We start from the raw sequence: 51,869 nt of genomic DNA, 5'->3' as shown, positions 1-51,869 counted from the left end.
ATACATACAATGCCCTATGCACCATTAGGCGCTGATAAAGGAATGATGATATATCAATCACCCAAACGCAAAAGAACCACATATGCAATTTTGTTGTTCAGAAATACCCAAAATATTTTTACAAGCCATATTATTTATTTATTTAAATGGAAAAATTATTATGTACATAATTGTATGAATTATTATTATTATTTAAATTTTAAGCTAGAAGCTCAAATCTATTTTAACAAAAGTTAGCTGTTGGCGCACTTTAACTTTTCCCAAACAAATCTAGTCCATTTTTTAACCTATTGAGACTACACATTGAGATCAGCTCTTGTACGAACTTATTCCAACCATCAACAACCCTATTGCTCAGGAAATGCTTCCGTGGATTTAGATTGAATCTCGTTTTCTCCAGCCTGAATGAGGCCTCGAAGACGAGCATCTTTATAATGTTTTTTTTTTTGCACCACAACAGGCCAGGAGGCCCAATTACAGTGGAGAATTACATCGCAGAACACCCAGGCTTTAGAAAAACTTTTTTTTGTGTTCTCACAGGGAATCGAACTCGGAACCTTCCGTGTGTGAGTCAAGCGTTTTATCTAATCAATCAGTGAACTACAAATTAATTACCAGTACAAAAATAAAATTTAGGTCATTTTAGTGCATCTTTTTACAGATTTTTGCCTTAAGGCAATATGCCCACCCTTATATGTATATGTGTATAAAGTGTTAAATAAATAAAATTATTTATTGAATCTTTTGTAAGATATTCCTCATACAAAACAAAATTTCGACAATTTGTCAATTTGGTCGACAAATAAGTCAAAGGTAAATAAAAACAAAATAATCCAATAAAGATTGAGCCCCGTTCTACCACAACTTGTTTCCTATTTTCTAACGCGGTTATAAACATATCGTAAACGAGTAAAAGAAAATGACACCGAAATTCATTTTTAAATCGTAAAAACGCGATTATTTATTTTTTTCATTAAAAAAATATGTATTGATTTATCAACGAATCGAAACGTAGGCACCTACTTAAATAGGGTTTTATTTAAATGCCAGTCAGATATTTCGAAAAGTCGTCCGAAATAAATGACCGAATTTGTCAATTTGATGATTGGGAGTTGACAAAAGATTATGTGATTTAATATCTCCGTTCTCCGTTACACGTCACGTTTGTGCATACGTCAATAAGTGTATTTCTAGATAATCGATACCAAATAATAATGATTGTTAGTCATCATTGTGTTATTATGAATCGACTGAGCGGAGTTTGCCGGCGTCATTTCCGTTTCAACTTGAAAGCTAAAGTTCGCAAAGTTATTGACTGCTATACAAAGCAATATAATATATATTATAATCCATTGTCGTCTATTGTTTCCATTCAAGCTCTGGCTAATGGCTAATTTGTTTGTTCGGGGATTATTCCATGACCCTGCGTGGTTTTAAAGGTCACCGGAACTACAATATTACTATTTTTGATCAAACGGAAATAAAACACAATTGCGTACCTACCTATGACCTATGTAATGTTTTTATAACGCCGCGCTGCGCCGGTGACTATTTGGACGCTTTTATACAGGCAGTAAAAGTAGAAAAAATATTCTAAAATTGCAGAAACGAAAATAAATTAAGCTGTATAAAAAAAATACTTGCATGAATAGTATTTAGCATTTTCAGGTATTTCCTAACAAAATTTGGTCGATTCTCAACTGCTCCAATAAATGATTAAATTTCTTAGATTGTGTCATTCGCATTCTTTTCAGCGCCCATCATCATCAGCACCAACAGAGATGAAACTGTAATGTATATCTAATTTGTACTAAATACAATAATTGATATCAAGCTTTCAATTGTGTTCGTTTAATCTATATACGAATATGTTATAGATTAAAGCTTACAAAACATTAGGCTTTATAATAAGAGTATGTAAACCATTTAACTATCCACAAACACTAAAAATATTATATTTTGCACATGTCCGCAGTATTCTTGAATATTGCTCTACAGTCTGGTCTCCTCAATACTCCAAATACATTTTAAGAATTGAAAGGATTCAAAAAATTTTTATGAAGCATCTAAACTATCGACAAAATGAACATTTTAATAACTATGAAGAAGCTGTACTATATCACAATATTGAAACCTTACAATCCAGAAGAACTATATCTGATACCGTCTTCCTTTATAAAATAGTAAATAACAAATTAGATTGTCCCCAACTTCTTGAGAAAATTAAAATTCGTATCCCTCAGCGCACAACTCGGCTGCAGCAATTGTTTCATGTTGGAAGATCAAGCACAAATAACAACAAGAATGCACCTTTTCCCAGAATCTTAAATAGTTATAACAAACATTTTTTTGAAATTGATATATATTTTCTAACTTTAATTAACTATAAGAAAAATGCCAAGGCTATAATTGCAGATAATAATCATTTAACTTAATCAGTACTATCTATTTAACATTTGTAATTTGTTATATACTTGTACATTTGTATTTATGTCTAAGAGGAAAAGCTGATCTGAAGCTACTCCGTGGGGATCCGTAAAATGTTTTTTTTTTTTTTAATTATTTAAAAATTATAATAATAAATTAAATTTTGTACTTTTAGTTATGATTATTTTTTTTATTTTTTGCAAGTGATATGATACGGAGTGGCTTAATACAGGTACGCTTTTTTTAAAAATGTTTACATTCTATTTAGTTTTTATATAGAAAACTATAATTGGCCTAAAATTTTGGTTTATTTGTATATACTGTATTTTTTGTTGTAATGGCTGTTGTTTTCTTTAAATAAATAAATAAATAAATAAAATAAATAAATGTATTCAAATCCTAGCAATAGCAAATAATGGTCGGGTTCAGCCCGGTTCAGCTCGTGATTAATAAAGCGTAATTTGTACCAATATTCATTACTTTGGTCTAGTTAAACAATAAATACTTATATATTCGAAAACAAAATATAAGTTAGTTAATAAATACAATTAAACAATGCGTGCACGCGAGCCGTAGTACTCCGAGCAGCCAGTAGCCAGTAGCCAACAGCCAGAGATAAGGTAAAACTATAACTAGTTCCAACAGCACGGTAAAGCGGTACGCAAATGTCCAATAACTTATGTTTATTTTTAGGAAACAATCTTCAACCGTTCCTCTAGACATTGACTGCAAAATAAGTACCTACCGAGAAGTACAAATTTATAATATTTAAACCGATACCCACGTTCCGCGTAAAAGAAATCCGACGCCGAGATCCACTATATTCTTCCAAAAATATGTATATTTCTTAATTTCGAATTTAATTTACTGTGTGAGGACCAGAGAGTGAGAGACGAGGATGTGCTGTTGTCTATCTATGGTCGCAGTGCCCAATGGACCTATATAAGGGCGCGTAACACGTCACTCGCTCTTCTCTGTCTTCACCAGCATTCAAATTCACCTTGAAGTATTCTTTGTTTGAACTCTGTATTTTCGTGTGTAATAAACCAAAATAGTAAGTAACTTCAATTATTTTAATTATTTATTCCTTGATGTTAAATCCATTCAATCATATGTTTTACATGAACTAACAAATGGCTACTATCTAGTAGAGTATAATAATATATCTCTACAACTACATATAATATCCATTCAAAAGTTATGGCACAAAACGCAAATGCTAGAGCAACTAGACAATCCACCCTGATGCTGCAAAAACAATTTGAAATTGATTTATTCCACATACAAACCATCACGCCGTTTCCCGTAGGGGTGGCAGATGGGATAGAACGCCACATCACTCTGCCTTTGCATACAGACCTCACTTCCTCTACATTCATATATCTTAAGGGGCAAGGCATGCACATGTCCTTGTCCCTGAACTAAATAATTCCTACTTTAAAGACACAATAGAAAATTATGATTTTAGCCTTTCTTCTAATAATTTAGTTAAAAACTGGATCACAAATACAAATGTCAATGTTTTCTTTTCCAGGTAAACTCTTTATTTGCTTTCGTATTTTTTCTTAATTTAATTGTCTACTTGAATTCAATAATTTTTTGCGCTACATCTATTTTTTTAATATTTTTTTTTTACTAAAAAAACCTGAATGTTACATTCAATTTTTATTTTATATGTTTTTAAACACATATTTATATAGTATGAATCTACACCATATAATTCATAATGTATTCTAGATTTAGTCTACCCACGCACAGGTCATGCCTATCTGTGAGTTTTGTTTTCATAAATAAATCGTATGTATGTAATAAAAAATACACCAAATGTAAGAAAAAAACATGTAAATAAAATAAAAAAATCTCATGCACGCCGATTATTCTTCTCATCTCCAAGTATTTGATGGACTTGATCGTGCCATGTCTATATCGGTCTTCCTCGTTTTCTGCATACATCAACATTCGCATCGTAGATCCAAAAGGCTAAAAAGCCGTTCTTTCGCTATCCATTCGCTGTACATGTCCAAATCATCACAACACCCCTTTCTTGATTGTTGTCTCAGCCTTACATAATTTACAGATCTCGACATTTGTGTTACTAATAGGATATACGTAAAACAAAAATTTAATTAAGTATCTATTTAGGGCATGTTTCATAATGATGTCAAATATTTCCCTCGGCACGGGAGATAACTTTTTTTTTAAATACAAAAAATAAAAATTATTTTATTAAAATAAACGGCACTTAGTGCCTTTTACATATAAGTTGCACACATGTAAGTGGAATAAGTAAAATATAGTATTGAAAACAAATTATTGCAGTTACATACTTCTTCCATTCCTCGACTACGCGGATGTATGCTATCCACACTATCTGGATAGTATCTGGATGCTAACTCTGAATTGCTCGATAAGTTAGAACGATTGCAGAATATTTGTATTCGTTATATCTTTGATCTTCGCAAATTTGACCACATAACCGAGTATCGCACGCAACTACGCTGGCTCAGTATCAGGCATAGAAGAAATATTCACATTCTATTTTATTCTTTACAATATTTTAAATAATCCCACTTCGCCTGTTTATCTCAGAGAGCTCATTCAACCTCTTTCGCAACATGGACTATCTCTTCGTTCTAGTAACGAGAGAACCCTTTTAATACCCTGTCATCGCTTTAATTTTCTTGCCTCCTCTTTCGCAGTAGTAGCCGCTCGATTGTGGAATAATCTACCCACTAATGTTAGAGACGCCCCTTCTTTATTTACATTTAAGTCGAGATTGAAATGTCACTATCTAAATATTTAAATTGTTCCTTTATCCTTCTTCTTTCCTTCCCACCCCCTCGCCTTTCTTCATAGTATAGTGTTATTTTTTTATATTTTTTTAAATATATTTATTTTTCTTAATCTTTGCTTTTAATTTTTGTATAAAATTGTAAGATTCAATATGTTCATGTATTTATAATTTTCTTAAACTGTACGGTTTGGGTAGGTGGGAAGAAATATGCCCGCCCTTATATGTATATTTATTGTATATGTATATAAAGTGTCAAATAAATAAAATAAATACAGTTATTTACAAATTAAGAAGTCAAAAATTATAATTATAAAAACTATATTACTAGTTATAAAAATACTTAAAAAATTAAACATTTGTTCATAGAAATATTTTGAACCTGTAAAAAAGTAAGAAAGCAACAATAAAAAAATTAAAACAATTTTAAATAACAATAAACGAAGATTTTACTTTTTTAAATTACATGTATTATTATTTAAAACTACTACTTAGGTAACTAATATAAATATTCATATAAATACATAATAAAAAAATAATTGATAAGATATTGTGTACTTTTGAATAAAATCAAGAAAAAAAAGAAAAGAAAAAAAACATTAATAAAGAAATTTAAACAATTTTGAAAAATACTAAATGATAAAAAAATGTTATCTAGAACTATTAAAAAAACAAGTAAAATATTAAAAAAATAACTACGTTCCTCTCTCTCGGTCGCGTTTTTAAAAACAATTATTGCTGTAAAGTATTTTCATTTGAATTATTTTGAGTTGCTTTGCCGTGTGTTCTCATCAATCAATTATTATCGTAGAAGTCGATGCCGACGTTGCTATTCTTTTAGAAACGTAGCGTCGCGTCGGCAAATTCGATGCGGCGCCGTGTAGCAATCACAAAAAGCTTGGTTTTAATAACCAGTGAATATTTTATGTAGCTTTTCTTTCAAGCGAAACTTTTTTTAATGTCATTGAATATTTTAATCAAGATTTAAAATTTGCGAAAAATAAATTCTTAAAATAAATAATAGAAACGTTTCTATCGGATTTTAGTCCAATGCAATGGTGTGTGAACTCGGATTATCCCAGGTTCGCCCCCGTCATACCACATCAAGTTGATTTCCTTTTTTTTTTAAATGGGAATTTACTAAGTACTTACGGAAAATTATCACAAAACTGAAAATCTGGGTAACGCATATGAAAGCGACAATTTATTATAAAGAAATGAATTACTAACCAAAAAGGTATCTAAATAAAAATATAAAAATCCGGAATAATCGGCGTGCCGCATGCGTGCATAAGATGTGTGATGAGAAAGAAGTGAGATCTGTATGCAAATACGTTGTGGCGTTTTATGCTTTTGGCCTACTCCTACGGGGAAACAGCGTGATGATTTTTTTGTGTTGTTGTATCATATATGATTTTATCGCAAGCATATTTTTATTATTATTAATAAAACATATAATACAAAAATTACATATTATAGTCCCAGGAGTTATTAGAAACTCATTTGGGACCGTAAATAAGAAAAAACATTTTTTTGACAATACATAATATCATACAAATTAATACATCCAAAATAAAAAGAAAACATTATTGTATAAGAAACATAAAACACCATCTTATATAAACTACATTAATAATTATCAATTTCAAAAATATTTAAGAAATATTTTTTAATTGCGACACTTCTGGATTTTTTATTAAGTTTTTCGTGTCTTAGCTCATCAGGCAGTTTATTATATTCGGAATGGCCAATAATTTCCAAGGACCTACTGCCAAACTTTGTTGAGCGAAACTTAGACACATGAAGATTCCTTGAATAACGCGTATTGTAATTATGAATACTATGACCAAATGTGTGTTTTAAATTTGAATGAGCAGAAAAGTTGATGATATTTAAATAGTATTGGTTATGTCATGCAGTGGCATTGAAAGGAAGTATCTTTGTTTGTCGGTAGATATCCTTGACATGTGAATCCCGTTTAAGTCCAAGAATGTTTCTTAGAGCTCTGTTCTGAAGAACTTGTATTTCCGAGATCTGATTTTTGCTGGCAAAACCCCATATTCATGATAAATAAGATAGGTGGGAATTAATTAAAGCGTAGTAGACGGCAAACAAAACGGAATGAGGAAGCAAGCCTCGAAGTCATTATTATTTTTATTATTTCGCATCGGTTGTAGTCCAGTGGAGTGTTGTGGACTCACTGACCCTAATTCCGAGGCTTAAATCCCACTCGCCACTACTCGATTCCCATTTTTCCCGCATAAGTTATTTACGATTTTTAGGAAATGATCTAAAAATTTAAAAATTTTGGTAAATAAAACAATTTAATGTCATTGCTCCAAAAATATTTAATGATTTAATGCCAAATATAAAGGACTCAAAATGTAAAACAAATTTTAAAATAAAAACAACTGTTTGCCACAATAAATAGTGTGGCGAGAGATTTTTTTGAACAATATATGAAGACTAATTAACGTTTTACTTTATATTATTTAATTGGTACACATATTATTTATGTTCTTATGCATTACTTATTTTATTTTTATTTAAATCTTAAAGTAGGGCACACATATCATACATATTGTTATGTGTGTTCTAATAATAACATTGCAAATATATTTAATTTATAAATTGTTTATCACATATGTCTTGACCATTATTTTAAATTTTGATATGTTTTTTTCTTCATAAATATTTTTTTCCTTTTCGTAATACTTTTTAATTGCTTTAAATAAAATTGAATTTTGTGACTTTGCCTTTTTCCTAAATGGAAGTCTAATTTTGTTCTTTTCTCTAGTATTGTGATCGTGTTCATGCTGGTTCCGATCAATTTTTTTCCAAAATTCTGTTTTTTTATTAGAGTTTATAATTTTATGAACAAATATCATTGTATTGTAAAATATTATTTGTTTATATGTTAATAATTTCATTTCATTTACCATCGACTTTACCCTCGTGTATCTGTTTTTTTTTCAAAATGATTCTAAAGGCTTTATTTTGTAATACAGTTAGTTTATCTATGTTTTCTCTATTATATTTTTTTCTACTTTATATTTATATTTTTACTATATTATTTATCTTTACGTAACATTATGTATTCTTAGCATTTATACATACTTTATAGTTATATAGTAATTATTAAATTTATTTGTTTAATTAGCAATGGATTTATAATTAAGAAGTTTTATTTCTTTTCTGTTGTTATTGTGTTATATTAGTATCGAACTACTTAAACTGTAGAACATAGAAAATATCCATCTTGGAACAGGCTGAGCCATGTTAGATGGAGACTATCCCAACCAGAGGACGCTCGGTATTCATTTTTTAATTCTTAAACTTATTTATGTCGGCCTCGTGGTGTAATGGTCAGCGCGTTTGCCTACCATGCAAGCGGTCTCGGGTTCGATTCCCGACATGGTTGATTTGAAATATTTATTTAAAAAGGGTGTTTTAGCACCAGAATATTTCATAGTCCCTGGACTGGTACCTCAAGCGTAAGACTGATCACCTTACCTTCAAGTAACAAAAATTATCAAGATACGCTGCGAGTGGTGTAAGAATGCAGTGCGCTGTGCACCATTAGGTTCTGAAAGGGAATGATGATGATGATATTTATGCAATAAATTTATTTAACAAAAAATAAGAACTCAAATTATTTATTTTGAAATATATTTTCTTGAAAATTGCAAGCATGTTTATGATTTTATTATATCGATAGAAACCGCGGTGTGCTTAATATGTGTCAACTTTATTACATCTTCGCCTGAGAAAATAAGTTTTTATGGGGCATTTTTTTATAAATATATGTATATGTGAAACGACATGATAAAGAATAAATTATTTGACTATTTTATGATGCTGGTTGCTATTATTCGAGGGAAAGTGTTTCAAAGCGATAAAAAAGTTAACGACTTCCTTTGGACACGGTGCAAAGCGTCACGACGTCATACGCCATCGTGACGTCATTTCATAACTATCCAAACTGCCACTTGGTGTAGTGGATACCGTATTAGACTGTTGAGCTACCGTGCAAGAAGGCTAAATCCCCGACTTTCAGGGTCACTAGAAATATTTTTAAAAGATTTTTCACTGCGATTTTTCACAGTCCCTAACAGTTTATATGTTCCCAATATCGGTACTTGAGCGAGATCTCATATACAAGTTTACGCAACCAGAATCTATTTGATTGCTTCTACAGATAATATGGACACATTTTTCTTTATTTTTATATTTATAATAACTTATCTCTAACTCTATGAAGCCAAGAGCCCTGTTTTGAGTTGGGATACAACAAAATAGAAAGAGGAAGGATGCGTATTATTAAAGAATACTACAAAGATAGATATGATAAGGTTTGCCGATGACATCGCCCTGATTGCTAAATGTGAAGAACTCACTGAAGCTTTGACATCCACGGAAAATGTATTAAATAATAAATATAATATAAAAATAAACATGAGCAAAACCAAAGTAATGACTGTGGCCCGTAATGAGCTGCGATTTTTTTTTCATAGAGTCTTTATTCAATAAAATATACACATTATTACTATATTAATACATTATAAAGAAAACAAAGTATTAAAATATATTTTTTCCCATAAACTATTCATTAGTAGTTTGTCATCGGGTGCTCAGACATTAGTTTTAATTAATAATAAAATAAAAAGAGTACAGACATAATACTGTATACGAATAAAATAATTAACATATATAATTTTGTTTTGATGCTTTAAAAAATATTATTAAGAAGAAAAAAGCTTAACAAACCCCGATAAAAATAGTTTAAAGAAATATATTTTTTTAAAGTAAGAAAATAGAGTAAATTAATACAATTAAAATCAAAGAATAGCAATTTACTTGAATATATTTTAAATATAGGAAAAAAAAAACAAACACATTTAAACAGTGTGTGCTCATGAATGTAATCAAAACAAGATAAAAAATAAAACAAAGTAAATCGAAAATTTCAATTCATATCTACAGAAAAAAATAAAATAACAAGAAAATTAAAAGTACTTATTAAAATTAAGATCCAAAAAATGTAAATAAAATAAGAACGAAATAAATGAAAAATTAACCTAAGAAAATATCAGAAATGTATTCAATGAGAGATAATAAAATGTTTTACAGAAATAATAAATAAATAAAGGAACGTTCTATCTACTAACCACTTACGTAATAAAAACATAATTTTATTTTTATTATGACATGTTTTCTTGTCAAGTGGCAACATATAAAATATTTTTGGAAAAATATAATCCAACGTACGTTGTCCGTATTTATTTTTAAATTTTTGCACAACTAGGCCATCAACAGATGTAAATCTTGTTAGATAACTGTGTTTTAATTTATTTTTATATCTCGAGCTGAACATCTGTTGGATAATAATTTTGCTCCTTAAAATACCCTTAACTGGTAAAGCATTTAATTTATTATACATGAATGGAGTATTATTTCTCTGATTGTATACATAATATACTAATGTCAGGAGCAACTCTGAAAAACACGAAAGAGTTTGTGTTCTTTGGAAGCAGGATCACCTGGGATGGGAGAACAAAAAGAGAAGTCGACTGCCGCATACACCGAGCGAGGCTTGAGTTTAACATAAAATCAAAGATTTTTGAGTCAAGTTAAATAAATCTAAAACTCCGCAAGCAACTTGCCAAGACATGTGTATGGAGCATATTAATATACGGTTATGAGACATGGTGCCTTACCGAAAGAGATAAAAAAAAACTAGATGCCTTCGAGATGTGGTACTACAGAAAAATATTAGGAATTTACTGGAGAGACCATATCACTAATGACGAGGTTCTCAGCAGAATCGAAGAAGGGAAGCGCCTAATCAAAACCATCTCAGAGAGGCGAGCCTAATAGATCGGCCACATTATACGCCATGAGAGTCTCTTGCATGACATCATAGAGGGAATGGCTGAGGGGACAAATTACAAATGCTGCCCCCGACGGGAATATTTGGAGCAAGCGTGCGAGGATTTAAGCTGCGTCTCATATGTCGAGCTGAAGAGTGCTGCAGAGAATAGAGACCAATGGAGGACGAGATGCAGGACTTTGCTGCAAACCAATCCCCAGGATTGAGACTGCGAAGAAGACTACAAATAAAAAAAAATACACGAACGTAAATTTCAATAAACATCTGGACAACACGCTTCATAGTAATATACATTAATCTATGCAACGTGTCGCAGCAGTCTCCTGCAATGGTCTCTTCCCTTAGACAAAATCCACACTTGCTAATACTTTTAATTTGTATCTATCGATAGATGAAAAGCTATCTGCTTTCTGTTTATGAACTTTTAATTCGGCATGTTATTCTACGTACACAGTCTTCATTACTGCCGACAGTTTTTAAATAAATAATATATATTTTTATTTTCGTATATTTTGTTACAACGAATGATCGAGATGCTCTACCCGGTATCCCGATAAACTTATATTTCAGAGTTCTACCAAATGAACCTAATCCAATAAATCTTTATCGCGGGAGGTGAAGTTAGCTAGTTAGCAGTATACAATGGATTCTTGTTACCATGATCATGCCATGACTATGCCTATTGTACATTAAAAAATATTCTAATATTGTTTAGGTTAACTTCATTGTACAATATTATATAACATTAATGTCCATCTATCTTCTTCTTCTTCTTTTCCACATCCGATCCTAAGTGGAGCATGTGGACATCACCAGTTGACTCCAGGGGATTCTATTGCCAGCCAACACTCTCGCCTCCTCCCACGTCAATTCAGCGTCCTTTAGTTTCGACGAATAAGGTCAAAAGATCGTCATCGACGGCTGAACCGCTCTCACGTCCGTAGAAAACACTTTATCTTGTGTTTTTTGTATGTAAATACAAAGGATAAATGATTTTTCTACGGCCGCGAGAGCGTTTGGAACACCAGACCAGAATGGCACAGACAACTCGTATCATGTTAAAAGTTGCTCCAGCAATTCGCACCCCCAGTTTTAGACTATGACAAGTAAAAAAATAGCATTCTGAGATAATTGAATTTAAAGTTTCATTTCTCCGAAAGAAATCAAAAAATGTGTTTAGTTAACCGTGGTTTTTTATGATTTGTTTGTCAGGATTTGTATTTTAAAATGCAATGTTTTAAAAAATAAAATATTATAAGGAAATTGTGTTTATATTCGTGTTTTTGAGATATGATACTCTAAAACTAGACCAATGAAATATTTGAATCAGGGTTTTGAGTTAACTTATCATGTACATTATTAGTGCACGAACAAAAGTAGGAAATGAGATAATTTTTTTCAAGATATGGTGTAAAATTATAAACTAACATTAATTTTGAACAATTTATTATTTTATTTTTGGCCAAAATAACCAATAAAAAAAGAAAACAACACAGAAACCATCTCAATAATATTTTAAAGTTTGTCAATGTAACAGAAAAAAATCATAAGGACTTTCAAAGTCTCATCAATTGGAATAATTTCAATCATCGTTTTCTTCATAAGTCGATGTATTTTCTCTTCGAGCGGTATTAACGACTTTTAAATTATTACTATTAGGAATAATTTTTTTCTTGCATAGGCTTAAAAGATCTTTCTTTTTTGTTCAGTTATTCCTGGTAGCACAATGTTAGCATTCTGAAAATTTATAGAATTTAAATTAACCGGTTTTGTAGGAAAGATCATCAAAATCGGTTTTGATAAATAAAAAATAATGTTTGGATTTTTTTTGAAGTGCATAATTTTGATTGCTTGCCATTTCACTTTGTTTCCATCGGTTGTAGTAATATATTTTTTCCCAGTGCAACAGAGAGCTGTTTTAGGTCAAACATGTAATTTGTTGCCATTTCTTTAACTTTATAGGGGTTTCCATTTTTTTTGGCCGTGGCTATAATGCGTACCCATTGAGCTGGTATAAAAACTGGCGCCCTTTTGGACATTCTCTTTTTTTCTTTTTCGATGAGTGAGTGTATTGCATCTCCTTCATTTTGGGTGTGACCTGTGATCAAAATTGTTGTGTTATGGAGATAATATTTTCTGTTACTAATATGTACAAATACAAAGCAACTACGTATTTATTTTTATTTTGGCCAGCAATGTTATCTGACCAAAAAACTACAACATTCTTGTGGCGACATTCATTTTTCAGGTAATGATACAGACAACTACCAATTTCATTTGATCCTCTTTTAGAAGTCACCTCGTTCCAGACATAACAAAATCTTTTTTTATCTACAACGCCAAAAATTGTAAAATTATAGGTTGCGAGTTTTCGAGTGCAATAGAAGTCTGAAACTTCACCACAGGGCAATGAAAAAACTGCCTGTAAATCGAAGCATGCGACTATTATATCTGAATCGGGGTAGCAGCATTTGGCACGTCTTTTTTTTCTCGTCTTATGCTCTTTCTTTGTTTCATTAAATTGATCATTTAATGAAACTAATTGTTCCGATTTTTGCGTCTCATTAGAATTTGAATATGATGTGCACGTTGCACATCGGTCTTTTTTAGGTTGGAAACGCCCAATGTTGAATTCAGTATTAAATATTGTAGAATACTGTAACCACTAAACAAATGATAAATTATTTTGTTGACACTTTTCTTTGTATAGTCTATATAGTGTTGTCAAATTCTAAGACCCATCAATGAAAAAGTAGTTTGGGGTCTCAAAAAGTGGGATTCCACCCTTAGGATGCTATTGATGTGATCCCTGACATATTGTTTTAATTCAGCATAATTTTTTTTATGATTGTCATGTCTTCCAGCCAATTAAACAATATGTTTACTTCTAAATGAACTCATCTTGAAAAATAAACGAAAACTTGAAGTGTATAAAAGTGCTTAAAACGAAATCTCTGTAAACAATGTAGTGAGTGCTTCGAAATAAACAATGTCTGTCAAAATTTAATGTGGTACCAAAACTCAAAATAAAGTCATTTGTCTATTCCTAAACTATGATAGTTCAAAATGTAATAGTCTAAAATTCATAAAAATGTTGTTTTCTAATTCAAGACTATAGCAACTCAAAATATCATAGTCTTGAAATATCACACAATATGATTTAAGAAAATTCAAGACTATATTTTGTAATATAAAATTGAGAACAGTTCATTTAGACTTATGATAGTTTTTGACCAGATAGTTTATCATATTATCAATACTTCTACATTATTAACTCAAAATCTCAGTTTTTTGACTTGTCATAGTCTAAAACTGGGGGTGCGAATTTCTAGGCGGGTTGCGATCTCTTTGTGCATGCTTCCATTCTCAGTTATGTGAACTCCCAAGTATTTAAAGCTGTCGATTTTCTCGATCCTCTGTCCATTATTATCTAATATCTATTTGGGATTTCATAAACCTGTTGATTGGCTTTAAAAAAATGCAATCTCTCAACAATATATTTTTGTTGTATTCAAAGTAAAAAAGAGGTTAAGCGACGTTAAAGCTAGGGTTTCCTAGGACAGCGGTGCCCGTATCTTAACGGCCGTAGTGAACGGTGATGCGGTGGACAGCCGTCGTAACAGTGACTAGAAAATGATTCTCTAGGAAAACGGTGTTAAATGGTGTTGATAACACCGATTTCCTAGGAAACCACTCTCTAGTCCCCGTTACAACTGCTGTATACCGCATCACCGTTCACTACGGCCGTTAAGATACGGGCACCGCTGTCCTAGGAAACCCTAGCTTAAGCCCTTTCGTTAAATGTTGCGTTCAACATTTTGGCTGGGCGTCCGTTTCCCATTAATTGAACTCCGGCATTTAATGAGCAGCCTAGCCAACCAATTGAGAGCCTGATTTATCTATTTGGCGGCGACTTATCTACAAAGTACTGTGGCGCTCTTTGTAATCTGCCTACCCCTACGGGTACGGTTTGCTAGTTAAAGGTTAGGGGGAGAAAACGTAAATGTGTTCCGAGTGTAAATAAATATTCCTGGTGAGATATCGATTGATTTGGTATCCGAAAGCCGCCACGGCACACACTCGCCATACGAGTATACGAGACAAGGATGTTTGATCAATACCCGGCCAGCGACTGACACCATATACGGCCCGCCACAGCCTGCAGACCCCCCGAGACGGCGTGACGGGGCCCCCGCATAGCGTGACGAGTGATACTCGGCAGAAGAATGTCTCACAAACTCGGTGTTCGAGTGATGAGGCATTTTCTACGCCGATGTGTTACGCCGTTACGCGTCACGCCGGTTACGGCTGCGTATAGAACTCCCCATTTCCAAGTTTAATGCAAACTATGGATTGCCAAAGTTTGGCGAGCGGGAGCATGGTAAGGGAACACAAAAAGCTTTAATGTGCTTGCAATAGGTTTCTTGAAATCTACCGGACTAATTAGCAAAATACATGATGACTCAAGTTTTACGATTAATTATATCCACATTTTTTTATGTTTTAAAAATTATATATTCAAAATAATGAACAAAAGTAAACTAAAATCTAGATCGCGACAAACTAATAATAAATTGAAGTTTATCGGCGCGTTTCTAATACATTTTTTTTAATTTTTAAAGTAAATTATCACAAGATATCAAATAAAAACAAAAACAAACAAAAAAAACACTGTACAAATTAAACAACATAAATATATTTGAACTGGATAAACACAACTTTACACCTTGAAGTTTTTCTTTTTTTTTAAAGGAATAACCGCTAAGCCTCTATCTTGAGGCTTGTCAGCAGGTGGGAGAGGGGATATGGAAGGAGGTAATGAAAAATACACCACAACACCCAGATCAATTGAGAAAAAAACCTTTCTTGGTTTTATTTCTTGCAACTGGCGGGAATCGAACCCGCGACGCCAGTTTCACAGTTGGCCGTCTAACCAACTGCGCCACGGCGCCGGCGCCTGTTTAAACCTTGATTCTTGATGAGGAAATCCTTCAATCGTGGTTCTTTGCCGCAAACTGGTAGAGTTCTTTACCTGGGCAGGAAGCTTATTAAATAGCCTTGGTACAATATATTCTGACGTCCTGCATCCATGGACGTTTTGTGTTCTAGACTCTACCAGTTTCATGGCTGTTATCGATCTTGTTCCATACTGGTGACTGAGCGGGGTTTATTCCTCATCAAAATGCTTTGTTATTAGCTTAAAGTGGTAAAGTTGCTTAAATAGGATTGTGTCATCTTCTTTGCAAATCTTTTTGATTTCTTCATTTTCAATCATTATCTTGAGAAGTCTTTTCTGAAGATTGTAAATTCTATCAACGTATGACTTGTGAAATCCTCCCCAAGACCAATTGTGTCATCTTCTTTGCAAATCTTTTTGATTTCTTCATTTTCAATCATTATCTTGAGAAGTCTTTTCTGAAGATTGTAAATTCTATCAACGTATGACTTGTGAAATCCTCCCCAAGACCAATTGTGTCATCTTCTTTGCAAATCTTTTTGATTTCTTCATTTTCAATCATTATCTTGAGAAGTCTTTTCTGAAGATTGTAAATTCTATCAACGTATGACTTGCGAAATCCTCCCCAAGACCAATTGTGTCATCTTCTTTGCAAATCTTTTTGATTTCTTCATTTTCAATCATTATCTTGAGAAGTCTTTTCTGAAGATTGTAAATTCTATCAACGTATGACTTGTGAAATCCTCCCCAAGACAGAATTCCGTTAGATATAATTGATTCTGCAAGACTTATGTAAACTAACTTAAGTAATTTAAAAGGTAATATTTTCTTCAGCTGATGAAATTTTGCCATACATACTCTAAGCCAAAACCATTATTTTTTTAATGAAATTTCTGCCTCGACACAGGCTTGCCTAATGAGGCAGGTAATTATTTGACTTTCAAAATATGTGGGTACAAGTCTGCTTAAAAAATGAACTTAACTGAACTGAAAAAAAAATGGTAATTCAATGCAACAAAATAAAATTAAAATATTGAATATTGAATAATCGAACGGTCACTCATTATTAGTGCTACACATTGACATATAATACATAGACGCGCCCAGAGTAAAATATTTTAAAAAGTGGTGACACGATAAATTAAACATAGTTACTAAGTTTGTTTATTTATACTAAACAATTAAATGTAACTGAACTCTTTAAACTAGAATCCTTAAAATTTACTCATAAATTAGCCACTTGTGTAATTGTAGACTAAGAATTAAAACTTGAAAAAAAGTGTAGTAAACATGAACACGATACGAGAATATCAGAAAAATATCATATACAACCTTCTAAAACGAGAAAAGGACAATCGAGACTAATAAACCATGGACTGAAATTATACAATGAACTACCAGACAAAACTAAATAAAAGACTCTGACAACCTTTACAAAATATGTTAAACATATTATTATTAACAGTAAAATGTGAATTTTAAAAGTAAAAATATTTTGTTAAGTGTATGTAACCCGTCGTAATGGTTTATTAATGAAAATTTTTAATTAAATAAAAAAAATAATACTAGGGCTGCATTCAATAAGCATGCGTATGCTTGCCTACCACATACCGCACACCGCATTTGAGGACATAACGTACATACACGGGAAAATTGCTCGTTGGTGAAAGAGGAAAGCTGCCTGACGGAGCTTTCTGTAATTTGGAAGCCTTAGCATCTTTGTGCTGAAAGAAGGTAATAAAAAAAATGAAGGATACTCATTTTTGTTACATAGAGTTTGTATTTTAACGTAAACAGTAAACTTTCCTTAAATTCCTTATAATTTCAACCTATTAATTTATTTTAACTGAATTTTCGGGAACGCAAAGATAATACTAACTCACATTTGACCTCTAAATATTTTTATTTATTTAATAAAATCAGTCACAAGTTAATTAATATTTTAAATAACTGCAAGAAATGTTTTTTTATTGGTTTGTTGTTTTAATCGTACTGATCTGAGATATGATAGATGTTTATTAATTAATAGTTTATACAAAATTGCAATAACCCACCCCACCCACGCACAGCCTACCGACTGCGCAGTTATGCACGGACTGGAATAACATTAAAATACACTGCTCTGTCTGATTCTGGAATATAGAACTGCAGTAAGTGTTTTAGTTCCTTGAAGGCGATCTCGCAGTATAGAATTTTACAAGTCCGCGCATGCGCAAATACAGATCTTTAGCATCCGTGGAACCAATTCTAAAAAACACATCCAGGTTTATTTTCCGTGTATCGTGACGGTTTTCAAACAAATTTAGCACTTAAATCGGTTGACACGATAGCATTATAATATTAAACTATGAAAGATATTGTAGACTTTAAAAACTCTCTTGAAAAATATGAATTTCACAGAAAACTTATGAAACAGTTTTATAAACACCACCATGACAATCATGCCATTTTTAAGGTCGTGTTTATTGCATTTTAGCTAGGGTATTCCTGATATCCATCTCAGGAACCCGGGCATTTTTTCACGCTTACCCTCGGAAAGGGTTATATTATAAATAATTGATCGTTAAATCAATTTGGTTTATCTATCAGCACATCGCGATATTATCTCATGATAACATTTATCTAATAAAGCGTTATCATATTTATCCCAATTAAAGTGATAAAATAATAGCGACAAGGGAAAAGTTACTAGGATTTTGAAAATTTTCAGTTAAATTTTAAGTTTTAACCTATATTTTTACCGCAATATGTTATTATTTTTTAATTAATTGTTTTTTTAATTAACTTTAATTTATTGCGTTTTATTTCTTTTGTCATTGCTTCTCATGTGTTATTTTTAAATTCCTTAAAATGTTGTATCAAATATAATCTTTTTTTTTAAAAAAAATTGCATTTGAGCATGTTTTTTATTCAAATTACTAATCAAATGCCGCCTGTATAACGCTCCGATAACACCTATTATCTTCCTGCTTTGATCAATATTAAAATTGAATAATAATTTAATACTGAGGTTAGTTTACATAATTCATAAAAAACATACGTATTCAGTGCCGTTTTCTAATGAAAAATAAATCAGTTGGCATCCTTTAAATTTATCTATTATGTTTTTTTCCTTCATTTTCGAATTATATATTTTTTAACCACGTCGAATTTTCTTTATGCAAATTTAGTATTTCGCTAAATGTTTCCCATAAATATTATTCAAAGACTGTTTGTTGTCATTAGGTTCAAACTGAAAAAAAAAACAACTTTTAATAAAAGTCACGCACTGCAGATAGATGATCAAATAAAGTAAATATATTTATTTCGTCTTGAATATTTAGTCAAGAAATAGTATTTTCATTTCAAAAGTAAGTCATTCATTTAGTAGATTTTTAATTTCCACAAAAACGTAAAAAAAACTATCTTATTGTGTTTTGTAGTTTAAATTTAAATGATCATTTTATTTAAAAGTACAATACAGCACGATATGAAGGTATTCCGACATTGTGTTCGGTTTTAATTGTATTTTTTATAAACTGTTCAAAAGGAAAATATCACTTTTATTAAAATTAATTAAGGGCTATAAAATACAGTTGAGTAAATATTTTTATTTTGTGCCTAAGTATCTACTAATAATAGAAGCATAAAAAATAGTTTTAAATTTACAATTTTAAATTCCCGCGAAAATGGTTCATTGCATTGGCCACGTTTTTAATACGTCACGGTTCAATTAAATTTTGAACTTTGTGACCGTATAAATTTAAATAGAACATCGTCACTAATCTTGACGTCACAATTGTCAAGGCCAAACATGACGCGTTTTTGTAAAGACATATTTTTTAACAATTTAATTTAAAAAATTTCGAATGAAAACCTTTCTCCACAATATCTATATTGATTTTGGAAATACAAATATATTTAAATAATTTTTCTAAATCTGTTTCACACGATTTTATCGGTATTAGTAGTATGTAATATTTACCAATTGTAGGTATCACTATTTTTTGTATATTTTATGCTGTTTACTAGGGATGGAAAGACCGAGAAAGATATTGAAAGGAGGGTGAGTGCAGGAGGCGATATTAGGCATTCAAAATGGAGTCCTGGTGCTAACCATTATGTATGGAGACGAAGTATGTAATTGGAATAGCAACAAATTAAAAGTACGCTGAAGGTTGACGAAATCCGATCTCTCAGGCGAATGTGCGGTAATACTATGTACAATTTTGGGATCCATCCATTATAAAAGGCTGAGATATGCATTATGTAAAGCGAAAGAACGGTTAAAAATATTAACTATTCGGTTGTTAATGGATGCGGGAAACGAGGAAGACCGCAGAACACATGGCATGACCAAATTACAACAAATACATGGAGAGAAATAAAAAGAGAAATAAAAAAAGAAAAAAAAAAGACACGTCGAAAGTTGGAATAATCGGCGCGCACGCGTGGGAGTTATATGAATGTAGAGGACGCGAGGTCTGTATGCAAATACAGGGTGATATGGCGTTCCATTCTCTCACCCTACCCCAATGGGAAAACGGCGTGATGGTTTGTTTTAGAAATTTCATATTATAATATGGGTAAGAGTTAACATATCAATATGAAGGGATGTCTGTTCGGGGTGCCTAAAATGCCTGATTTTTCAGAAAAACGCCTGTCCTTGGTAAAAAGCAGTAAAAAAAATAACAATTATTTCAATTGATATTTGATTTAAGCAAATAATTCAGTACGTATAAACAAAATAATGTGATTATTTTCTGTACTTTTTTTGGATAAAAAAATGGTAAAAATCTTTACAATAATTTTTGAATTTTCTTTGGGTCACCAATACTCAATATTTAATACACCTATTCCTTTCTTTACCCGCATTAAAACCCTAAAGTAATTGGCAGTGACATACAATTTTCATTACTACGCGAGGGGATTTAAAGTTGCGTTTAATAAATGTTTGTTTCTACGACTGAATTTTAAATAGGTGCGAAGGTTTTCACGGTCACTGTTATCAATATGTTTCGTTTTTGGGTGATACTGTGTGTGTTGGATTTGTTCCGACGTTTCGGCTACCATTGCAGGAGCCATCTTCAGGGTAAACGGTGTGTTTTGTAGAAAAAAGTATGTGTTTAAGTACTAGTAATTTGTACAGATTTATATTATAAAATAAATAAAGCCAGTCTTTGATATAATCAATTCCTATTTCTTCGTTTTTGTATGTTCCTTTTCATTTTTTCCCCTTAAATTCTAAAACCGTTCATCAGCAAATTTACCATATATAGCTTGTTGAGTTAGTTCCGACGTTTCGGATACCATTGCAGGAGCCATCTTCAGGGTGAACTGAGTGTTTTGTAGGAAAAGTATGTGTTTAAGTACTAATAATTTGTACCGTGTCGCAGTCGGCATTAGGCACATTTATATCCGTTTTTGTAGTATGTAGTGCTGGGAACTATGTTGAGTTTAATTTAAGTCCGTCGTCTGTGTTTATGTTATTTGGGTGTCTGTGTTTATGTTATTTGCGTGTCTGTGTATTTAAATTGCGTCTTGTATTATTCGTACACTGAAATTTCCGGGTTTATGTCAAATTTTCGGTTTGAAGACGAAAAAATGTTCGGTGTCTATAAAGTGTTATTGCGGATTTGCCAGGGTGCCCGAGTTTACACTCTCTTTTGTGTTCGTCAATCCTTTTCTTTGCTGTGCGCCCTATTTGTCCTATGTATATTTTATCATATCCTTGGCAACTTAGTTTATAAACAGCCTTCGTTTCCAGGGGATTCTTATCTTTTGGGTTCAATAAATGGTTCTTTATTTCCCCCCCAGTCCCAAACGTTGTTCCAATATTATGTATCTTCGGTACTTTGGTTATTCTGTCAGTAACATTATGTACACATAGTAGGTGTTCAGTTCCTCTGGTAAAATCTTCTTCCTTGTTCTTCTTTGTAGCTTGCGATTTAATAATGTTGTCAATTTGCTGCTTTTTATACTCAGTACGCTTCAACGCATTTGTATTTTGTTGACCTTTTCTCCCTTTTCAGAATCTTCGCATATTCGTGTCGCTCTTGCTAACAATGTATTTATCAATCCTCGTTTTTGGGCTGGATGATGATGCGAATCAGCGTGTAGGTATCGGTTCGTATGGATTGGTTTTCTATACACCGTTTTTCCATACCAAGAATGGAAGAGAGTAGTTAGTTTGTAGTTTCATTGTGAACTTTATCAGGGGATGTAATGAATTTATGTGTTCTAGAAAAATATTCAGTTTATTCATCCCAGACCGCAGTGGCCAGACTACAAAAACATCGTCTACATACCTCAGCCACACTTTGGATAATAAAGTTGCCGTATCCAATGCTGTATCTTCAAATGTTTCCATGAAGAAATTCGCTATCACTGGTGAAAGTGGAGAACCCGACTTGAATTTAAGTTTAAAATTCTAAAATGTATGTCTCAAAGCAATGCCGGTCGTACGCCTGTCAATAAAATTTGCCTGTCAAATGCGACAAACATAATTTTGTAATATATAATGTTTGGCCGTTTAACCTGTCAATGGGAAGTTCGGTGATTTTTAAAAATTTGTTATTAAACTAAGCCAAAAATATTTTTTTTCAACTTTTATATATCGTATTATCAGCGCTACGATTTTTAAAGTTTTTTGTTTCTGAAATAACTCCGCATGTGACGTCAGAGGTTCATTTCCGCTTATTCTCTTTCGGTTCTTCCCATTGGTCCAGACACGGCAAGCAGACCGGAAATCTTCCATAGCTCTCATATCACAGGTTGATTCATATGAACCAATCACGTAACTCAAAGTAGTGCGTTTTTATAAATAAAATAAAAAATTATCTACATTTTCAAGAAACTTTGCCGTACAATTTAATGCTCTAATTTTTACCTCGCGCAAGAAAACATTTTCTGTATCCGATTTCCCGTAGGGCTGAAGTTCCTCATTGTTTGTAAAATTAGTACCAAGGTAAATTTTCAATGTTAACCTTTTTAGAAACGTTTTAATAATGTTATAATTATTGTATTGTGTAATAACGTAGACTGCTGTAACTATTAAAAGTTTACTAATTCAAAGATAACCGCATAATTTTAGAGTGATTAATTGATTATTTATCCAACATAATGTACAATAATAAACATAATTAGCCGGTTTAAATTTAATGGCAACCTTCATTTTGAAGAAATAACTAAACGAACATCCTCACGCTATGATTTCGCGGGCTGGAGTTGGGAGTAAATTTGTATTAAATAATGTTCGAAAAACGGCAATACCAAAAATTTTGATAAATAAATTGGTATTTGGAATTTAAAGGGTTTTTCTTACCTCTTCTTCTTCTTTTCCACATCCACTCCTAAGTGGAGCATGTGGACATCACCAGACGCCTCCACGAGACCCTATCGCCAGCCAGCACTTTCGCCTCATCCTCCGTTAATCCCGCATGTTTTGCCGAATATAGCCGAAAGATAGTCATCGACGGGCTTCCAAGATGGCGGAAGCTCGCAAGTGTAAAGAAGAGGCTACTCGAGCAAAGGCTCTCCTGAAGCATCCGCAGCACGTGTCCAAGCCAGGTCCCCCGCCGCACCCTTGGAACGCTCGTAATAGGAGAATGCTGCGTCCGTTCTCGGACATCGATGTTAGATATGAAATCGAACCACCTTATACCTCAATATTCCTCTCAAGCACGCGAGAGTAATCTCGAAACTAAGAAGTTTGGAGTTTTGAGTTTTTTAAAGCTTTCCAATTTACAGTACCGATTTCTAAATATACGAACAAGGTGTAAGGTAAGTCGTAGCGAGATGGAATAAAAAAAACATTATTGTGGGATGGAATAACATGACATATTATTTTTTTATGACAAATTAAAATAGAGTTTAAACGAGCTAGAAATGGGAGTTAGGTTTCTTAACGTTCGAACGCTCCGTGGCTAAAATACGTGCTGTAATCTAGCTCACATCTCTATTAAAATCCATCATACTTGGAAACAAGGAACAAGAATCCAAACCGTACATGTGCTCTGTAGCTGCAAGACGTGTTGAGATATTTATTGTACAGCGCCCTTGAAGTGATTTTCACAAAAAACGCGCTTTATAAATACATTTTTTATTTATTGAAAGAAACAAAAGCCACTACCACCAATGTTTAAACAAAGATACAACAACTTCTGGTTACAAAAACAAATCCCAATTTTATATCCAGGATTATGGGTTATTGTACAGAAGCTGTTGATTGCTTTTCTGTCTTCTTATTTGCTAGAACGTGGAATCAGTGCCGTTATGAGCCTCATCACAAAAAAAGAAACCGACTAGAGATGATTTCTCGTGGGGATTTGCGGTTGCTACTTACAAACATAAAGCCGGACATAAATACATTCATAACATCCCATCAGGTTCATCCAAGTCATTTTTTTTTTGTATTTCAAAACAAGTTACAATTTTAATAAATACTTGTTCAACAAAATGTTTAATTTATATTTTATTTTTACGTCACCATTTAACATTCAAGACATCAACGTTAAATTTGTAATTATTCTATTATGCATTTATGTAGTTTTTCACACAGGTCCGTGGGTAAGTTTTGACTATGAAAAGGGGTCCGTGGATCAAAAGAGTTAGGGAACCACTGCTTTAGATAATATTCTACTAATCATCTTAAGCCATACATTCGAAGTTAAAAATCTAACTTGACTCATGGGTAGAATGCTGAATATTACACTGCGAATGAAGTGATATTTTAAAGCAGAAAATGACGTGTACGCCCTGTGAATGCCTAAAATTTCATATTGTGACCGTGAGACCGTGAGAGAAAAAACTGTTGGACATATTCTTGTTGTGAAACAAGAATATGTCCAACAGTTTTTTTCCTCCACGCTGAACTCTCCTCATAGTTCAATTTATTATTTATTAAAAAAAATATATATACATGTACATTACAAAATGGAATATCTTAATTCATACATATAAAAAAATTGAAATAATAAGGTAAAATTAGGTATATATATGCACATAAAAATATTACATAAGTATACATAATATCCAGAGAATAATATGTTAAAAAAGTAAGAGAATCTTTTAACGAAAAACTCCCTCAAAGACGTGAAAAATGTCAATGTCCAAAGTAATATTGTTCAACATAGAGATAGATACCTACTACACGCCTCTGACAGTGCAAAAAATAATCGTGTCCCCCTACCGTTCTTCTCCCTATATCACTCAATGAGGAACTTCAGCCCTACGGGCAATTGGATACAAAAAATATTTTTCTTGGGCGCGGTAAAAATAAAAGCATAAAATTGTACGGCAAAGTTTCTTGAAAATGTTCGAAAAAAATAATCAAAAAGATTTTTTTACAAAAACGCACTACTTTGAACGACGTCACTGGTTCATATTAATCAACCAATGATATGAGAGATGTGAAGGATATCCGGTTTGCTTATCGCAAACGAACCAAACGGGAGAACTGACAGAAGAATCTCTGACGACACACGCGGAGTTATTTCATAAATACAAAACTTGAAAAAATCATAGCGCTGATAATACGATACCTATATTAAAACAAAATAAAATGTTAGGCTTAGTTTAAAAGTTTATTAACAAATAAATAAAAATAATAAAAAACACTGAACTTCCCCATTATTTCAGAAGGTCGCAAATGGACACCGATTAAATTAAAACAGGATTAATTTCTCGTTATTTTATAGCGCATAGGAACTGCAAATAACACACTTTTAGTGCGATTCTGAACGCTGGCGCTCTCGCGGGGGTAGAGAAGACGTTGCTATCACGTAATTAGTACATAAGTTAATTAATTAATAATTTATAATTAATTAGTTAATTTATTACATAATTCTATAATTAAAGATATATATGCATGTTAACCCTTAGACTGCTAAACAACGATATATCGTTGTTGTTAATCCCTATCATAAAGTTCTAACTAGACTGATGCTGACGTCATAATCCCCAAAAGGGTAAATGAATTTGGGAACTGCTTGTTGCACTTAACCGCCAGTGGTATAAAACATTTTCAAAACATAAAAATTACTTATTCGACGGGTTATTATTCAGTTTCGTACCTATTTCAGCCCTACGGAAAATTTTATACAAAAAATGTTTTATTACGCGCGGTAAAAATTCGAGCATTAAATTGTACGGCAAAGTTTCTTGAAAATTAATAAAAAATAATATAAAATATTTTAATAAAAACGAACTACTTTGAACGACGTCACTTGTTCATATGAATCAACCAATGATAAGAGGGTTGTGAAAGATTTCCGGTTTTCTAATCGTCAATGGAGCAATCAACAGAACAAATCAAGAAGAAGCGGAAGAGAACTTGCGACGTCACACGCGGATTAATTTCGGAAATACAAAACTTTAAAAAATCGTAGCGCCGATAATACGATACATAAAAATTGAAAAAAAAGCTTTGTTTAGTAGTTAATAAACAAATATATTTATTTTTTTAAACAACTAAATTTCGATGATTAAATTTGCAGTGCTTTAAAAAAAAAAGAAACAACTAAACACAGGAAACTTCTAGCTAGCCGGGACCGGAAACAGGGAATTTTTTACATTGCAAAAATAGTGAAATAAAAAATAAATCATTTTAATATTTAGAATTTTCAATCACTTATATGATATTTGAGAAAAATAAGTACATTTTGTGTCTTCCCTACTATTATACCCGATCCAGTGATTACAAATATATTGATGTATTTCCGTAATGAATAACTAATTGAATACTTTACCTTTAATATAATAACTCTTATCTAGTAAGGTCCCTATATCACCGGAAAACCCCGTAATTAAGAATATAAACAAATAAGTAAAGAGCCATAAAATATATAAATAATTCACCATGGAACCTTAATGATTGACAATTAGGACATTTGAATATTGAAAAATCATTTGTTGATTTATTATAATGGGTACCTACAGTAATGTGAAATTAAAATGTTTTAGCTGTTCATTAGGTAGTAATTATTACTCTACAAACAAAACGTAATTATTACTATACAAACTCTATTCTAGAAACTATTCTACAAACAAAACGTAATTGTGGTAAATAAAGTATATCAGCTCGATCTTGATCCAAAAATATTTCAGAAATGCTTCTTCGATTTTGAGCTCTTCATAAGAGTCATATAAACTATCATCACTATCACTTAGAAGTTGATCGTTATTGTCAAATTCACTTTCGGAATAGGTTGAGCTGCTAAGCTTCCGAGTTTCTAGGTGAGGTATTATTATTTCTAAATCACTTTTAATATCCGTTATCATTTTAAATAATATTCTTTGTATTTGTATTTGTATTCACAATAAAAATGACCCTTTGCAGAGTTAACTTGTCAATTAGAGTAACAAAGTAAGATTAAAAATATATATAAATGTACACGATATGTAATTTACCACAACTGTTTGTAATTTCAGCAACTGTTGTCTATCTCGCTCAATCCATTATGCGTGAACTAGCTATTAGTGAAACGAAATGATATCAATTTGTGCGACAGTTGTACGAAAACATTATTTTTTAAATTAAAATTATATTATAACATCTACCAAGAAATAACATCACTTCTTAGTACATTTACGCGTTATCATGAAGTTTCAATCTAAATAACTCCATACAAACATTTGGACATGCTCAAAATATTGTTGATCGAAATAACTTGCATAAAAAATTTAAAGTATTTTTAGGCTAATGCCTAGGTAATCCTAGGAGGTGAAATAATTTATCCAGATGAAACTCGCCAAATTCGATAAAGGTTTCAGCTCTTTTAGTTTGCAAAAGTCAACAGATGCAAGAGTTAAGGTAATGTAAAAATTATCATGAATGGTGAATATTTCGCAGTGTGTAAAGTGGTCATTTAAAACAGCCAATGACAGATCGTAAGTCCTGTAAATGCCTAGACTTCCACATTCCCTTGGCAAAAATGTGTTCCCTCTCTGTTGCAACAAATTCCAAGATATATTTTACTCAAACTTTGTTTAGCATGCATTGATGGAAGTGGTAGGTTTGATAATAAGGGCACTTTGCCCCGCAATCAATAAAAAAGCCATCATAATACTGTCATTTCAATAATAACTATTAAAACAATGCGCCTTGAGATTGTTGTGCGAGATCATTTTTATTTTCGATTAAGAAAGGGTTTACAACCGCTGTAAGAGAATGTGTTGCGGACGGCACGAGTTGTCCATCTTGCTCACCCCACTGGGCTTGAATTAGATATTTATGAAATGGAAGATTTTTCTTGGAATTGCTATTAATTTTTAAAACAGTAGTGTGTTTGGAAAACAACGTATTCGATAAAATATTTTTAAAATGTATTAATAATAAGATTTCTGATTAGATTCTTGAAAAACTGCGTAGCAGCGTAAGGGTTAACCCTTACGCTGCTACGCAGTTTTTCAAGAATCTAATCAGAAATCCTCTTATTTATACATTTCAAAAATATTTTATCGAATACGTTGTTTTCTAAACACACTACTGTTTTATCAATTAATAGCAATTCCAAGAAAAATCTTCCATTTCATAAATATCTAGTTCAAACCCAATGGAGTGAGCAAGATAGAAAATTCGTGCCGCAAATAGACATTTTTCGTACAGCGGTTGTAAACCCTTTCTAAATTGAAAATAAAAACAAACAAAACTGATCTCGTACTGCAATCTCAAGGCGCATTGTTATTATTGAAACGAAATAATTATGATAGTTTTTTTGTTGATTGCGGGGCAAAGTGCTCTGTTATATATTATCAAACCTACCACTTCCATAAATGCATGCTAAACAAAAATTGAGTAAAATATATCTTGAAATTTGTTGCAACAGAGAGGGAAAACATTTTTGCCAAGGAAATATGGAAGTCTAGGCATTTACAGGACTTATGATCTGTCATTGGCTGGTTCAAATGACTACTTTACACACTGCGAAATATTCACTATTCTGGGTATGTTTACACATGCACATTCATGGTTATTTTTACATTACCTCAACTCTTCCATCTGTTGACTTTTGCAAACTAAAAGAGCTGAAACCTTTATTGATGTCGGTGAGTTTCATCTGGATAAATTATTTTACCTCCTAGGTAATGCCTAAAAATACTTTAAATTTTTTATGCAAGTTATTTTAATCAACAATATTTTGAGTATGTCCAAATGTTTGTAGGGAGTTATTTAGATTGAAACTTAAAGGTAACCGGTAAATGTACTAAGTGATATTATTTCTTGGTAGTTGTCATAATATAATTTTAATTAAAAAAAATAATGTTTTTGTACAACTGTCTCACAAATTGATATCTCTTCTAAGAAAAATATTCCGTTTCACTAATAGCTAGTTCACGCATAATGGATTGAGCGAGATAGAACAACAGTTGCCGAAATTTCAAACAGCTGAGGTAAATTACATAATTTTTACAATTATTTATATATTTTTAATCTTACTTTGTTACTTTAACTAACAATTTAACTCTGCAAAGCGTCCTTTTTATTATGAATAAATTTACAAAATATATCATTCAAAATGATAACGGATAGTAAAAGTGATAAAGAAATAATAGTATCTCGCCGAGAAACTCAGAGGCTTAGCAGCTGAACCTATTCCGAAAGTGAATTAAACAATAATGATATTTTTTTAAGTGATAGTGATAATAATTTATAATATGACTCTTACGAAGAGCACGAAATCGAAGAAGCTTTTTCTGAAGTATTTTTGGATCAATATCGAGCTGATATACCTCATTTACGTTTTCTTTGTAGAATAGTTTGTAGAATAGAGTTTGTATAGTAATAATTACGTTTTGTTAGTAATAATTACTACCTAATGAACAGCTTAAACATTTTGATTTCCCATTACTGTGGGTACCCATTATAATAAATTAACAAATGATTTTTTTAATATTCAAACGTCCTAATTGACAATCATTAGGTTCCATGGTGAATTATTTTTATGTTTTATGGCTTTTTACTTATTTGTTTATATTCTTAATTATGGGGTTTTCCGGTGATATAGGGACCTCACAAGATAATAATTTTTATATTAAAGGTAAAGTATTCAATTAGTTATTCATTACGGAAGTACATCAATATTTTCGTAATCACTGAATCGGGTTTAATAGCGGGGAAAACACCGAATATAATTATTTTCCTCAGACGTCATATAAGTGATAAAAAATCTTACTATTAACATTGATTTATTTTTTATTTCACTGTTTCTGGAATGTAAAAAAGTTCACTGTTTCAGGTCCCGACTAGCTAGAAGTTTTCTGTGTTTAGTCGTTTCTCTTTTCTTAAAAGCACTGTGAATTTAAACATCATAAGTAAATTTATAATGAGGATGTTTAGTGGTTTAAAAAAAATTAATTGTTAATAGCCGAAGCTTTTTTTTTTCAATTTTTATGTATCGTATTATCAGCGCTACGATCTTTTAAAGTTTTGTATTTCTGACATTAATCCACGTGTGACATCGCAAGGTCTCTTCCGCTTCTTCTCGGTTAGTTCTGTTGATTGGTTTATTGACGATTAGCAAACCGGAAATCTGAAACAACCCTCTTATCATTGGTTGATTCATATGAACAAGTGACGTCGTTTAAAGTTGTTGGTTTTCATTAAAATATTTTAAATTATTTTTTATTCATTTTCAAGAAACTTTGCTGTACAATTAAATGCTTAAATTTTTACTGCGCGTAAGAAAATATTTTTTGTATTAAATTTTCCGTAGGCCTGAAATAAGTACGAAACTAAATAATAACCCGTCGAATAAGTAATTTTTATGTTTTGAAAATGTTTTATACCACTGACGGTTAAGTGCAACAAGCAGTTCCCGAATTCATTTACCCTTTTGGGGATTATGACGTCAGCATCAGTCTAGTTAGAACTTTATGATAGGGATTAACAACAACGATATATCGTTGTTTAGCAGTATAAGGGTTAAATTATTTCGACGAATGCTTTTAAATTGTATGTTTTCTAGTATGTATCTTTGTTGAATTACCTAATAAAATAAAATAAATAAATAAAATAAGTTATGTGCTAGCAATGTGTTCTATACCCCCGCGAGAACGTCTAAGAATACCAGCCCAGGTGAAGCGCTAGAGGTAATATGATTATTATTTAAGTCAGTACCTACGCCAGTATCTACCTTCTGAAGTTAAATATCTACCACTGAACACCGGAGCCGGAACATTTGACGTTTGAGATTTTGAATTTCGACCCAATAATTCAAAATTATCAATCGGGTTACGAAGGATTATAATAATATAGAAATTTTTAAGAATATTCAATATATAAATAAGCGTTGACGTTTTTTTCATACCTGTAAAGGCTTCTATATTTCATCCGATTGTGTGAAGTGTGAAATTTCTGTAGATTAATGATTCCTAAGTTTGCTGGGAAATATCCTTCGTGATCCGTTAACTTTGCGGTTAACTTCTGTCATCGACACGCTGTCAACAATGGGGAGCGGAACTTTCGTGACAAATCTATTTTAAATACAAAATACAAACGATATCCATTTTAGCATTGAATGCGTATATATAACGGCGCAGTCATTCAGTAAATCCAGTCAGACAGTTTGCGGTTTGCGTCGCGTCACCAGGAGCCGGAAAATAAACAATAATCAAACTTCGCGTTGCCCGGGTGATTCGGCGGGGATTGAAGTACTATTATAAGAGTGGTTCTTCGTCGAGTTCGTGCCACTTGGTTCCAATCCGCTTAAGTGATGGAAAGTAGTGATATAGTGGGAAATATTCCGTGGAGTGAAATGGACGCATGTTTTTCAACTTTCGATAAAGACGGGTGAGTGGAAAATTCAAACTACGCTCTCTGTCAAACTGACGTAAACTTTAGAGGTTATCTCGTAACTGCTGTATATTTTGCAATTTTCACACCAGTAACCTTCAGAATACATTGATTTATTTCTAACTTATAACTTATCTCTCACCCTATAGGTTTTAATTAATGAATGTGCCTCGTATTAGTTTTCTGATAAAGTTTGGCGGTTTCCGCGCTCGATAAGGTGGCGGGGACATCAAAAACAAAATCTGACTTGTGATTGGTTCATTGGATAGTGATAATTTTAAATTCTGAAAATTAAAAAAAATATTTGATAAAATCCATTGATATCGGTTATGTACTACCTACCTATTTAGTTACAACTTACCTAGGTACATAATATTCTAAATATCATGTTATTGACCACTTTCATGTTGTAATTCTTTTATTTGTAATTTTATAAAATAATTTCCGAATTTGTATTTTTTTTATGTGACTGTTTTTTACGATTGCTTATTTATAAAATTTAATTTGAATAAGTGTTGTATTAAATGTTCTAAAATATTTATATATAACCACTTACCGATTTTTCTATGTCTGCCGGTTTCGAGACGTACCCGTCTCTTCGTCAGGACACCAATTAAACTAACATGCAAAGCCCACTATTCATATCATACAAAAATATTTTATAAAATTTAGTAAAATGTTTGACCACAAAGTTAATGCTTTAAACATTAATAATGTAGTGTATTTTAATGAAAAAAAAAAAACCTTACCAGTAAATTAATAAATGTCTTATGTACTTTGGGTGGGTACTTAAATACCCATTTAATTAAAAATATAAATCAAATGCAATGTAAACACTGTTCTTTATTTGAAATTTTAAAGTTTGTCATTTATTTTGTCATTCTCTGCTGTATATTTAATTTTTTCCATCTCTTTTTTTTACTTACCGAAAGTTACTTTCAGTTTGAAATATTTTTTGTTAATTGATGTCAACCAATGATTCCATTGCATTTTTTTGTAAAGGCTCTTTGGAAACAATAAGTACAGTAATTATCTTAGTATTATACTATTAACGTAATATGTATTAAATTTTTTATTTGTTCAAAGTCTTGATCTGACATTTATGTAAAAAAAAAGAACAAAATATGCTGCAATTGATGCAACATATGGAATTAAGAAATTAACATTTAATGAATTATCTTTCAGTGATGGTCGCTTGAGCCCGGATGAGTTTCGCTTGGTGTGCAGGGCTCTGTTTAGGAACGATAAAGGACACATTTATCCATTAGATGAAGAAAAGGGACGCCATATTTTCTCCGTATTTGATAAAAACAAGGATGGATACATTGATAAAGAAGAATTCCTTTACTGTTGGAACCATTGGATTAAAATTGTAAGCATGAATTATTTACATTTTTTTCTCTAGAAATCGCTTTAAAGTTTGTATCTTTTTAAACGACAACTAAACCTTTTTAAAAATTTACTAAACCTGGACACAATACGAAAATATTAAAACAGTATCATTTACAACATTATAAAACGCAACAAGTACAGTCAAGACTAATAAACCAGGGACTGAAATTATACGACAATTTACCTGGAAAAAATAAACAAAAGACTCAGACAACCTTTACAAAAGATGTCAAAAACATTATTATTGACAATAGAATATGAATTTTTTTAAAAAGTAAAATTATTATGTTAAATAAAATTATTATTTTGTTAATGTAATCTGTAAGGGTTTATAAATAAATAATAATAATAATAATAATAAAAAAACTAATATTATTTTATTGATGCAATGTATGCAAAGCATTTAAAGTTTGATTTTATTAGAACCACCACAAATATTTCATTTCATAAAAGCCACTATACATATGAAACAGGAGATAAAAACATTAGTCGTCTATTAATGAGAAAAAAAACAGCCTCACATTTATTTGTACAAGGGTTTTAAGTTGTACCTACAGTGAGTTTCAAAAAAATAATTAAAAGTTTGAAAATATTTAAAATAAATTTACAAAATCATATTCTAGATTCTTGCAATCATATTATTTGAATATATTTGACATGTTTATTAATTTAGTAATTTTATTAAAAACCATTTAAATTGTTGTGAACCCTTGATCTCTCATCATAAAAGAATACCCTCAGAGTAATAACGTTCTATCACTATAGAGCCGCCCATGCGAATAAAAATCATTCTAGGATGATCAATCATGAAGTTGGCTATAGTTTACAGCAAAATAATGGGCTGTAGGTACTCAGACTGAGAATTGCAAGCGGAGCGACAAAAATTTGCAATGTTTTTGTTCTATGCTTTAAGAGCAAAATGGCATCTGTATTGCTGTATACGTTATTACTCTAAAAGAATATCGCTAGGGCCTTTCAATAAAACAATATAACAACAACACAAATAAATACAGTAAATAATTACTTTTTACCATAGATTTATGATATTTTAATACATAGACTAAAATTAATAAATAAATGTTTAAATAATACACTTATTATATTAAGGTAAACTTTTATTATAATTCTTTTGTCATAAATTGCTATCTTATATCCTTTTCTATAGTTTATAAATCGGTAGTCAGATATTATTCAAAACGGTAATTTATTATTGAAAAGTAACACTAAAATATTTTAGTTTGTAGATTTAAAGTCTTGAAATTGAGTCGTATTTTATCTCTCCTGAACATTTTTGAAAATTACAGATGGTCCCTGCTTCCATCTGACTACCAAAATATTATTTAATAAATAAAAAAAATAGAATAGACCAATATCTCGGCAGAGATGAGGGAATTATTGAGGAATTTGTTTATCTAGAAACATTTTGATTCAAATTTTAAAAATAATTTACCTTATTCTTGTGTTACATAATACTGTTATTATTATATGTAATAAAGAATAAAGGCATTTGTGCCGTAATATATATATATTTAAATTAAAAAATATTTTTTTAATTTACATGATATAGATTAAATTAGTAAATAAAACAATCAGAATAATATCTTGGGTATACTGGCAAAAAACGTTAACTCGAAAATATGCGGATTTGACTTAATTATGCAGTTTTGTAAAGTTTTTAACGCTCTACAAACTGGCAAAATACACAAAAGTAGTCTTATTAAATTTCATATATCTGTAATTTTTAAAGTAAATTTAAGGTTAATACCCGTATGCAGAGACAAAACTTAAGGTGAGGAAAGTACATTCTAATCTCACATGCAGAGAATAATCCGAAGGTCAAGACAATAGAGTGTACTTACCTCACCTCACCTTAAGGTTTGTCTCTGCATACGGGTATAAGTCATATTCAGGCTTAAAGCTTTAAATAAATTAATATTTACTGAATATAAAATTAAGAAATAGAAAAATTAAGAACATGTTCTTAAATGAGCACTTAACATCTTACTATATTGAAATAAGATATAAAATAATAAAATTGAAACAAAACTTAAATGCTTAAATTCTCAAAACAGGGATTTGAGAGTTAAAGTTTTTTGCCAGTATACCCTCGTATATTTATTGAATTAACAGGCCTAGTTGAAATAAATTACAAAACTTAATTATGAGGATATTTCATTTGTTTCAAATTCATACTTAAATTATTAGTTGAAAATACCAGGGAGAGATCTCATGAAAATGGTTTTTGTTTTGGGTTAAGAAATTAATTTCCCTAGTAATTTTGAATTAATTTGCTTACATTTCACTCTAACTAATATGTTTCCATATTCTTCTGTTATTACTCTATAGATCTATATCTAATATGGGACATTATTACATTTTGACGGCAGTGTTAGCTGTGAATATAAGAATTCAATGATCTAAGATGTCTCATGAAATGTGGTTGTTTCAGATTGTTAGACCAGTTAGTGCATTCCTTATAGTAGATGTCCAGAATGACTTCATAACAGGAACCCTTAGTCTGAGTAACTGTAACCCACAACAAAATGGAATCGATGTAAGTTTAATTTATGTTATTAATTATTTATTTATTTGACGGACTTATGCAGTTCATCTCAACGATGGTAAATACATTTTTTATTATAAATACAGGTACTAATAAAATAAAATACAACTAAATAAAATTAAAGCTAGGACAGAAAAAATAAAAATTACTACCTCAAGACAAGATCCGGTCTATCTTAGTAATTTTTGAAATCTATAAAGTATAGAATTAAGAATAGTCCAGAAACCGCATACGCACATCAAACAGAAGGCGACTAAACAACTCATAAATGAGTAGGTTTACGTTTTGACCCAATAGTTTCTTTGTAAACTTCACTCAGTACGCAATTTTTGATTTTGTGAGTAAAACTGTGAAAAAATTTCATTCTTCCATTAAATAATACATGGAGTAATGATGTCATAATATCCGGCAATGGTATCGTCTCTTGGACAAAATCCAAACTTGTACGCTTCTCCTGAAAATGGCTTTCGTTTTGGAGAACTTAATTTGTTCATTCGGGACATTGAATACTCTGATAAATGAATGATTTAAACAGCAATGTTTTGAGTATGTCCAAACGTTTGCAGACAGGCTGGATTTCCTCCCTAGGAAGTTATTTAGATCTAAATTTGTTGCAACAGAGATGAAAAACATTTTTGAGAAGGAAATATAGAAGTCTAGGCATTTGCAGGGCTTATGACCTTTTATTGGCTGGTTTCAGCTCCTTTACTTCACAAAAGTCAACAGATGGAAGAGTTGAGGAAATGTGAATATTTAAACATGGGTAGAATGGTGAATGTCTCACACTTTACAAGTGGCCACTTAAATCAGCCAATGACAGATCATAAACCCTGTAAATACCTGGACTTCAATATTCCCTTCTCTGAAATGTTTTCCATCTCTGTTGCAACTAATTTGGATTTTGAACAAAGTTAATCTTATTTATGTTCAAACCATTAACTTTATGGACAAACATTTTAATAAATGTTAGTAAATATTTGGATTCAACCACTTACCGACTTTTTATGTCTACCGGTTTTGAGACGTACCCGTCTCTTCGCCAGGACACTCTATACACCAACATGCAAATACTAAAATACACTTTCACTATTACCATCACCATAGCATGCATAGTATTTATGAAAAAATACGTAAATTGAGTGTCCTTACGAAGAGATGGATACGTCTCGAAACCGGTAGACATAAAAAGTCGGTAAGTGGTTAAATACAAATATTTACTTACATTAAATAAAGTTAATCTTTGTTTATTATTGTTTAGCATTCAAAAGCGAAAAAATTCACGTGAGCTGCAAACATTAATTTTAATTCTTAGTTCTTCCACTTACATAGTTGTTTAATTAAATATTTATTTATTTAACACTTTATATACATATAAGGGCGCGCAATTTTTTCCTACTTACCCAAACCGTTCAGTTCAAGAAAATAAGAAGTATATTGATATAATCTATCAAATACTATAATAATAATTTACAAAATAAAGTGAATGTGCTTATCATACCGAGCTGCTTATCTCACTCATTGATACCAAATATTCATATTACATAGCATTTTAAAAATAGATTAGAAACAAGTTTCTCAAATACATTGAGTTTTATTTTCTAGGAATTTATTTTTTGGAAAGTGAAATAAATAAACAAAATTTAGGTTTAAAATATAAAACAGTGTCTAAATGTTATTTATTAATCTCGCCTTCGTGTATCAATAAATTGGTGTACCTACCAATTAAATGATGAGGATGACTGAACATATTATTCATTGAGCTTAAATATATATATCTTCTCTTCGAGACCGTCGAAATAAATCTGACCAGAAGGTCCTGTTTAAAATTCTCAACTCACCCTTTGATGCACCTGAACTACTGAGCTCAATAAAATTAAATATCCCAACTAGAAACCTCAGACTAATTTTTCAGTAAGCTGCTTGTTGTATGCTGACGATGCAGTTCTGTTAGCAAGCAGCAAGGCTGATTTGCAGCAAATAGTCTCTAGAATGTATGATGTATGCCTGGAGAGCGAATTGGCGATGAACGAAAGTAAGTCAAAAGTGATGGTATTTGAAAGGGATAGTGAGGTTACTGACTGCGTAATAAATGTAAACAACGAATGTCTCGAGCAAGTAGAAGAATTTGTGTACCTGGGAAGCATGTTTTCAAGAGATGGAAGAGTAGAAAAAGATGTTGAAAGAAGAGTGAATGCGGGCAACAAAATGAACGGAGCACTAAGCACAGTAATTTCTAATAAAAATATGTCAATCGAAGCTAAACTGGCAGTGCACAACGGAGTTTTAGTCCCAACACTTATGTATGGAAGTGAAACATGGAACTGGCAGAGGAAGGATGAAAGCCGAGTGAACGCGGTTGAAATGCGATCTCTTAGACGAATGTGTGGGAAATCAATGTATGACAGGGTTACGAATGATGAAATCAGGAGAGAGTGTAAATCTGAGACAAGTATAATTGATAAGATTAAAAAAGGGTCTCTGAGATGGTTTGGTCACGTAGAACGAATGGACGATGAGAGAATGGTAAAACAAGTATATATGGCAAAAATGAACGGCAACGTTAGACGAGGACGACCAAGGAAGACGTGGCATGATCAGATAAACCAAAATCTTAAGTCTGGTCATGTCAAAAGCAGACAGAACCGAAGGGCATGTATGACAAGATGTATGAATGTGGAAGAGGCTAGGAGTGTATGCCAGGATAGACGTGTGTGGCGGTCCATTCTCTCTGCCTACCCCTACGGGGAAATGGCGTGATGGTAGTAGTAGTAGTAGTAGTAGTAGTAGTAGTAGTAGTAGTAGTAGTAGTAGTAGAAACCTCAGACAAAACTTACTTTTTCATACCGATATCCATAGAACTGACTACGGTTTTCATTCCCCTACGCCCAGAATTCTTAGGCCTGCCAACAAACATACCAGTCTTGATTTCTTTGATAACAGTTGTCTTCCTTTATAAAATCACTAAATCAAATTAAATTATAAATACCCCTCTCCTGCTTCCACAAGTCTACTATATGCCATTGTGTTTTTTTACTTTCTTTTATAATAATTTTCCATGTATACATGTGTCCTTAAAAATGCCCATTGGGTGTATATATAAATAAATAAATAATAATGTGTATTTCGGTGTTTGCTCATGATATCAAAAATAATACGGAATATGTAATTAAGTTGATAAAAAAACAATCACAGTTGTAATGACTTAACTTAAATTCATATCTGAATGGCGGTGAAAACTTAAAAAAAAAAACTTGATAATTAGTAAGCGCTAATGTTGAACTTTGAGCATTTAATAATACAATAATATTAGTCAAATATCGTCGGCCTACCTTGTAAACAGTTTTTTCTTAAGTAGCGAATGGTATAGAAGTTTTTTTTTAAATAATGGAACACTACGAATATTCAAGTTATACACACATGAAGTCCTAACAGAAAACACAAAAATATAATTTTTAACCATTTGTGGACTTTACAAGTCAAATTGAGTGTGTGGCCGCAGTGGCGAGCGTTTTGATCGCGCGGTTTGCAAAGAAGTCAAAACAGTTTGATCTTGATGCGACCGACGCAAAGTTTTGTCCTACTTGTGTAGATTTGCAAAACGCGTTGTTGTATGGTATATAAATTACTAAGTACGAAAAAAGTCAACAAGAAAGCCCACGCCGCGTCCGCTAACCCAAACGCTCCACACTGTGGCCATGCACTGAGAATATTGATTCTACACAATATTGATTGCAAATACTTGTTTCTTAAATTGCGGAATAATTTATTTGTTTTTTTTTTAAATCTTGGAATACATATTCGTTTTAATATTATATATTCCCTTTGTTCACGTGTCAATGATAATATATTTTTTTCATTTAAATTTGCTGATAGTTTATATTGTATGACAAATTTATGCCCCTTTTGTTACAAGTTTTCTTTGCTTTGTCTTTATTTTATAAATGTCTTCAATATGATGTACCCACAACGCACAACGCTTGTCAATCTTTCATTGTGTAGAGTGTGTGTGATTAATCATAACATTCCATTTGTTCTTCATGTTCTATTTTTCTATATATTTATACAACTCATCAGTGGCAGGTGTAGATAATTTCTGTAGTTATTTTTAAAAACTTGTTCTGAAAAATGTTTAAATTAGGGGTTAAATTTTGAAATACTTCAGATAAATAGTATGGCCACCTCAGACTGTCAGGTTGCTCTAAAGCATTGAACTCAGTCAAGATAAATTCAAAATTAACCTTCCAAGGCCTACAGGCGCTTAATTGTGAGTGTAACAGTATAACATTGATTTGGATACCTGGACACTCGAACGTCGACGGTAACAAGGCAGCTGATAAATTGGTAAGGCTGGGAGCTGAGACAGCCTCAATAGGCCCTGAGCCCCACTGTATGCAAACAAGATGCACATATAAATTTATTGCAGCAGAGAGGGAAAACTTTTTTGAGAGGGGAATATGGAAGTTTAGAAGATGTAATACAATTATGCACTTTAATTATTTTTTTATTGAAATATATATCAGTACTGCCATAAGATCCAAAACAATAAATATTATGATGAACTATAAAAATCCCACCAAGCCACTCTTTGTGGCTTATTGATGGAGATTTACTTATATAAAATTAATCCTTCTTTAAAATAAATAGCTTTTCATCTACACAATAATAGTCAACGTAAAATGCAGTATGACTTCTATTTGATTCATTTTAAAAATAAATATCAAATCTATAAAAACAACTATTAAAGCACTTTGATAGATAAACTTTCTTCAAAAATCGATTTGACAGTGCCCTATCATATGGATACTGGGCTAGAAAATAGGCATCAAGTTATGAATCTTATCTCGGATCTTTGACCCAGAGTCCTCTATACTACCAGGACAACTATTGCTATTTGCCTAGAAAGTACATATTAATTTAATTGAAACAAATAAGAATATTCTATGTTTTCACTATGTTATTACTGCAATTTTGATTTATGTTATGTTTAGATCGAGTTTAGTATGTGTTTATAAGTTGAATTTCTCATTAAACATGATTTCATGTGATTTAATTGATCAAACCAAACAATAAAAACCCGCAGAGAGTGTTTGTTTATATCCAGTTAAGAGATTGCATGGTTCGTAATGTGTTATACATTCTCCTATAAAGCTCGGTGGTAATAAAAATAAATTGCTTATTCCGATGCCAAATTATTGCAGCATCGAATGACTGCATTACCCCCTCCGCAGGCAGAAACTAAACCTTGGAATGAATGCTTATTGCTCCAATTCATTATCATGCAATATGGTCTATTACGATCCACCCCCATCACCCCCCTGCCTGCCATAACCGGAAACGTTAGATATTCCGCAAGACATGAACGCAAAACTTTAATGTTTTCATCACTTCTGTAATTCTACATCGTGCTATCATTTTCTTATCTACACCTGAAGGGGCATAGGCATTACACCGGTGTACCAAATGTAGCATATCTCGATCATTAAATGCGCACAAGAAGATCACTCCTACCATTCGGATTCCAGTCTACAGACTATGAAATATGGCAGTGTTAAATCACCTTACATAAACTTAATATTGAGTAAATCCGGTACCGTTCGCATTTTCAACTAATTACAAATAACTCATTCATTTCATTATTTCCTTTTCGAACCTTATGGCGCATAGGGTACTGCATCGGTACACCGATCCCGGTGAACCTTTATCATTTTTGTTACATGTCTTACGCTTCAGGCACCAGTCCAGAGACTATGAAAACACTCTTTTAATTCATATTTATATCTAAATTTATTTCAACAGAGAGGGAAAACATTTTTGAGAAGGGAATATGGAAGTCTAGGCATTTACAGGGCTTATAACCTGTCATTGGCTGGTTTCAGCTCCTTTACTTCACAAAAGTCAACAGATGGAAGAGTTAAGGAAATGTAGATGTTTAAACATGGGCAGAATGGTGAATGTCTCACACTTTACAAGTGGCCACTTAAATCAGCCAATGACAGGTCATAAGCCCTGTAAATGCCTAGACTTCCATATTCCCTTCTCAAAAATGTTTTCGCTCTCTGTTGAAATAAATTTAAATGTGAATAACTCCCTAGGAAGGAAATCCAGCCAGTCTGCAAGCATTTGGACTTACTCAAACATTGTCATATTTATATCGATCAAACTCGAGACCTTGTGCGTGGTAGGCAAATGCGCTAATCATTTAACCACTAGGCGGACAAAATAAATAACACAATTTTGGAAATTATTATGATTCACCCAAATATCAAAATTTTTTTGGTCATTTTCAACGTGTTGTAAATAATTCACTGTTAGAAAATAAAAATCAAGTTGTGGCAAAGTGGAGTTTGAACCTCAGACCACTGAACCATAACCCGAATTTGTGGTTATATTTTATTGCCTTTTCTGAAAATGTGTAGGGTGGGAATTGGTCATTTTGCATTAAAACAGCATTGGCGGCCTCCAGGGTGTAGTGGTTAAGACGCTTAACTCACACTCGGAAGGTGCCGGGTTCGATTTCCAGTAAGAACACAATAAAAATAAATGTGATTTTTATCAAGCCTGGGTGCATGCTGCTGTAATTCTGCACTGTAATTGGGCCTCCTGTTCTGTTGTGATTTTGAAAAATAAATATATTATGTATGTATCGTTGTTGCACCGGCAATATCTGTTGATTATTATTGAATTGGGTTGTGGTCCCGTGGCTAGTGTTGCGGACTCACGGATCAGAGGTCCGGGGATCGAACCCCACTCTACCCCAACTTGATTTCCATTTTCTAATGGTGAGTTATTTACAACTCGTTGAAAATGGCCAGTGAAATTGAAATATTTGTGTAAATTATAAGAACGCTAATATATATTTAAATTATTTTTTTTTAATGGATTTTTAATTTTTCGTTGAGATTACACAATTTTGTTTCAAGAAAATAAACTTAAATATCTTTTCTAAATAAATGACCTATTTTTCCTTTTGGATATCAATAAAAAATATGTAAAAAAATTCCATCATCAAAGGTACATTTTTTAAATTATCTCCTTATTTTTTTTTTTAAATGTCACGACAATATATTACATCATTCCAAGTATGTTCTTTCCTTCCCATCCCCTCTCCACTCTTCATATTAAAGTGTTAATTTTTTCATACATTTTTTTTTTTGTTAATCATTGTTTTTAATTTTTGTATAAAATTGTATGATTCAATACGTCCATGTATTTGTAATTTTCTCAAACTGAACGGTTTGGGTAGGTAGGAAGAAATTGCCTTAAGGCAATATGCCCGCCCTTATATGTATATAAATTGTATATGTATACAAAGTGTTAAATAAATATGTTCAAACTTAGTATAACAACTCGTAAACCTTAATCGGTTTTGTGTGTGCATGTATTTTATCCAATTAATTTATACTTTGTTCCACTAATGAAAATGGTTGCCCCAGTAAATCTGGCAGCGTCACTCTTCAACCCTAAGGTGTTTATATTTAGTACCATCGGCTTAATTAAGTCCGACTGTGCGCGGCGAGAACTTGTGCCTGGGACCGAGTGATATTACATACAACGCTGACATGCGATACTACAATACCGCCGCTACCCTCTGTAGTGGGAGTGGGAGGAGGAGGGGAGGGGTCTCCAGTCCCCCACCGCACCCGGCAGGGTTGCCCCCTCCCGATAATGATGACTATTTCAGGCCAAAATAGGATAGAAACAGACCGCAATACTTATTGTGGCTGGTTTATTGGTTCATCTATTTATATTCCATTCTGCTGGCCATAAACATTTGTAATTTATTTTTATATTCCTTGTGTTACGCTTTACATTTTTATGCGAGATTTAATTCGGGTAATATTTAACAAAAATGAGCGATACAAGTCACCCGTTTTTTATATTGACATTTCGTTTTCTATTTTATTCCGGTTTGTTTAGTAACATTTAAATACTCGTTAATTTCCTCTAACTTATATTTTTTTAAATTCATGAATCCAGAGTGACACTTTAATGCACTTAGTTTGATTGACCAATATCTGGTTTCGTCTTTCTCGCGACACCGTCATCGAGGTATGGTTTTTAAGAAGTTTCAACCATAATATATATAAGCTGTGAAATTAAAGTATGTGTTTGGGAGGATTGGGTTTTTGTAAACGTAATTAAAGGTGAAGAATATTAAAAATATTTTTTCTCATAAAAAAAATTGTTTTTCTGATTTTTTTAATAAATAAAACATATTATAATATATAACATATCATATATTATACTCCCAGGAGTTTAAAAAAACTCATTTGAGAAGGTACATCATAAAAAAATGTTTTTACAATGGCAATACAGAATAATATCAATTAAACAAAATTTTATTGAAATATTATTCAATATATAAAATTGAAATAGCTTTGTTTTTTTATGTACCACTTTATTTTTTATATTTTAATAATCAACTAGTTTCGGCAAAACACTATTCCATCTTCAGAGTTAATTACAAACTGAATAATGATGTTCCACAAAGTTGGTGATTCAAACATTAAAAAATATATAAACTCGTATAATCTTTTTCCTGTGTGGAATCGCTTTTCTTAGGTTGTTAATATTTACCATGTAAATAAAAATTATAAATGTACTGACTCGGTTTCTTCTAGCGAGTTGCGGCAGGTTCATTGACACGGGACTGTTTCTATTTTGTTTCCTCGCTGCGTATACTTGTTTAGTAAAAATATTTTTGTTAATTGCGAAGTAAAAACATAATGTAATACGTGAATATATTAGGATATGTATATTGTGTTATTGTTTAAAAACAGCCATGTTACATAAGAATCTATTGTTATCCTTTGCGTCCCACTTGGAGTACAATACCCCACTCGTCAGTGTTACCCAACTTTGACAGCCCTGTTTACTCCGAGTTGTTTGGGGAACTTTTCACACATTAAGCTACTAGGTAGCTCCTACCTCCGCCCCCCCGCACACACACCCACACCCACACCCACCATGACAGGTAGCCGATACCAGCCACTAGACTACGGTTACAACTTCCACAAATGTCAGATGTACGATTGATGAAGTTTAAACAGCCTAGTGGGAGCCTCCATTTCACCTGAGATTTTTATGGCTGGGGTAGGAGAAGTTATGAAGGAGTTGTAATGAAGTTTCATGCTAATGTTTTTTTTTCCTTTCACAATAATCAAATTGAAGTTTGTTCACTGTTCAGTGGTACTTAGTTTGCTTTTTAATGTGGTTTCGTAACATTACTTTAAAGCTTTCATGTTTTTGCCATAAAGTTGTTTCGTTTCAAACTCTGTAAAGTTTCCACATAATTAATGATAATGTAAATTATAGTTATACTAAACTCTGGAAAATCATAAATTACAAAGTTAAATTATAAATTCTTTCTTTCTGCGGCAATTTATTATTTTATATACATATATATATATAATTTTAAATGAATAACTATGTTGGTGATTAAAAGTTGATAAAATACATATGTTGGTGATTCGATTTATGTTTTTATTATTGCGTTTTTTTTATTAAAAATTAAATATTAGTTTTCTCATAACTTACCCAAATATTTCAATTTTGGTGGCCCTTTTCAAGGAGTTGGAAATAACTCACTATTGAAAATGGAAATCAAGTTGGCATAGGGTAAGTCCGCAACACTAGCCACAAGATCACAACCTGATTCATTTGTTGAAATTCCATTCTGATTAGGTATAAACTTGTACTGTGTGAACAATGTTTATCCAAAATGAACAATATGCACAATTTGAAGAAATAAGTATAAAATATACTTATGGTAATATTTGGCTTTGTATAATTGTTTCCAACAACCAGTCTAAAGATGCCCGTTACAGAATGAAAGCGCTAAATCGTCAAATAAATAGGTTAAAATGTACAAGGTATTTCAATTTATAACTTTAACCTACCTAAATATATAATTGATTTTTAAAAACCATTTTTATGCGTAACCTTGTGTTTATCATATTTAATTCCATAAAGAAGATAAGTATATGGAAAGGAAATCAAATTATTCTTATAATTATTATGTATACAATGCAGTACTTTTGTTCATTTTTTAGGTAGTTGCTCCTATAAATCGTCTGTTGGAATTAACCCCCTTTGACGCTGTGATCTACAGTTTGGACTGGCACCCCAGTGACCACGTGTCCTTTATAGACAACCTCCCCATGAGAGAACTGCACCCCTCGAGTCCAGTAAGTCTTTTTGTTAACATTGATCCGTTTTTAAACACTTTGACTTCCAAAGTGCCATTTCTAAGGAAAAATTAACTTGCAGGTGTCAGCGGACAAAGCGCAGGTGTATGACACGGTAATATTCGCCGGCCCTCCGCAAATGAAGCAGCGTTTGTGGCCGCGACACTGTGTTCAGGACACCTGGGGCTCCGAGCTTCACAAGGACCTCAAGGTGACTTAATAATATGTAATAATCATTTTCATTCCAGTTCGATTGGGCAATAATACGCAAACGCTATACCCAACCAGCTATATAACCAGTATAAAGCAATCGGAAAGAAAATAAAGAGCAGCATAATCCGTATGAAAATTAAGCAGATAAATTTTAACGTTTAAAAGATAAATAAAAAGAATTAAAAAATAATCAAACTAAATAGTAAAGAAGAATAGTTTATCTAAACTAAAAAGTATGTCACTCGAGCGTCCTACTCCAATGTTGCCACAACCTCGATTCCCAGCAGTGTTCCACCAATTGGCTGATTATGGTATTTGAGCTTTACCCCAGACTTTCTCTGAGGCCTGCTATCCGGTGTCAAAGCAATTCCATTCCAGTGTGGTTGTCTAGTAGCAGCAAACATCTCACTTAATGTTTTTCTTCTCTACTTAAATTTTCCGGGTGTTACAGTCTGGTTTTCATATTTCTCAAACAATACCAAAACCTTGTCTTTTAAAACTATCAGCAAATGAATATAAACTCTGTTGATTGAAAGATTGTTTTATTTTATTTATCAAAATATTTTATCATTTCATGATTCCAAATATCAAATTAATAATGAAATATTTCACTTCCTAACTTTACTTTTTAATTTAAAAAAAAAACTGCTTTTCTGTTCTAAATGTATTGAGTTTGAGGGTATAGTCAGGAACTATAAAAGGTTTAATAAGAATTTGAAATTGTTGCTACTCTGAACAATAAATGAAGTTTTTTATTCTCAATAGAGTTATTGCTCGCCAATAACATCTATCTCGCTCGTTTGTTTCTCATGTTGATATTTTGTAGGTTGTGGAAAATTCAATAAAGGTTTACAAAGGAACCAACTCGGAAGTTGACTCTTACTCCGTATTCTGGGACAACAAGAAGCTGTCGGAGACATCTCTCTCCGAGCAACTGAGACAGAAGAACGCCACGGACATCTACATCTGTGGACTTGCTTATGACATCTGCGTTGGTTAGTATAATTTGCAGTCAATTGACATCTTAAATAGTCTTTATTTAATGTATGCGTAATAGAAAGTATACAAATAAATAAATATCACACATAAAAATGCTACATTTACTTGGTTCATCACTAACACATTAATATAGGCAATTAAACATTCTAATGCTCTGTGCATACTTAACTTCATCTTAATATTAAGATAAATGTATTAGTGTTGGTTAGGTAGGTATGAAACTCAGCCCGAATACTTATTTATTTTACTATCTTGAATTTTTTATTAATCTAAATTAGAATCTAAATTATTAATGTTTTCTTTTCATTTTTTGGATAGAGATTCTCTACTGTAATTTCTTGGTGGAACAAAACTCTTATTTTAATAAGTATTACACATTATTAAGAAGTAATATCCAATTGACATTTTAAAGTTTTCACCACTTTTAATTTAGAATAGCTTCACTAGTGACCGGTGTAACTATATTAAAAGTGGTGTCGAAACTAGAAAACCAGTTTTACTTATTATTCCTAGTGAGGAATATCAGCGATTCGGGAAATCGGATGCAAAAATTGTTTTCTTACAGGCGGTAAAAATTAGAGCATTTAATTATGGCAAGTTTCTCAAAAATATATGAAAAAATTAACTAGTTTAAAAGACGTCTTGAGTTATTGTGAATCAACCGATGATACAGTGATGTGATAGATTTCTGATGTATGAGAAGACAATTTGCCAATCAGCAGAACTCACTGTAGAGAACTTGTAACGTCACAGGCAGAGTAATTTCAAAATTGCAAAACTTAAACAAATCGTAACGCTGAATTTTTCGGTTAGTTTTATAGTCTTTTTTTTTTAAATCACTGAACTTCCTCATTTAAATATGTATTTTACATGTGAATTTTTAAAACATAACTAAGCCATATAACATTTTTCCTTCCTGATTATTATTTTTCATAGCCTCGCTTATTTTATACACAAAATGCTTTTTTTAAAAATGTATCTATTATCAATATTTATTTTTCTTATTTGCATAGTTAGAATTCTTAATTGATCGAAAAAACATTTAATGAATGTTAATATTTATTTAATCAGTGTTTATATTATTTTGTTTGCCAGGTGCTACTTGTGTGGACGCCATGGCCATCGGTTACCGAACTATTCTCATAGACGATTGTTGCCGCGGAGTTGACTTCCCGGATATTGAGAAAATCAAAAATACAGTTATCAATAACAATGGTTGTATTGTGCACTCTGAAGATGTAAGTACAATAATTCGCTCCTTTAACACTTGATTTATAAGTGTTTTGTTATTCGTGCTTTTCTTATGGCTATATCTGATAAATAGACTCCTCGGTGTTATGTTAATTTACTGTCCTGATTTTTTCAATGCTAAATGTATTTTGGTTCTGTTTATGAAGTAAATATTTGTATATATTTTTCTTTATGTTGTTGTAATTGGCTTAGGCCGTAACATTATAAATAAATATGCTGGAATTCAGCTCTATAATATTCGGCCATTTGGCCAAATCTGCATTATAATTCTTATTCACAATAAATATGTATGTTTTATTCTTTAACAACATAATTATGATACATAGGTAGCTAGATTCTTCTAATGCAGCCACACTCGACCCTTTTTTTTGTTCAGGCCACATATAATACATTTGAGAATATTAGAAGCAAACATAGATATCTCCACCAAAAACAGATAATTAGTTATTGATGCCAAAATAAACTGTACATATAAACCTACCTACCTAAATAATAGAGTAATTCAAAACCGTCTTTGAATCTTGCAAAAACAGATTTCAATCATACTACTTGACACCGCATACTGAGCATTCTCCATTGAGTTGGTGAAGCATGATTAGAAATCTCACAATTCTTTTTTCAAAGTTTTTCACAAATATCTCGGTAACTCCTTCAATGGAGATTTCCAAGGCCGCAACTACGTTGTCGAAACCCGTTTGATTAAAAATTAGTGCGCCGCCACTTCAACAAACGATAAATCAACAAACATATTTTTTAACTGAAACGTAATGACAGTAGTACTTATCGCTTATCGGCATACCAGCTAAAACAGCAGCATATTTCCCTGTATTATATATTTTTTGTCATACAAATATGTAAACTATATTGATTGTTTTGGTGTTTATTTTGTAGAACTCTATATTTAAACTTATAATATTAGAAATCAAACACTGATTTGAGTCTACTGAACACTTTTTTTTTTCAAATATAAAAAACAAAAACCTCGTGACAATTGTTTCGCCTTGTTAGGACATTTTCAAACGAATGTGAAGATTAGATGGATTGAATGTCCTTTAATCTGAATTCAATTTGAAGGACATTCAATCCATCTAATCTTCACATTCGTTTGAAAATGCCCTAACAAGGCGAAACAATTGTCACGAAGTTTTTGTTTTTATATTTGTAAAAATAAAATAAAGTGTAGATTCAAATCAGTGTTTGATTTCTAATATTATAAGTTTATGTCTACTATACCTTAAATACAATAAAGAAAAAAAAAAAACTTAAAACTAACATGTATCCAAGCGTTTCATTGAAACTGAATGTAAATTTTGATACTATGACCTAAGCAAACAGTTTTTCTTTTGAACTTGTTTAAGCAATTTGAAACAACCGGCGTTAAACAAACAAAAACATTATGAATACAACACCCTAGTTAAGAGTGAGGCCCGGAAACGGTAGGGGCGTCAGCTCTAGTCAGTTTGCAGCGAGCGATGATTGTTTTCACGTATCTTAAAATATTCAAATCTTAGAATGCAATTATTTTTTAATCACTTTCCTGATAATAAATGTGTTTAGATTCGCTTAAAAAGGCTTAACAGGTCGGTTGAGTATGGCTGTTCTAATGTCTATTTTAAATAAATCCATTTATCGGTATTGATTTCTTTCTTGTACCTGACAGAATAAGCCTATAAAGCCAAGACCAATAGTCTATATTATAATTATTGTATTCAATGGAGGCCTCACTGTACATAACCAATTATAACATTTGCGCAAAAGGCTCCGGTTAGAAACAAAAAATTACTCTCAGGTAAAATTTCTGAAAAAGGAAATCCAGTAGAGAAAAGTCTGCATTGTAGTGTAGCAGTTCGCGTGTTTGCCTATAATGCTCGAGGTTCTGGGTATAATTCCCGGGACGATCAACATGAAATATTTTATGAAGACTTATCGCCTTACCTTCCTGTACCACATGATCGAGATACACTGCACATACTTTACCCATGCACCACCCGGTGTGGAATATGGTTTGATGATGATGATGATATTAATTTAAATGTATAATTTCAGGTGTTAGGAATGGTTGAAGGCAGAGATCGCAGACCGGAGCTGGGGTATAAACTGGCCATGGAGTTGAAGGACGCCTCCCGTAACCCTTAGCAGGGGGGACCAGCTGCTTCCCGCGCCGTACTTCAGTAGTTCGCTGTGCACATTACGCATGTCACGTACTTACTCCGTCGTGACGTAGATACCAGAATAGCTCTCCAGACAATATTAAAGTAGTTTCGTAAGAATGTTATATTGTTTATTACAAATTCTCTTTTTATGTTTCCACCTGTAATGGGAATTTCTAATTAATGTTTCATTTCAAACGCTTAAAACTGCAAACATTCCCTACAGTTATTTAATAAAAATATATTATTTAAATTTGTATTTTTTGAGTACATATTTTAAAATTAAGTTTAATGATTTGTTTTGATAATATTTTTTTAGTTACTATCGAATACCTTTATTGCATTTTTAATATGTTATCAGCTTCTAATCGAAGACATCTGTTAGATTGTCATCGAAATTTTTATTTTGTCGATATTGTGAGATTAATATAGATTACCAAGATTGCCTATGGTTTATAAATATTAAAAAAAAAACTTAATTTGATGTAAGGATTCATCATGCGTAAAAAAGAAGCTAGTTATTGCCATGTCAACATAAAAAATAGTTGTACTTGTTATATTAATTACGTAGTTTTATTAGCAATTGGTACTTAATTTTTATTTAATGAATAGTAAAGTGTATGTGATGTAACATTCCTAAAACCCGCCTTTTGTGAATATAGTGTAAGAAATGCCTTATTAGAATTACATAGATTGTATACTGTTAAATATATTTGTTGACACAATATAGTAATATGTAATAGTTTTAAAGATAAAACACAAAGCATCAATTTAATTGTGTTTCAAAAATACGTACATATTTCAGCTGAGTTAATACGTATAAATATATATTTGAAACATTACCCCTTTCAAAATGAAAGATTTTAGCTTCTTTTTTTGATCAATTATAGTGAATCCTATATGAATAACTTTAAAATCCTTCATCATTGCTATTGATAGGTTCTGATTGCATATGACGGGTACAGAATTAAAGGATAAATGTCAATTTTTATGTGTTTTAAACTGATAATGGCATCTGACAGCAGTTCACACGATCTGCAGGGTGCGCCATATTTTATATCGGTATGTGCCCCTGTACATTTCTGTTGAATAAAATTTGACATTAAGGCTCTACTTTCAAAGATACTTAAACAAAAAAAAATGCTCACAGGGGATAAAGGATCGATGTCAGTTGAATACTGAAAATCAAGGGATAATTTAATATTAATGAAAACCATCTTTGGCGATGTAAAACAGTATAGACTATTACATTAGCGGGTTCTTTTACATTTATAAGT

The 51,869-nt window shown here is 31.8% G+C and overlaps 1 protein-coding gene across 1 annotated transcript; it reads left to right on the top strand.

Moving 5' to 3' along the window:
- Positions 1–31,434: 31,434 nt before the first annotated feature.
- Naam (Nicotinamide amidase) lies at positions 31,435–50,917 on the top strand. Its single transcript, XM_088243539.1, has 8 exons — positions 31,435–31,834; positions 33,023–33,209; positions 35,679–35,783; positions 45,845–45,979; positions 46,062–46,190; positions 47,019–47,187; positions 48,287–48,429; positions 50,489–50,917. Exons 1-8 carry the CDS (start codon positions 31,758–31,760, stop codon positions 50,576–50,578), a joined length of 1,035 nt encoding a protein of 344 aa, XP_088099665.1. The 5' UTR covers positions 31,435–31,757; the 3' UTR covers positions 50,579–50,917.
- Positions 50,918–51,869: the final 952 nt, after the last annotated feature.

The sequence above is a fragment of the Micrasema longulum genome, unplaced genomic scaffold (genome assembly GCF_059751315.1).
Source record: "Micrasema longulum isolate JH-2025_06_02 unplaced genomic scaffold, ASM5975131v1 h1tg000215l, whole genome shotgun sequence".
NCBI lineage: Eukaryota > Metazoa > Arthropoda > Insecta > Trichoptera > Brachycentridae > Micrasema > Micrasema longulum.
This window is presented reverse-complemented; position numbering and strand designations above follow the sequence as displayed.

Bases quoted from the DNA above. Each gene is read 5' to 3' on its own strand.
- Naam (XM_088243539.1), top strand. From the start codon at position 31,758: ATGGAAAGTAGTGATATAGTGGGAAATATTCCGTGGAGTGAAATGGAC. The intron at 33,210-35,678 runs GTAAGCATGAAT...TGGTTGTTTCAG, and splicing joins GGAACCATTGGATTAAAATT to ATTGTTAGACCAGTTAGTGC. The intron at 45,980-46,061 runs GTAAGTCTTTTT...ATTAACTTGCAG, and splicing joins AACTGCACCCCTCGAGTCCA to GTGTCAGCGGACAAAGCGCA.